Consider the following 72,089-nt stretch of genomic DNA (forward strand, 5'->3'; position numbering starts at 1 on the left):
CGTCACCACGTGATAAAAGGCACGTGACATTACAGCTGTAATACTCACCAGCGTCTCGGTAATATTCTGACTTCTACGAGTTTTATTACTACGCGCAACGTATCCGTTTGCCACACTCGACGCCTACTCTATGGAGGTGAATCAGACTGGAAGTAAAGTTTCCATCGAGCCTTCGCGAACGGACGATGTCATAGAAGCTAGAGATTCAACATGGCGAGTCAAGCATGAGGACATGGGTACCCGGCATTCTTCAGATTGAATTGCTTGCTTATATAATGACAAAGAATCGGTTCTTGCACATTATTCTGACTGAAATGCTTTCAGAAATTATATTTTGGGCATTGTATACGTAGGATCGCATTGTTCTATGATTTGGCTAACAAACTATTTTTATGACTCCGTGCAGGCGTTCTGCGGTAGCGTCAACCCATAAACTTTAAGTGCTCATGTTTACAGCATGCCTAATTTTCTCGCTGACGGCGTTTTTCTTTTTATAGACAGTAACGCCGTCTTTCAGGCCAGGGAGATGTGATACTTTAGACAAGGGCCTCTCAAACGCCCAAAATACCATGCGTGCAAACCGAGGCGCAGAAGCTCCGTGCGCTGGGCATCGGTCCGTCTCGGCTCAACTCAGCTTGACTCGAATGGTGTAGTGCGCTGAGAGCGACGAAGCGTTTGGTGATAAACGGCTTGTTTATCAGTGAAATAGATAAGGGCAAGACAAGAATATACTGGAGCAACCTGTTTCGAAGAACGCAAAGACTTCCGAAAGTCCATTTCAAACGAACTGGGAACTTTCGTATTTTTTCTCAGTCATGACGACTAAAGCCAAATGCCGAGAATCTGTGGGACAATAATTACGAGATCATCAAAATGTTATATCTACTGGAACTGTACGAGAATTTGTCGAAGGAAGATTTCCCTAAGCTGCACCGAGAAGCAGCTAAGATTATCTCCATGTTTGGTTCCACATGCATAAGTGAATTTTTCTGTTTTGACTGGTACGAATACTAGATTACGTGCGAGTATTTCTGATTGTAATTTAAAAAACGCTTTCAGAACTGCTGTCAACCGATCTCTTGTTTCATACATTACTGGTATAATTGCAAAGAAAAAGGAAAAGAAGGGCTAGCGAAGATACTTTGTCTGCTGAAACCAGATTGAAAGAAGAGTTTTTTAACACCGCTAACATTGTCCAGTACGACGGACTGACTCCGCTCACCGCACATAAACATTTCGCCGTGACGGGAAAAATCAGCGGGGAAGGTGAAGAAGGCGGAAAGAGGCCGAACGGGTGAGACAGATGTCGGCAAAGAGGAGTGGGGTTTTGCACTCAGTTCAAGCTAGTGAAATTGTTTCCTGCATTTTGCGCCGTGTAATGCACCGGCGCATGGACCCTGGTAGGTCCTGCTTTAGACAGCCTTATCGCACAAACCGTCTGATTTCCAGAATCTCTGCTCTTCCGTCACCACGTGATAAAAGGCACGCTACATTACAGCTGTAACACTCTCCAGCGTCTCGTTAATATTCCGACTTCTACGCAGTGTTGCCAACTTATATTTTCAAGATCCACTAAATACTACAAAAAATCCGCTAAAATTCCGCCAAGAAATCTGATCTCAAATAATAATAAATAATAATAATAATATTAATAAATATCTGTACTCACCTGATCTGTAAGTTTCACTGGGATTAACCCCCTGCCTGCGAGCCGGCGAGCTAAAACTTGTAGGCGTTTTTTTAGTGCCGGGTGCAAACTAGGCGAATCCCCTACCTCAAGGGCCACACACAGAACAGGCCAGTTCATTAAACGGTCTTCCTTCATAGCATAAATATAAATGCTACTCTCTCACAGTTTCATTATCTGTCGTCATTCGTCAACTAAGAGATAAGTAACCTTTTCCCCACCGAGCTCGATAGCTGTAGTCGCTTAAGTGCGGCCAGTATCCAGCATTCGTGAGATAGTAGGTTCGAACCCCACTGTCGGCAGCCCTGAAAATGGTTTTCCGTGGTTTCCCATTTTCACACCAGGCAAATGCTGGGGCTGTACCTTAATTAAGGCCACGGCCGCTTCCTTCCAACTCCTAGCAATTCCCTGTCCCATCGTCGCCATAAGACCTATCTGTGTCGGAGCGACGTAAAGCAAGTAGCAAAAAAAATAGTAACCTTTCCCCACGCATTACAAATTTATGATACCATGACCTCAAAACATCAAATCCAAATAACATGTTTCCCTCGTGTGACTGCTAGCTCCTGACAAGGAATACGGAATAGCTCAGAGACAGACTGGAGTACAATTTTTTTTAAAAGTAAAATCCGTTAAGTTGGCAACACTGCTTCTATGAGTTTTATTATTAATAACAACTAGTGGACCCGCAGCATTCGTTATAAATAGGTCAGATAACTCGTCTTGACATGCCCGTCGCAGTCATATTAATTTGCCTGCCCCTTCCAGTAGTTTTATGAACATTTAATACCGGCAATGCAGTTTATAACACTTTTTTCCATACAATTTTCTCTGTGCCATATCTGAATGTCAACATTTTCAAACTATCTTGTCCGACATAGCGTAATATACAATTGGCCGTGGATGAATACTGGTTCGGTTAAGTAGACACCCAATTTTTCAAGAAGTTGTCTCTGCGCTTTGTTAATGGATAGAGGCGCGTGGCTGTGAGCTTGCATCCGGGAGATAGTGGGTTTGAATCCCACTGTCAGCAGCCCAGAAGATGGTTTTCCGTGGTTTCCCATTTTCACACCAGGCAAATGCTGGGGCTGTTGTATACAAGGAACTTGGTATACAGTGACACAACATAAAGTTTATTGTTTCAAAGATTTGATACAATATATATAAGAAATAAAACTGAATTCTTCTTGAAACTTGTTTGAATGCACGCAGTTAATGTTGAAATTAAATCTTAAATTGAATGTCTGTTGCATACGTACAATTATACAATACGAGAGTTCTATATACACTTAGTTCTATCTTGAGGAGATAGTCTGTTTCACTAATAAATTCTCCTGATAGTCGAAAACTATCTTCTGTGAAATTACAAGCGTAACTTGTAGAGAGAGGCAGAATGCTGGTACTAGGTTTATACTTGCAAGGAACTTGCATTAATTTATTCAAATAGCAGAATGCTAAGGTGGACGTCGGAGCACTGGTGAGGACTAAAGGGAGTAGCAGAATGCTATACTCGGGGCTCGACGTGGCTACGGGGATCAGGATAATGAGGCAATGTTCAGAGGTGAAACCTCACGGCCAGCAATTTGTCCACCTGTTCAAAACACGTTTTTAAGAGGAATGCCTCCGTGTCTGACTTGCGGTGTGGTCTGGTCGTCGAACATTGGGGTAGTCCTGGAGAGGCTCGGAATGAAGCTCCTTATATATCGCTGGCTGACGTCATCGGTGAGCGTGCCAGGCGCAGTGAAGACACCTCGTAGCTGCTAGAAACTTCGGTGCTGCGGCGGGTTGCGGAGCTTGTAGGCGCAGAGATTGCGATGCGGAGGACACACACAACAGGGGCTGTACTTTAATTAAGGCCACGGCCGCTTCCTTCCAACTCCTAGGCCTTTCCTATCCCATCGTCGCCATAAGACCTATCTGTGCCGGTGCGACGTAAAGTACTAGCAAAAAAAAAGCGCTTTGTTAATGGACATACAGAAGGCTGGTGGACTTGTTACCTTGCCGTCTGTGTGTACGTCGACTGATTTCTCTTACCAGCATGGAAGTTATTAGAAACGCTCTGCCGTCTATGCAGTATATTAAAAACCTTGGGGAAGATCACAGAATCAAAGGGTATCTCGCAGAGAATAGTATTCTTCCATCATCAATGGAAATGTATACTCTCTGGCTTGACAGGCAGTAATCAAACATGGCTGCATGCAATGACATTACTAAAGATGAAAATCGCATAGATCGGAATATTAATGAAAGTGTTATTCGCGTAGCAACTTGCTAAGTACAGAATGTATTGCGGGTTATGGTAAGCCTTCGCCTGCAATTATTGGAGTGGTCATTTAATGGTTTGATTTTTTGATTACTTAAAGTTGGCTGGACTTAGAGACCTATCAATGTGTCATGATTCACCGGCAGGTAATTCCGGAGGGAATAAAACAAAAATGAAGCAAATCGGACCGGTGGAACGGACGGACGGATTTGCGAATGCTGTTTTAGTAAACTCTTTTAATATGTGAATAATAATAATAATAATAATAATAATAATAATAATAATAATAATAATAATAAACTCTGCCGGCCCCGTGGTGTAGGTGTAGCGTGCCTGCCTCGTACCCGGAGGCCCCGGTTTCGATTCTCGGCCAGGTCAGGGATTTTTACCTGGACCTCAGGGCTGTTTCGAGGTCCACTCAGCCTACGTGATTAGAATTGAGCAGCTATCTGACAGTGATATAGCGGCCCCGGTCTAGAAAGCTAAGAATAACGGCCGAGAGGATTCGTTGTGCTGACCACACGACACCTCGTGATATGCAAGACTTCGGGCTGAGCAGCGGTCGCATGGTACGCCAAGGCCCTTCAAGGGCTGTAGTGCCATGGGGTTTGCGGTTTGGTTTAATACACTCAGCACAAAAATTAGGGGAACAGGTTTTTAATGCTGCGTAGAATCTCGACATATGGATTTGTAAAAAGAAACACATGTTGGCGAAGGAAATGAATGCTTTGTTTAATTAACAACAACAAAACCATCACCATTGCATTTAGCCATTCATCACAATTCGCAACACAACAGATGAACTACCACAATCACAGTATAAAGTTCTTGCTGAACACTCTGCTTACCCGAGTGGCAATTGTCTAATACCGTGTTACACCTCCCCTAGCTTCAATTACAGCTGCACTTCTGCGTGGCATGCATATGTAACGTCGGATGACTGTCTGTGGAATGGCGTCCCACTCCTCAACTGCTTCGCTGAGGTTATGTAATGTTTGTGGAGCATTTTCGCACTGCCGAATCCGTCTCTACAATACATCCCATAAGTGTTCGGGGCTCCTTGCAGCCACTCCATCACACAAATGTGCAATGTTCTCCGGTGTCATGCAGTATGGGCTGTCGCATTATCATGCATCAGCAAGAAATCATGGCCTACACCAACAGCAGCAGGAGCAATATGGTCGTTCATGATGTCCTTGATGTATACCGCAGCATTCAGACGGCCAGGTACCACCATAAAATCCGTACGATTATCAATCATGATCCCTCCCCACACCATGACTGACCCATCACCATGTCCTTCCACTTCCTGCATGAAACCTTCAACAAATCCCTGTCTTCGTCATCTCCACACGCGTTGACACCATCCAGACCGTGTAAGATAAACCTGGACTCGCCTGTAAACAGTATCTGACACCAGTGTCTCAGTTGCCAGTGACGATGTTCTCCGGCAAATGCAAGATGAGCTCTACAGTGTTCCCCTGTAAGTGGGGGTTACACGAGCAGGTTTTCTAGAGCGTATGTTATCCTGTCTTAGTCGATTGCATTTGGTCAGAACACACAGCTGAACACCAGAGGGTCTTGTAAGGTCACTTCGCAGTTCCCTGGCACTACTGGAGGGCCAGCGTAGGGCTGATAACTGTAGGTATCTGTCTTGTTGAGCAGTACTTCCCGTTTGCGGCCTTGTCCACGGTGTCTAACATACCCTCCTGTTTCTGCATAACGATGCCAAAGCCTGTGCACAACGGATAGAGACACACTGCGGCCGTTAACCATGTGTCACATTATTCTCCCTTCCTGGCGTAGGGCAACAGCTCGGGACACTTCCACTTCGCTTAGATGCCTCATGCTGACTATCTCATACTCCAATAATGCGTATCAACGTCACCAATAGTGTGGCAAGAGTGGTTCGTGTACTGCGGACTACTTCGTATTGAGACCCGACATGAATGGAAGCACGTTTTTGTTAAACAAGGTAACCTCTAAGCAATTAAACCATCATCACTGCATTACTATGGTGTGTGACAATTCGTGTAAACCTATACAAGGTTCATGCTCAATGACATAAACTTTTACAGCATGTCAAACATTTGTTCCCCTAATTTTTGTGCCGAGTGTAATAATAATAATAATATGGCGTAGGGATGTGGCGAACCCATCGCCCAGTGGGAAACCACTGCAATCAGCCCCCCGAGGTTTGGCGGGAAAAACCATAATAATTCGGGTAAGGAGGAAATGCCTGCCCGCAGCCCGAGAACATCTTGAGGCCCTCCAGGGCTAACAACCTTGGTTGTATTCAGAATGAGAAAGTTACTCCTAGCTAAGCTAAAGCTTCTCAAGCATGATAGTAAAACAAAGACATGAAGTTAATACCCCAGGTGGCAACTCTTCAAAGAAATCCACCGTCGCCAACAAGCGACGCATGCATCCTGTTCGGATTCTGGGTGGGATGCAACATCATGCTAAAGACGAGTCGGAGCGTCTTGGAAATCCTGAACAGTCACAAAAGCTGAAATCCATATCCAAGACTTTTTGGCAACGTTCAACATAAACAGTCTAATACAAACTGGTAAGATGAAACAGCTGACCAATGCCCTCCACGAAAATAAAATCGCAGTAATGGCTCTGCAAGAAACTCGCTTCACTGACGAAGATACGTTTGAGTCTGAAGGGCATCGGTTCTTCAAGAGCAGATCCCATAAGAGAGTAATGAAAAACACCCCTATCTTCGGTACAGCATTTGCTGTCAACACCAGAACCCTTAGGTCAGTCTCAAATTTTGAAGCTGTTAATGATAGGTTATGCCTACTATCCCTGCGTTGTGCAAATAAGACATATACGCTAGTCAATGCACATGCTCCAACTAATGAACAAAACAAAAAAGATCTGGAAGGCACAGATAGATTCTGGAACGTCCTGGATGCCAAATTAGCTAAAATCCCGAAACACCACGTCAAGATCCTAATGGGTGATTTTAATGCACAGTTAGGACGTGAACGGAAACACTGGAAAGTTGTTGGGCTCTACCCAGCACACAAAAGAACCAACAAGAATGGAGAACGCCTCGTTGAACTGTGTGATAACCACAGCCTTCAACTGATGACAACACACTTTCGTCACTTACCGAGAAAACAGATGACATGGAGATGCCCAAACAAAACAACAGGAGAATTCCAAATAGACCATGTTGTTATATCTCGAAGATACAGTCCGGAAATCATGAACGTTACCGTAAGAAGGGAATAAACATAGACTCTGATCACTACGTATCAGTAATCAAGTTTCGGCCAATCCCTCTCAACAAAAATAAGAACGAACCTACCATAATTCGCTTTGACACACAAAAACTCAGAGAAAGAGAGAATAAATTCAAAGAACTTGCCCAACCAGTGGAAAAAGACTTCAACAACACGAGAAAGCAGATGATACAAGCTGCAAAAGGAGTGGCCGAAATCAAGAAGAGGAAGAAGCACACATGATGGAACGATAACTGCGAGAAGACCTTAGGGGATCGTCTGAATGCCTGGAAAAAGTATTACACCTCGAAAAAAGAAGAAGATTGGAAGATGTACAAAACACAACAAGCACAAACAGCAAAAATAATTCGCAGTGAGAAACGCAAGTATGAAGAGGAACTACTGGACAAGATTGAGGAAGACTTTCATAGAGGTAAGACCCGTGAATACTTCAGAAATTTTAAAAAGAAGCTACAAGGATACAAGGCACCTTCCCTTTGCTTTCTAAGGAAAGATGGAACTCTTGCAACATCAAATGAAGAAAACTGCGAAATCTTAGCTAAGTATTTTAACGACCTTCTAAACTGTGAAAAACCAGCAAACCCCATCAAAACAAACAAACCAGTGAGCCAGAACCTGCCATCTTCTCCACCAAATCGCGATGAAATCAAACGCCACATAAATAGACTGAAAAATAACAAGGCTAAGACTCCATGATTGCGGAACTGGGGAAACATGCCCCGGAAGAAGCAATTGACATCCTACACCAAACCATTGTAGATATATGGGAAAAAGAACAACTACCAGACGACTGGAAGCTAGCCTTGATCCATCATTTACACAAGAAAGGAAATATAAGAGATGTGAACAATTACCTTGGAATTTCTCTTCTGTCAGTAGCCTACACGATCCTGTCACTATTCATCCTTGAAAGACTAGAACAGCAAGTTGAACACAAACTCAGGGAATACCAAGCAGGTTTTAGGCCGATCAAGTGCAGAATAAATACTTAACCTACAAACCATAATAAGATACCATATGCTGAGAGGTCGAACCTATGTATTGAACCCATGAACTTTGTGCCCTAAGAATTTTAAATATGAAAGTTACTTCATGAGGCCCCATGTCAATGGTGATGAGGATGCTTGAACATAGACTTGATATCTCGGAAGCAGCATGTGGCAAGGGGGTGGCTACCTTCATTCCCACGCTGGGATACGTGACGTCATCCGCACGTGTCGTACGTGGAAGGATACCGAAGAAAGTTCAGGGTGAATAAATATATTTAAAAGGAAGAATTGGTGGTGAACGCAGTATAATGAGGGTCCTGTATTTATCTATAAGACAATTGGTCTTTAGCAAGACAGATTTGAGACTGCTAAGCCATTTCGGTGGATGATTTCAGAAGGGCGCGCGTGTCTAGCTTCCCCACGCGAAGTTGACAGAAAATAGTGCCTATCAAATGAGGCCATTTAACCAGTTAATTTAATAAGTATACATTTTAAATGTTCAGGATCACTACTGCTAGTGAGTTAACAAATATATGGTTACATCCAAAATTCTTTTAAATACGGTTCATTTCAGTCAAAAAAGTTACGCAAATTTTATTGGCGGCAAAGGGAGAATGCCTGGAGAGAGGGGGCAATGGCTATAAATATAGAAGGGACGCCATGTTGAAACCCCCTGCATTGTGTTATTGAATCTTGAGCGAGAAAGTTAAACTGTTCTGTAAATTAAGCCACAAAAAGTAGACTAAGTCCGACGAACAGATTTTGGCCGATGTGGCTGGTGACTAAAATCTAAATGGATTTAGTTTGATAAAAAGACGGTCAAGATACCGCAGAAATATTAGAAAGTTGTAATATATTTTTTGTGTTGTAAAAGGTAATTCGTGTGCGGGCAGTAAATCCCATCAGTCGAGTGCGATCAACGGAGACAGGTGTAAAGGGTATTTCTTTTTTTATGTTTTATTTCCAGGAAAAATAAATATTATGTTGTACAGCCAGAAATGTAAAATGGCTAGATAAGCGACGGAAGGTCGCGGCTGAGCCGAAAGGTGGAATCCGACGTAAACCTAAGGTAGGTGACTTGCCATCTTACCACCTACTATATATATATATGTCCGACTCGTTGGCTGAATGGTCAGCATACTGGCCTTCGGTTCCGAGAGTCCCGGGTTCGATTCCCGACCGGGTCGGGGATTTTAACCTTCATTGGTTAATTCCAATGGTCCGGGGGCTGGGTGTTTGCGCTGTCCCCAACATCCCTGCAACTCACACACCACACATAACACTATCATTCACCACAATAACACGCAGTTACCTACACTGGCAGATGCCGTCCACCCTCATCGGAGGGTCTGCCTTACAAGGGCTTCACTCGGCTTGAAATAGCCACAAGAAATTATAATTATATTACCTACTATATCTTGTTTTGTGATGTCAAACTTATGTGCATTTGAAATGGGTTTTTATGAAGAAGTTGGTCACCCATATGTTTTTTGGCGAATGTCAAAATATGACCAAAGGTCATTTGTTTTATTTTCTGCTTGGTTGAATTTTAAAATATTGCGAGTGCCGTGTAACATGTAAAAAGTTATTAGTGAGGGTTTCGAAGTGATATCACGTCCAGAGTAGATCGTCATTTCCGTTAATTTATTGCCTATACTTGTGATATCAAATTAAGATATTTATCTGATGTAAAAATTTTATGTTTGAATTTTGATGGAATTAATGTAAGAAATCCATTGATACCCATTTTCAATCGAGTGGAAGGGCTGTCGGGTTGAGAAATGAAGAGTGGTGAATTTTGTCACGAAGTGAATCGTTATTCTATGTCCATTTAAACTGTGTCTGACTGACAATAAATAATAGTAGAATTTTGACAGTCATTTTTGTGAAATCCAGTTTTGGAACATACGAGATCATTATGCGAAGTGTTCATTATTAATGTATTTGTGCGTATTATGCGTCGTGGATTCTAAGTATTTTATTCCAGTTTTTGTCAGTGAGAGCGGTCGAGTTGAGACAAGAGTTCAGATTTTTCGTATGAGTTGAGATAGGATTTGTGAATCAGGTAATTGGAAGCCTGTAAATGTGCCGGGATATGTACAAGCCCGAGGAAGGTTTTGTTTAATGTTTGGGATGGAAAGTAGAGCTAGAGTATCCACGCCGGTATTAATTTGCGACGTGTACAATTATTGTAGGGCATTTTGAAGTATAATCTATGTGCATTTTGTTGGTCAGAAATATCGTATTTTGTAATTATACTTGCGAAGTTAAAAGTGTCATTCTGAGAAGCCAGGCAAGACGAAAACAGACGTTTCATATCACAGCGGAGCGGGTGTCGTGTTTCAATGCCGTCAGCTGATAGGAGCTCGCAGCTCGAGAGTAACGGGATATGGGTAGTGTGTTAGAATTTAGATCGCATTTCTTGGCAACGGAAACCATTATTTGCGAGAACTTCTTGAAAATATCATCCGAGAATAACGTGCAAGTTGCTGGATACAGTGAATTTGTTTAATTGAGATTGTAATGTACATTTGAATCCACGAACTTAGAGTATAATAAGTAAGGTAGCCAATTTCAGAGTTGTCCAAAATATGGAGCGATGGTAATGATGATTGTTTTGTTTGTGAGGGGCGCACAAAGCTTCACGGAAATGTTATGACAAGATATGACATCGTAATCGGTTTACATTGTACGGCGAGTTACGTATGGTTTGTAATTAATTATCAGGGTTATCCAAGTAGTAATAATTGTTAGTATTAGATTAAATTAAAGTGTAATGTCACGAAACAAGATAAATACTGGAAATAAATGATGAAGTTTTTTCCAGCTACAGTAATAAACAACCAACGATAAACATCCAACATGATTAAAACTGAATTACGTCAAGACTTGTGTAGGTACTTGTGAAAGAAACCATTCGTCCGCGGAGATAGAATTTGTTGTTCATTATGATTTCATTAAATCATTTAAATTCATTTAATTATTAAATTCGGTGGAAACCGTATTTTGAAATAACTTTAAATCAAGCGAATAACTTGAGATGCATTCTGAAAATCTTAGTTTATCTTCTGGGAAATATGTAAATGTTAACGTAACGATTAAGGGGACATATCCGACGGTAATGGATTTTACTGCCACAAAGTATTGTGGGCATTGTTGTTGTTGGATTATTTGATTGATTGAGCAGTAATTGTGCTGGGGTTAGTAAAGTGGAAACTTTGGTCATCAACCGATGTAACTTAATTGTGTTTAGCCTTCAACTTAGAAACTTGGATGGTCATGGGGTCATCAACTTCAGTGACTGAGAGTAGGGCCATATGCCACCGTAGAATCATTTTCCGTGCCATCATCATCCACAATGACTTTAAAGTAACTTAGAAGTTTAGAGGTCGGTCCATGACATAGTCGCAGGTCACATCGATTCAATTAAGGGTCCATGCCGTATAACTATTGTGTGGCACACACCGATTGGACTGCCTTAATTATACCCAGAGTCCAGAGTTCGTGTTACGGGGACTGGACCATAATGAATCACTATGATGGTACATGTAGTCTCACATGGAAGCTGAATTTAAGGATTTCCAAACTTTCCTTTCTTTAATTAACAATTGAGACAATGGTTTCTAGTAAAGATGCCCATCAGGCAGTTATGTCAAAGGCTCACACCAGTGTTCTTTTTTTTGCTAGGGGCTTTACGTCGCACCGACACATATAGGTCTTATGGCGACGATGGGATAGGAAAGGCCTAGGATTTGGAAGGAAGCGGCCGTGGCCTTAATTAAGGTACAGCCCCAGCATTTGCCTGGTGTGAAAATGGGAAACCACGGAAAACCATCTTCAGGGCTGCCGATAGTGGGATTCGAACCTACTATCTCCCGGATGCAAGCTCACAGCCGCGCGCCTCTACGCGCACGGCCAACTCGCCCGGTCACACCAGTGTTCTGACCCTCTGTGTAAAATGATTGTGGTGTCCAGTGGGCACGATTGGATCCCAATGATACCGATGATACATTATTAATCGTTCAGAAATTATATGAATGAATAGGAATATTTTAAACAGACCTTTCATTTGAGTAGATAGATTAGGATTACTGAACCCTACCTTTACCACAGCCAGTGACAAAGAACCCGATACGACTGAAGAGACAGACCTCATGAAATTTTGCTGATAGGTAAGGAAGGTAGGTATTCTTCAGTGTGGACCAAAGGGTTCAGTAACTACATTTGTACACTTCAGGAAAGCATACGACTCCATCGACCGTGATGTGTTGCTAAACATCCTTGCGGAAATGAGATGGCGATAATAAGGGCAACACTAACTAATACCAAATCCAAAGTAAAATTCCAAGGATGTCTCTCTGAACCCTTTGAGATCAAGACAGGCGTTCGACAGGGAGATGGGCTGTCACCTCTTTTGTTCAACTGCGTACTTGAGAAGGTAATACAGGAGTGGCGAAATACTTTAAAAGAAAGAAACCTTTACAAACCCGTAAGGATTGGGACAAAGAAAAATTGAGTGGAAATAGATTGCTTAGCGTTCGCTGAATATGTAGCCATTATGGCAGAAAATTTCGAAAGTGCAACAGATCAGATCTATGTGTTGACGGAAGTAGAACAAACAGGTTTACAAATTTCCTTTCAAAAGACAGAAGTAATGTCAAATATCAAATATGATACGGCACAACTAAACACGAAATATGGAACGATAAACCGTGTTAGTAAATTTAAATACCTTGGGGAATGGATTCAGCAAAATGGACTTGACAAAGAGGCCATAGCAGCAAGAATCAAGAAAATGGAACTCACTTTCCAAAACACCCGCAACATATACAACAAAAAGTGCTTTTCCCTGAACACAAAAATTCGCCACTACAACACTGTCATCAAACCAGTATCGCTGTATGCATCTGAATGCCTTATCCTGTCTGAGAAATGTTTGCTTGCGGATTTAGAAAGGAAAGAAAGAAAGATCCTACACACTATACTTGGTCCAAAGTACAAAAATGGCATCTACATTAGAAAATCCAGGCAAGAAATATACTCTAAGATATAGAAGATCACGGACACAATGCGTGAAAGCAGAGTTCGCTTCTGCGGTCATATACGACGGATGATCGACTCTCGATGGACGAAACGTATCTTCAGTATTGAACCCGACAGGGGCATGATCCAAGGACCTTTGGTTGATATCGATCTCCGTAATTACGCACGCAATGCTATTAAAGGGAAAGAATGCTGAAAATGATTAATATCCATATCATTAATAGAGGTCATACCGAAACTAATTAATATTCATACCATTGAGATAGATAAATTGTGTCTTTTAAAATTATTCTACTAGATTTCTTTGTCTGCGACTTATTGCGCAGTATTATCCTTTGTGTAGCGGGGGCCCCGCAGATGAAGCCAAGCCAACTTAGACCCGGGAGGGGTTATGAACGGGGATTCCCTGTGACATCACCCGAGAGAAGACATCCCTCCTCAAGACTCACAGAATGAGGGGAAACTAACTTTTTCGAAACGAAATACAGGAGCCATCTTGGACTCGGACTGGCTAACTTAATTACCTACGATCTAGAAAATTAATGAAACTCGAATTAGGGGGTCATCTCCCGATTTAAAAGGGATAAATGTCACTGGGACATTTATTTAGAGTGTCCTCTTCCGGGATAACTTTCAGAAGAAGAAAGAATACTGTGTGGTTTCTGCGTGGAAAAGTACTGGGCCATCTGTTTATTCTCACGACACCTCCTCGAGAAAGGGAGTTCACCACGCTTGGTGGGGGAAGCAGAACAGATTTTAATTAATTTAAAGAGATTCACCGAAGGATAATTGAGTGGTTATGTCTCAATCGCACCAACTAGATACTGGTCACCGATTACCCGTACTATTTTACCTCGAGTACGCCGGGAATAGGCGCTACGCAAATTAGTGGAAGGGGTATTGCTCCCTTGTAAGAACTACTGCAGTAAGGGACAAGCGTCAGTCGGAGTTAGTGGCTTATCGGCGGCGAAGCTATGCTCGGTTAAGCCCTCGTTAGTTCTTTGTTCAAGTGAAGTTAACTCCTATTTTAAGTGAAATAATACAGTTCGCATAAACAGTGTATAGTTTTGATCTCTGTGACGGCTGTGTTAACTTTTTAGAAAACCGTGATATGTAAAGTAATATTATTATCATTACGATAGTATAATAATTTGACGTAGCAGCAGACTGAATAGGAAAACCGAGAGATAGAATAGCTTACGAGATCGTGACCGGACGTTCACAGTGAACGCTGTGAACCGAAGTGTGAATTAAACAGTGACGTTGTGTGTGTACAGGATTATCTGCCAAGGGCTCCACCAGCATCGAACAATGGATCTTCAACTCCAAGACGGAATGGAAAATGAAGTGATCACCGTGGTGCCCATGGAGGAGGAGTAAGCCCAGGATGGACCGCCCGAGTTGACGAAGGTGTCATCATCATGTGATAGAGATGAGTACAAAGTTCTAATATCTGGCATGCATAGAAGGGATGGAAATATTTATTGTAAACTGACGCTATAAGAGATTAAAGATGTAGTCCTGTTGAAATAGAGCGCCGGAATGGGCGCGTAGTTATTAATTCTTAGTTTAGGAAACCGACAACAGGTCTGAGTAATTGAGTGTAAATAATTTAGGGAATATAATACTCTAGCTTTGCATGGGATAGAGATTCATTCGATTATTTCTTTCTTGGGAGATTCTGTTTGTTTGTTTGTTTGCGTCAGAAGACCAGGAATAATTAGTTTATGGGAGTGCAGTGAGAGTAGTTATTAGAGTATTCATTAATTTGATAAGTGTATGGTATGTAAAACGGTAAGTACTACAGTACGTAAGGCACGCAGCTACGAGACTCAGCGGCCGAACTGACAGCCACAACAAAAACTCCACCCTTTGAAATACTTAGATAGGGAGTGATAAGATTAAATTGATTATGTGATTAAATTTACCACGAAGTGATCATAATACGTGTGTCAAATATCGATTCGTGTGAATATTAATTAATTAAAGAATGTATTGCCGTGTGACGATAAAGTAGCCATGTGCCGACCATCGATTAATTAGCAGTCAGTAATCAGATGTTAATTGGCGCGCGAGTGCTTAATTGTGTTGTAATTGCTGCATAGATTCCGCACGATGACCATGTATAAGTAAGGTAGCGGGTAAGCTATGTAGGACGGCAGGAATAATAATAATAATAATAATAATAATAATAATAATAATAATAATAATAATAATAATAATAATAATAACAATCGGGCAAAGATTACAATTATGATACGGGAGTCGCGTTGTAAAAATGACATGATACTGTTGGGTAGATATGTGTTTAATTCAAAGTGATTTGCGCGAGTCTTCTAAGACCGGAGCTTATTGGAGATGGACCTCCGAATGATATGTTACTGTTTCCTTTTGAAAGGAAATGTTACGCCTGTATGTGGGTGTGGACCCTTAGGGTAGTGAACCACCGTCTGGCCTTGGCCCAGTGTGTTTCTTTTTTGTTTGAATGTCCCGTAAGCGGAGGAAGGAGGGACATGGCTGTTAAAGGGAAGTTGGTTTCTTTCAACGGCAGAAATAATGTGATTTACCTAACACGGTAGAGCAGTGTAATAATTAACAAGCGACCCAGCCGATATTGGTAATGTTTGCCAATGAATCGTTGTTAATTGTACGAGTATAATTAGATAGTGATTACAGGACCCTGCCTTCATTGCAAGAGGTTGTCAGTTCGATGCTCAACGTAGGCAATGGAGGCCTACAGCGTCAGAAGAAAGATCAAGTGCCTTTGATGTATTTTTCTTGCATATCATGTACCATTTATGTGTTTTTTTATGTCATGTGTGGTTGTACATAAGGTCAGTGGTGGTTCTGTCCATCAGCTTGGCGATGTCCAGGATAGCGAGGGTCGGTTTCGAACCCGGGCGTTGTATCATATGTGTGTATTTTATTTTTACGTCATATCATTGGGAAATCTAGGTCTTTATTAGAATAGGGATTGCTCAGACGTATTGTCGGACGCATGTTCGTTTTATGTGTTAGCGATAATATAGCCTCAGTGTTATGATAAAATTACCATTCGCTATATGTCACGATACATCGCTTCGCGGTAAACGTACTCGTTTCTATCACGTATAACGGACAGATATCCGTCAAACAAACTACAACAAACATTTGTAAATTTTATGTAATTCATCACTGTTATTTAGTGCGTCATTTCCCATCATCATTAAGGTTCAATAAACCGGTTTGTGAGTTATATATTTTAATTCGAATGTGTTCTCATTTGTAGTTATATGCCCCGCTTCTCCTCCCCTGTACGCCTCTAAGCTTACTTTTGTTCAGCGCCTATTTATTTCATACTTTTGACCCGTGTGTGACCCTGTAGATTCCATGCCGGTGCCAGTTAGGTAGGGGGCGGGTGCAGTATATTTCACTCAAAACCAAAAACGGCAATGCCATGGTACGTTAATGTCAAGAAAGATCTTAAAGAACTGGGCCTACAAGCAGAAGATGCACAAGACCGAAATCTTTTCAGAGCAGCCATCAAGACTTTTGGGACTTTCCGGGACGAAAAACGGGCAACTGGTGCTAAATGGACAGAAGAACGTCGTACTAAACACAGTGAGCTAATGAAGACGATGTGGATCAAGCTAAAAATGAACAAATGCCAGAATGTACAGTGAGGCTTATCGTGGTCCCTAGTTGGCCGATTAGCGAAGTTGAATAATAATAATAATAATAATAATAATAATAATAATAATGATTCCCGAGTGGAGTGGACAGCATATTAACGCGCTACGGCTATGGAGCCAAGCTCTGCATTCTGGAGACGATTGGGTTCAAACCACATCGTGGGCTGTCCTTACACTCATTTTCTGTGATTTCCCATTTTCACTTCCAGGTAAATGCCGGCACAGTACTTATTCATAGGCCACAGCCGATCCCTTCCACCTCCTTACCAAATTTAATTTGCCATCATTCATTTCATCTTCATTATTTCCTCAACTGTGGTTGGCGTTAGGAAGGGCGTCCAGCAGTAAAACATGCCACATAATTTTATCTCGCCTCATCCCTGACTCCGTATCGGGAAACTGGACTTTGTGGTAGATACACAATAATAATAATAATAATAATAATAATAATAATAATAATAATAATAATAATAATAATAATAATAATAATAATAATAATAATAATAATAGAGCCATGAGTTAAGCCCCCCCCCCGGCTGTTCATATCTACCGCAGACCGACAACTATCATGTTAACTGTGTTCTACTAACTGAACTCTCATACTGCACAATTTTCACCTGTAGGGACCAGATGTCTCTAGCGTCTACTTGTTAGCAGAGCCTAGTATTCAGTAACTCTAACTAGCGTTGAGAAATTTATTGCTTTGAAGTTGGTAACTTAATCTGCCTTCTTTTGTTTTGCTGTTGCCATTCTTGTAATTAAATTGATCCACCAATCATATGGTTTGATACCTAAATCCTATCCTCCAATCACCATTACTCTTACTTGTTCTTTCTGGAAAATTCTGCCGGTCTTCTATATGAGGAGTGAGTTTTTCTGAGACTAATGTTTTGCGATAGCGCATCATTGAGTGTGCTACGTGAAGGAGAGATATCCTGAGGAGAAAATGCTGGAGGTGGGGGAATTCGGCGTGAAGAGGCAGTTTTAACAAGGTATCAGAATATTAAACATGATGAACTATCTGCGTGTGATTATAGGGAAGATTCCTATGCATCCTTTAGTATGTAACTGCCAGAGTTCGGCTGCTTAACTTAAAATGTAGGGTTCTCTTTACGTTTCTAGCTTAAATTAAATGTAGGTTTCCGTGCCTGTCTCCGGACTTTAAAATTGCCTTCCCTCATGGGAACTTGTAAAATGTAACGAAGGAGGAGTGGTTACCCTCGTTAAGTTACTTCCCACATCGTTTTCGGTGACTAAGTTGTTTCGAAACTTCTAAATTTATTATCTTCTGTTCGGCCTTTATATTACCACAACGTAGTCACCTTGTAGCGTAGGCTTAGCCTCTGTGTCATCGGGCCTTATGCCCACTTAGGTGCGTAATTAACCTAAAATTTGGAAAGTGCTTGAGTTTCCGCCTCCATTCCATTTTAGGTTTTCAGCCTTTGCAAATGTATCCTTCTTTCTCCTTTTCGTTTTTATGGCCGCGTATTGCGGGCCTTATGCCTCTGAATATTTACTGTACATTGTTTTCTAGGGTAGCATAGGTAATAGTTACAGCAGTGCATGTACTGCTTTTTCTGGTGACTGACACTGTCATGTGTATTATTTCATGGCCCAGAAAAGGGCACCTTGTAAAATTCATGTAAATTGAGCTCCAGGGTTCAAAACCCGTGTCTTGTAAAACGTTCTACAAGCCGAGGCTTCTGTCACTGATTAGCACCTTCCCTTCTTTCAAAGTGTGAATTCTGGAGACCTGCGGGTCTAATGTTTGACTATTCCACTTGAAATATTAGTACCATTCAACAAGATTTGCAAAGATAATCTGACCAACGAATTCCTGGTAGTGTAAAGTATTTCTAAGCTTACGAACTCTTGGAACTTGTAAAGATTACTGAGAATTATTGCTCCTCTTGTTATTATCTAAGCTTTCTGCTCTCATTTCTACTCGGTTAACTTGTTGTTGTTGTGTTTAACTGGTTTTTTGAGAAAGAAAATACATTTTCCTCATATTTTGTTAGTATCGATAATACTTAATCTTTGATCTATGCCTTGTCCAGCCATTCACCACTCACGCTTCTTTCCCTCTGGGAACCACAAAACAACGGAATAAAATAATAATAATAATAATAATAATAATAATAATAATAATAATAATGATAATAATAATAATAATATCCGCCTATGGGATGTAGTGGTTGGCATGATTAGCTGCCACCCCCGGAGGCCCGGATTCAATTCCCATCTCTGCCACGAAATTTGAAAAGTGGTACGAGGGCTGGAACGGGGTCCACTCAGCCTCGGGAGGTCAACTGAGTAGAGGGGAATTCGATTCCCACCTGAGCCATCCTGGAAGTGGTTTTCCGCGGTTTTCCACTTCTCCTCCAGGCAAATGCCGGGATGGTACGTAACTTAAGGCCACGGCTGTTTCTTTCCCTCTTCCTTCCAATCTTCCCATCACCCCCACAAGGCCCCTGTTCAGCATAGCAATTGAAGACGCCTGGGCGAGTACTGGTCCTCCTCCCCAGTTTAATCCCCCGACCCAATATCTCACTCCCCAGGACACTGCCCTCGAGGCGGTAGCGGTGGGATCCCTCGCTGAGTCCGAGGGAAAAGTCAACCTTGAAGGGTAAACCGTTTAATAAATAATAATAATAATAATAATAGTAATAATAATAATAATAATAATAATAATAATAATAATAATAATAATAATAATAATAATAATAATATTTCGTAGTACGTATACAACCAGCGTTCGTGTAACCCAATATCTACCATGTAGTTTCTATTAACGATTTCTTGCCATTAGAAACGCAACACTTAATACACGTACATTTTAAAAATAATAATCTATTGCTTACATCTTAAAAAAGATAAACAGCAGAGCAACGTTGGTGTTGCTTGGTTCGAGCCACCTTCTCCTCAGATGGCGGTCCGAACGTCAGGGAATTACGAAGCGGATATCTGATCCTCACGTGTTTGCTATAAAGATATACAATACAAACAACGGACGTATAAGCAGCCAAGATCGTGAAGACGTGAATGGCAGGCCGGATGTGACGGCACATACAGAAGCGGAAACGGAAACCCTCCGTCTTTAGCTTATCACTTCCGCGGTGCAGGACAATGCCTGTCTACTGCTCGACCCAGCTACACAGGACACCGTCTACAACGGTATAGCTTATTGGTGGCAAGGTTGCAGAGTTAAGAGACAATCTTGACTGCGAGTTACGTAGTGACGAGTGACGGAGAAAAGTCTATCCTCACATGCTACAACAATCACTGACATGTCATACCACTCAACAGAGGTAGGTACCTTTAAATGTGGTAAGGAATGGTAAAGACCCGCTATATTATAACAGAGAAGTGAAGAGACTAAGAAGGAGGTGCAGGTTGGAAAGAAATAACAGAAATGCTTGTGGAAGTAAGGAGAAATTAAAGGAACTTACTAGGAAATTGAAGCTAGCGAAGAAGTCAGCTGACATGATGGCAAGCAGTATTGGCAGTCCTGCAAATTTTATTGAAAATTGGATGGGTATGTATGAGAACTTTAAGGCAGAAACAGGTTCCCAGAAGAACGTTCCAGGAATCATAAATGAACTAGGGGAGTGAGTATGCGAGGATCTACAGAAGACAGCAGTATGTAAAGATTGTTGTTTACTAGGATAATGTCCAGATACAAGAGGTGGCAAATACTAACGAAGTGTTCAAATTTACCCACGATAATAAAGACATTTACAGTAAGATACAAAACTAGAAAACTAGAAAAGCAGCTGGAATTAATAAGATTTCTGGGGATATACTAAAGACAATGAGTTGCGATATAGTAACATATCTGAAGTACTTATTTGATTACTGTTTGCATGAAAGAGCTACACGAAATGAATGGAGAGTGCTATAGTTGCCCCTATGGATAAATAAAAGAGTGATATACATAAAACCGAAAATTACAGGCCAGTCAGTTTGACATGTGCTGCATGTAAGCTTTGGCAAAGCATTCTTTCTTATTATATTAGACATGTTTGCAAAATTAATAACTGGTTCGATAGAAGGTAGTTCGGGTTTAGGAAAGGCTATTTACATTGAAGCTCAACTTGTAAGATTCCAGCAAGGTATAACATATATCCTAGATTCGGGAGGTCAAATGGACTGTGTCACGATTGACTTATATAAGGCACTGGATGCGATAGATCATGGGAGATTACTGGCAAAAATTCGAGCAATTGGACGAGACAAGAGAGTGATTGAATGAGTGGCTATATATCTAGAAAATAGAACTCAGAGTAGCTTTATCGGATCCTGTAATCACTAAGAGGGTAATTGCTCAAGGCAGTATTATTGGACTTCTTGTTTACTTATACAGGTACATGAATGATATGAGTAAAGAACTGGAATCAGACATAAGGCTTTTTGGGGACGATGTTATATTTCTATAGAGTAATAAATACGTTACAAGATTGTGAGCAACTGCAAAAAGACTTTGACAATGTTGTGAGATGGACAGTAGGGGTTAACACGGGGTTAAAAGTTAGATTGCGGTCAGTATCCAGTATTCGGGAGATAGTGGGTTCGAACCCCACTGTCGGCAGCCCTGAAGATGGTTTTCCGTGGTTTCCCATTTTCACACCAGGCAAATGCTGGGGCTGTACCTTAATTAAGGCCACGGACGCTTCCTTCCCACTCCTAGGCCTTTCCTATCCAATCGTCGCCATAAGACCTATCTGTGTTGGTGCGACGTAAAGCAGCTTGCAAAAAAAAAAAGTTAGATTGCGAGTTTCACTAATAGGAAAAGTCCTCTCAGTTTTAATTACTGCATTGACAGAGTGAAAGTTCCTTGTGGGGATCACTGTAAGGACTTAGGTGTTAATATGAGGAAAGATCTTCACTGGGGTAATCACATAAAGGGTATTGTAAATAAAGGGTACAGATCTCCGCAAATGGTTATTAGGGCATTTAGGTGTTGCAGTAATGATGTAAGGGAGAGGGCATGTAAGCCTCTGGTAAGACCCCAATTAGAGTATGGCTCCAGTGTATGGGACCCTCACCAGGATTACTTGATTCGAGAACTGGAAGAAATTCAAAGAAAAGCAGCTCGATTTGTTCTGGGTGATTTCCGACAAAAGAGTAGCGTTACGAAAATGCTGCAAAGTTTGGGCTGGGAAGACTTGGGAGAAAGGAGACGAGCTGCTCGTCTAAGTGGTATGTTCCGAGCTGTCAGTGAAGAGATGGCGTGGAATGACATTAGTAGACGAATAATTTTGACTGATAGTTATAAAAGTAGGAAAGATCACAATATGAAGATAAAGTTGGAATTCAAGAGGAAAAATTGAGGCAAATATTCGTTTATCGGAAGAGGAGTTAGGGATTGGAATAATTTACCAAGGGAGATGTTCAATAAATTTCCAAATTCTTTGCAATTATAAGGAATCTGATAGGGAATCTACCAACTGAGTGACTGCCCTAAATGCAAATCAGTGGTGATTGATTGATTGATTGATTGATTGATTGATTGATTGATTGATTGATTGATTGATTGATTGATTGATTGATTGATTGATTGATTGATTGATTGATTGATTGATTGATTGATTGATTGATTGATTGATTGATTGATTGATTGATTGATTGATTGATTGATTGATTGGCAATCTCTAGTGGACCATGAGATGATGAGAGAATGTGAAGAGTCCACTCCGACATGTCACACGATATCAGCAGCCACAAAACGTACAGAATTTCCTCTTAGGTCCATGTCCTAAGTGTTGAACATGAAGAGTGCAGCGATATTTTGTGGGCTCTTATGATGGGTAATTTTTATACCGCTTGGTAGAGTTTGTATCCCTTGCTATGCCTTTTTCTGTGCTGTAGTAGGCATTGCACACTCCTTTGGGCTTGGTATTTTCACCCGAAAAGAGGACGGTTCCATAACCCGTCATGAATTTGAGAATGGAAGAAACGAGGGTTCCAGCTCCAATGGCCTTGTAAAAGTAGCTGGATGTAAGGATGACCACTCCCCCACTTAGTATCGATGTCACGGCCTCTACCGAAGTGTCTTTTCTTTTTAACGTACTGTAATTATAACATTAGAGTAGAATGTTGTTATCATTAACAAGGTCTTCAGGCCTCTAAAGAGAAGATCCTTATTTTAATCAGAGATGGCTTTTCGATACCCTCGATACTCAAGAGACATTGTTATCGATCGATACTACTACAAATGAGCTCGTTAGTATGTTAATGGAATTCTGAAATTTTCAATTAATAGTATGAAATTTCCAGGAGTAGCAGATTTTAAAGTCGTCGGAAGGAGTACGTGTCTCAACTCATAAGATTCTAAATAGCAGGTATAGCAAGAATTAGACACGTTATAGCTTTACTGACCGCAAAAGAAAAGGGACATTCCTTCGATTTTCTGCAGATGTTCTGGTGTCAGTTTGTCTAGAGCAAAAATGTATTTAAAACTCTTGTACCAGAGCAATAAAACGTATCACAGGAAGAGAAGGTTGAACGTGGTATTGCAATAATTTGTACCATTACATACACTGACTGACAGTGACAATGCAACACCAAGGAGGAGTGGTTCGAAAGGGATGAAAGATGGGGAAAAAACAGAGACGGCACGGATGAATAATTGATGTTTATTTCAAACCGATATGCAGGTTACACAATGCGCACGGCATCGACTCAGTAGGATGTAGGGCCACCGCGAGCGGCGATGCACGCAGAAACACGTCGAGGTACAGAGTCAATAAGAGTGCGGATGGTGTCCTGAGGGATGGTTCTCCATTCTCTGTCAACCATTTGCCACAGTTGGTCGTCCGTACGAGGCTGGGGCAGAGTTTGCAAACGGCGTCCAATGAGATCCCACACGTGTTCGATTGGTGAGAGATCCGGAGAGTACGCTGGCCACGGAAGCATCTGTACACCTCGTAGAGCCTGTTGGGAGATGCGAGCAGTGTGTGGGCGGGCATTATCCTGCTGAAACAGAGCATAGGGCAGCCCCTGAAGGTACGGGAGTGCCACCGGCCGCAGCACATGCTGCACGTAGCGGTGGGCATTTAACGTGCCTTGAATACGCACTAGAGGTGACGTGGAATCATACGCAATAGCGCCCCAAACCATGATGCCGCGTTGTCTAGCGGTAGGGCGCTCCACAGTTACTGCCGGATTTGACCTTTCTCCACGCCGACGCCACACTCGTCTGCGGTGACTATCACTGACAGAACAGAAGCGTGACTCATCGGAGAACACGACGTTCCGCCATTCCCTCACCCAAGTCGCTCTAGCCCGGCACCATGCCAGGCGTGCACGTCTATGCTGTGGAGTCAATGGTAGTCTTCTGAGCAGACGCCGGGAGTGCAGGCCTCCTTCAACCAATCGACGGGAAATTGTTCTGGTCGATATTGGAACAGCCAGGGTGTCTTGCACATGCTGAAGAATGGCGGTTGACGTGGCGTGCGGGGCTGCCACCGCTTGGCGGCGGATGCGCCGATCCTCGCGTGCTGACGTCACTCGGGCTGCGCCTGGACCCCTCGCACGTGCCACATGTCCCTGCGCCAACCATCTTCGCCACAGGCGCTGCACCGTGGACACATCCCTATGGGTATCGGCTGCGATTTGACGAAGCGACCAACCTGCCCTTCTCAGCCCGATCACCGTACCCCTCGTAAAGTCGTCTGTCTGCTGGAAATACCTCCGTTGACGGCGGCCTGGCATTCTTAGCTATACACGTGTCCTGTGGCACACGACAACACGTTCTACAATGACTGTCGGCTGAGAAATCACGGTACGAAGTGGGCCATTCGCCAACGCCGTGTCCCATTTATCGTTCGCTACGTGCGCAGCACAGCGGCGCATTTCACATCATGAGCATACCTCAGTGACGTCAGTCTACCCTGCAATTGGCATAAAGTTCTGACCACTCCTTCTTGGTGTTGCATTTGCTCTGTCAGTCAGTGTATTTTCAATTTGGATAGCACTGGAAAAGCCACGCTTCGCCTACAAAACAACCTACTTCTGAGTGTAACCAATAACAGAAAATAAATCATGTGATATAATTAAACTGGCAAATAAAAAGCAAGGAATCAGCCTGTTGTCAAAATGCCAGCACCCGATCATGTCACCTCAGATCATAAAATTGTTCTTTACTGAACATGAAAATACTAACAACGACAAATCGAAACAGTGAAAGAGTAATAAGTGAAGAAATGGTAGTCGAAGGCCCTGTGCCCGTTCATTCTATTTCGAGGTCATTGTCCTCTCTATCATCGTCATCAACACCAGCACAGTACGGATACTCGAATACTAGCCAGCCTACTTTCACATCTCTTTGACTGTAAATCCAAATTATTCATTTTTCTTTACGTCGCACCGACACAGATAGTTATTATGGTGACCATGGGGCAGTAGAGAGCTAGGAGTGGGAAGGAATCTATCGCAGCGTTGATTAAGGTACAGTCCCAGCATTTGCCTGGCGTAGAAATGTGAATCCAAATTTAAACCGTGAGATAATCGATCGAAGGTATTTAGCAGAAAAATAGCTTACATGATATGCAGTCAACCAGTCATTTAGCTTTGTAGAATATAAAGGATTGAGGCAGTTTATTCGACACCTTGAATCTATAAGGCTAGACAATAATATCCTAACAGCTAACAGCTTCCCGCAGGCTACTGTGTGGGAGCGGAAGGTGGGGGGGGATGGAAATCCCATGTCTGGAGACCACTGGTGGTGCTGAAAGTTAGGTCAAATCTAAAAAATCCATGCACGAGTGCTTCATGGAAATTGTCCCGCCCTGCACTTATCTCGCTGTGTGGGGTGGGTAATATCTGCATCAGAGAAAGGCGGTTTCCTGCGGCTGGAAAGTGAAGCAAACAACAACCAAGACAATCAGAATATCGGATCAATGACTCGTAAGCGTTTGGAGCTGAAGAAAGCCATGAGACGCAGACGAACTGATATCTTGAGTGTCCAGGAGGCAAAATGGCAAAATCATGGCAACAAAGTAATTCCCCAAATCTCATGATTTGGTCATCCTGAATACATGCTTCAAGAATCAACCTCGACACCTGGTTACTTACAGTAGTGGTGGAAACGACATCCAGACTGATTACAACCTGTGTTCCCGAGAGATCAAAGGCACCGTAAAGGACTCCAAAGTCCAGCTTCAATCCAACATCGATCCCTGTTTACTGAAATCCGCGTGAAACAGCACGAAACTTAAATGGACAGGTCAATCAGAGTGGACACGATCAAACTGTTCGAGGCGGGAAAGTCAGACAATGCGCAGTTTGTGGACACAGTGGTGAAATATTTGAACTGTTGCATGAGGTAGCCAACAAATTGACTGTGGATCATCTATGGGACACATTTAAGGGCACTGTGTACTGGAGACCAGAGAAGAGCTTGGTATTTCCAAGGGTCATCTAAATACAAGAAAATAAGCATGGTTCTGGGGCGTTTCAGGCATTAATAATTTGTGACCTAAGCTTGATAGACGAGAAAAAAGGCCAAAAAAGGAATCTCACCTGAATAAGGCAGCAGCAAAAGCAGTGGTGCAAGCGAAGGCAGTGGCTTGTGTTGTATGACGATTTGGAAGGATGGAAAACTAGATTCCAGAAGTGCTACGGAAAAGATGAGGTGTCACTGGCATGAATTTTTCGCAAATTTCGGTCAACATGATCAAGAACGGTGACCCAATGCCAAACATATTCCGGGAAAGTCGCAACTTTACAAGAACAACGGTGACTCAAGGTGACTACAGAGGCTTTAAACTCTAACAATATACTCCAAAGTTTGGGGAGCGATGATCACAAATCGTGTGAGAAAGTTCGTTCAGGCGAAGATACATGTAACCAGTGTGGATTTGTAGATTCTGCTGAAAGAATCAGAGATGCCAAAAGTGACCTTAACATAGTTTTCATCGGTCTTAAAAAAGCATTCCATAGAGTACAAAAAGATCTGATTTGGGCAGCATTGCGAGGTCATAGTGTTCCAGAATCCTATGTGAAATTGATCTAGGATATGTGCAAAGACGAGAACAACCATGCATATCAAAAGATCTTCCAGTCCAATTTGGTGTCGGCCAAGGTGGTGGTCTCAGCCCGCTGCTTTTCATCATTGACGTGAATTTCCTGACATCGGAAATCACAGATACACTTCTTGAGATATTACTATTTGCTGACGATGTAGCAATGATCAGCGGCAGCGTGGTACAGATTCAGGAGGAATCTGAAAAATATCGAGAAATTCAAAGACCGAATATCTTCACTGCACTTTCTAAGATCTTGCTGCTTCAACGCCAGATATTTTGCTTGACTCCAAGCCACTCCCGAAATGTAGCAGATTTAAATACCTTGGCCCTGTGGTGTAAAAACTGGGTGGTTGTGATGAGGATGCGAAACACACGATCATTGTAGACTGACTGAAGTGGATGCGATAAGAGGATGCCACTGAAGCTAAAAGGACACTACATGACAGCGGTGAGGCCTGCATTGGCTTATGCTTCGAAATGCTGGACATTCTATGAACACCACAAGCATCGTCTAAATGCTACAGAGATGAAAATCTACTAAAACTTGTTCTGTAAGAGGGACTTTTCAGTTCAAAAAATACAGAGGATCTCGTTGCGTTGTGTAGAAAGTTAGTAGGAAGTTTTCAAACGTTCCTCAAAATCCGCAGAGCTTCTGAAAAGAAAAGACGTAGACTACAAGGCATGCTGAGGAGTGGCCAGAAAGTGCTACTGTAGCACGATCTGACTAAGCTCTGCTACAGACAGACTTTGCTGTACGAAAGTAAAAGCAGGGTGAACTCAAGATATTTATTCACAAGTTGGAATTAACAGACAAAAACAGGTGGGAACGAACAATGACTGGAGATATTTCGGAAAGAGGAGATTCCAAGTTAGAAGTAAACTCAATGGATGGTGTGCACATAAACCAGCTTCGGTGCTGGGGTAATAATATAATGGCGTATGGCCTCCGGAGAGGCCTGGTGCAGGTCTTTTTCTAGTAGACGGCCTATTAGGCGACCTGCATGTCTGTGAAGATGAGCGCCCTACCTAGGATGATTTCTAATGTTAAATACTCCACACACCCCAGCCCCCGAGCCATTGGAATTAGCCAATTAAGGTTAAAATCCCCGACCCGGCCGGGAATCGAACCCAGGACCCTCTGAACCGAAGGCCAGTACGCTGATCATTCAGCCAACGAGTCGGACGGTGGTGGGGTTATGTGAGGCGAATGGAGGAGTGTAGATCACATAGGAGAATAATGAACTCGGTATTGGGTGTGAGAGAGTGAAGGAGATGGTTAGATGATAAGAGGTGGGAACTAAGGATGGCCACAGAGAGGAGTGTGGAGACGCTTAGTGAAGTCACAGAGTCTCACAGAGTGAACGATGAAAAGCATAACAATCTCTCATTATGTAGGTACTAGCTGCAATACCTCTCGCTGACGGGACAACCATATAACTTAGCATGTGCAAAGTTAGTTATCTAACTCCGCCAATATTCAGGCGTGCTGTTTTATTCGGGACGCAGCAGTAAAACCGTTTATCGGAAATGAATTGGCAGCAGAAGAGAAAAATCACATCACAGCAGTGGTCAATGCCATGTTATTGTTGATCAGTTTTATGAACTTTCCATATTTTAGGCCTTCGGATTTAGTTTTCTTCCGACTCTATTTGGCTAAAATCCAGGAAAATTTTCCTCCAGACATCAAAGGCCTTGAAAGGACCTCCAGATAAGGCAAGACTTTCCTTGTGGAAATCTAAGCAACAAGAATGGATGGAGCCGCGTGAACAACTTCCGGCTGGCTACAATGAAGACTGGAGTGTTTGGAGGACCCTCAACCGATTAAGAACTGGTGTCGGCAGGGCTAAGCCCTCACTTAAGTTATGGGGCTTCACATCAGAGGACAGCAAGTGCGACAGTGCTGAAGAACAAACAGTGAGCCATTTTCATGCTCAGAGAAAGATTTAATGCTTGCTGATGACAACGCCCTAGGTGTGGCTCAGTTTTGGAAAAACGCCATCTAGATGTACAGTAAATTTCGTCAATTTCCTTTGTCTGTTAATTTTTGTAAATAGTTTAATTGTTACTTTATTTTTAACTGTATGATTAGGTATGCTTCTGACACGAGTAAACAGAATATAAAATGAGTCCTTTCTTTCACGACTCCCTCTTCTCGAATTCTTCAAGCGATCGTTCCTTTATAATCGTCTTCACAAACTTTCTTCTCGATATGGACCGATGACCACGCGGTTTACACCTTAAGATAATCTTGACAAAAATCACCGCCAGTTAACACGACTAAACCATATTTCCATGTTAGCAATGCTCGGCGTTGATATGGACTAAGCAACAAAAGTCTAAATTCATGAATTCTATCATCATAGTCGGTATAGTAAAACTATATAAGACATACATGATCGGAACTTGTATTCTCTATAACATTATGTTATATAATACTTTTCGATAGGACCAATAACATTAACAAAATTAAAAATTAAATTTTATTCACCTTCCCCTAAACTACCATTTCACCCACCGTAAATAAAATTATGTATAGCCTAGACGGTACTGCCTTATTCCCAGACTTTTCATTATCGACCTTCACTAAATTTTGTTCACCCATTTCCTACTCGCTCGGCGTTTATTTGGACTTAGCAACAAAAATCGAAATTCATAAAAAATATCTCTGTTACTATATAGCCGGTAAAAATGTTTAAGACATATATAATCGGTAATTTAATTCTATATAACTTTAATTATGTAGTATTTATCGACAGGCTCACTAATAATATATTCGTAAATATTTGAGAATAAAATTTTAGGCCTTCTACTAACTCACATTTCACTCAGAGTGAATAAAATTACTTATAGTCTAGATTATAGTGCCTCAATCACCGACTTTACATACGGATTTTCATTCAATTCTCTTCAGCCACTTTCTCGTGATGCGCGTACATTCAGACAGACAGACAGACAGACAGACAGACAGACAGACAGACAGACAGACAGACAGACAGACAGAGATGACGGAAAATGACAAAGTGCATTTCCTGGTTACTGTGGACACGGCGGATAAATAAATACCATTGCTTTTTAATTCTAAGCAATGTACTGAACCCATGACCTTTGTGCCCTAAGAACATTATGCATACATTAACAATCATTTAAAAGTTGGATTCTTGATAGCATGGATTTGACACGTGACGAGGGGGTGATTACCTTCGGTCCCACGCTCTGGGGTACGTGACGTCAGCCACACGTGTCAACGGCGGAAGAATCTCAAGTCAATTTTGTGAACTATTTCAAAGCGCGTGTACATGGCGTGACCCAAGCCAAGTGAAAAAAATATAGTGCCTATCAAAGGGGGTCAATCATCTCACAAATCGAACCCGTAAAAATTTTAAATGTCCATGAGCACTACCGCCAGAAATGTAGCAAGCATGTAGTCACTTTCAAAACTCTTGAAATTACAGTTTAGTTAAGTCAGAAAATTTATAGAAATTTTCTTGGCGGCAAAGGGAGATATCCGAAGAGAGGGGGTAACTGCTATAAATATGAAGGGACGCCATGACGAAGTCTCCTTCTCAGGCATTTGTGATACAAAGCGGACGAAAAATTGTTGAGCTGCTCTGCGAAATCCAACCAACGAAAGTAGACTGAGTTCAACTGCAGATTCAGCCAGTGTGGCTAGGTCTTTAGTCCATGAGGAGATAGTTTTCTTGAGTGAAATAATTGTACCAGATAGGACGGTCAAAGTACTGAATAAATTCTAAAGTGATTAAGTAATTCGTGTGCGGAAATAATTATAGTCCATCGTGTGCGCTCAGCAAACAAGTGAAGTGTAGTTTCTTTTTTTATGCTTTATTCCAGGAAACCTGAAGAAACATAATGGTTTCTAAAGCCATGAATGTAAAAATGGCTAAATAAAATGCCAGGGTCGCAGGTGAACCCTATGACGAACAATGGTGTGACTACATGAGGTAGGTGACTTTCCATCTTACTACCTCTTATATCTTGTCTCATAATCTCTAAAAGTGTATGTGAATGGGGATATACGACGCAGTGGTCACCCCTACTAAGTTTTGTAAATGTGAGAATACGACTAAAAGAGTCATTTGTTTCATTTTCCACTTGGATAAATTTTTGAAGTCTTGCGAGTGCCGTATGATGTTGTAAAAAGTTATTGAAAAGGGTTTCGAAGTGATATCACGTCCAATGTAGATCGTCATCCGTGTGAGTGTACTGCCTATATTTTGTGATGTCAAATTAAGATGTTCATTCGACGTAAATTTTTCCTGTCTGCAATTTGACGTTAGTAATGTAGAAATCCATGGTCACTCATTTTCAATCGAGTGGAAGCGCGCTGTCGGATGAGAATCTAGGGTGATGAATTTGGTCACGGAGAGAAACGTTTTCCTAGGCCCATTTTAAACTGTGTCTGACTGACAATAAAAAGATCTAGTAGAATGTTTCAGTCATTTTCTCGTAAAAATCAAGTTATTAAATACGATATCCTTTATGCGAAGTTATTCATGATTAATGCATTGTGCGATCTTAGACGTCGAGATTTCTAGTGAGGATTTTATTCCAGTTCTTTGTCGATGATAATTGTGGAGCTGGGAAGGTTAGTTTGTTGATATGAGATTTGTGAATCAGGTTGGACCTGTCATTGAAGCCGGGACATGGAAGCCCGAGGAATGTTTTATATGAGTTGAGATGGGATGTGCGAATCAGGTTATAGTCCTGTCATTGAAGCCGGGACACGATAGCCCGACTCCATAATGTTGGGAATGGAAAGAAATTCATAGAAATCCATAGCGGTATTAATTGACGACGCGTATAATTAGTGTGGGCATCTTGAAGCTTAATCTGTGCATTTTGTTGGTCAGAATATCGTATTTGTTTAATTTTGTCTGCAGAGTTTAAAGAGAGCATTTTGAGAAGCCAGTCAACTGGAATAAACCAGGTGTTTCATGTAACTGCCAAGCGAACTTGGGGACGAGAGGCCTCAGCTGTGATAACGGGACAGGCGTGGAATTGAGATTGTACTGTATTCTCGGCCGGGGAAAACGTTAAAATGCTGGATTTAGTTGAAATTCATAGCCGGTAATGATCTGAGTATTGTGAAATACTGTAAAATTTGTTTAATTGGGGCCGTAATGAACATTTGAAATCACGAACTTTGAGTATAAGGAACAGAGTAACCAAATTCAGGGTCTTCCAAATATAGAGCGATGGTTGTGATGATCGGTTTGTCTGTGAGGGGTGTGCAAAATTCATAAATGGTATGACGAGAGATGACATCGTAATTATATGGCGAGTTGTTTGGTTTGTACGTAGATTCATAGAATATCCAAGTGTTAATAACGGTTAGGACTAGATTAGCTTTTAAAGTGTGAAATCATGAGACAAGATATATAACTAGACATGAATTATGTAACAATTATTTTCCAGCCAGATAAATATCACTAGATTGAATTCACATCACAGCTGCGTAGGAATTTGTGAAGAAACCAGAGTCCGCGGAGATAAAATTTACGGTTCTTTAACATTTCGTTAAATCATTTAAAATTATTTAATTATTAAATTCAGTGAAACCGCATTATGAAATAAATTTAATCAAGCGAATAACTTGGAGATGCATTCTGGAAATTTTAGTTTGTTTTCTGGGGAATATTTAAAATATAAAGTAACGATTAAGGGGACATATCCGAAGGAAATGGATTATACTGCCACAAAGTTTGTTGCTATTGTTGTAATTATTGAACTTTGATTGATTGAGCAGTGAATGTGCTGGGGATAGTAAAGTGGAAACTTTGGTCATCAACCGATGTAACTAAATTGTGTTTAGCCTTCAGCCTAGAAACTTGGATGGTCAGGGGGTCATCAACCTCAGTGACTTGGATTAGGGCCATATGCCATTGTAGCATCATTTCCTCGCGGTCATCATCCACAATGACTTTAAATTAACTTAGAAGATTAGATGTCGGTCCATGACATAGACGCAGGTCACATCGATTCAATTAAGGGTCCATGCCGTAGAACCACTGTGTGGCACACACCGATTGGACGGCCTTAATTATACCCAGAGTCCAGAGTTCGTGTTACGAGGGCTGGACCATAACGAATCACTATGATGGTACATGTGGCCTCATGGAAGCCGAATTTAAGGATTTCCAGACTTTCCTTTCTTAAATGATTAATAATTGAGACAATGGTTTCTAGTATGAATGCCCGTCAGGCAGATACGTTCAAGTCTCACACCAGTGTTCTGACGTTTATGTAAAAATGATTGTGGTGTCCAGTGGACACAATTGACTTCTATGATACCGTTGACATATCAGATTGCTTCAGAATTTTCCTGAATAAATAGGAATCTTTTAAACAGACCTTTCATTCCAGTAGATAGATTAGAATTACTGAACCCTACCTTTACCTCAGCAAGTGACGAAGAACCCGATACGACCCAAGAGACAGATCTCATGAACTTTGCTGATAGGTAAGAAAGATAGGTATCCCTCTATATGGACCTAAAGGGTTCAGTAAAGACAAAGCTCATATTATATAGTGAACCCATGACCTTTGTGCCCTAAAAATTTTAAGTATGAAAATTACTTCATGAGGCCCCATGGCAATGGTGATGAGGAGCTTGAACATAGACTTGATATCACGGAAGCAGCACGTGGCAAGGGGGTGGCTACCTTCATTCCCACGCTGGGATACGTGACGTCATCCGGACGTGTCGGCAGTGGAAGGATACAGTAGGAAGTTTATGTCAAATAAATATAATTAAATGAAAGAATTAGTGGTGAATGCAATATAATGATGGGCCTGTATTTATCATTAAGACAATTGGTCTTTATTAAGACGGATTTGAGACTGCTAAGCCATTTCTGGGGATTATTTCAGAAGGGCGCGTGTGTCTAGCGTCCCCACGCGATGTCGACAGAAAAGTAGTGCCTATCAAATGAGGTCATCTAACCAGTTAATTTCATGTGCATAAATTTTAAATGTCCAGGAACACTACCGATAGCCAAGTAGCAAGTATGTGGTTCCATCCAAAACTCTTTTAAATACGGTTCATTTAAGTCAGAAAAGTTACGCTAATTTTCTTGGCGGCAAAGGGAAAATGCCTGGAGAGAGGGGGTACCGTCTATAAATATAGGAGGGACGCCATGTTGAAACCCCTGCATTTTGTATCCTGAGGCTGAAGACAGAGGGTTGAACTGCTCTGTAAATCGATCGACAAAAGTAGATTAAGTCCAACCGACAGATTTTAGCCGTTGTGGCTGGGGTCTTGACTCCATGTGGAGATAGTTTTTCTTTGAGCAGAAGTAATTGTATAAAGCGGACGGTCAAAAGACCGAAGAAGATTTTATATATTTGTGTGTGGCAAGGGAAGTAATTCGTGTGCGGGAAATAAATACTATCAGTCGAGTGCGATCAACAAAATCAACAAGAGAAGGGTATTTCTTCTTTTTTAATGTTTTATTCCAGGAAAATAAATAAATTTTATGATGTACAGCCAGAAATGTAAAATGACTAGATAAGCGGCGGAAGGTCACGAGTGAGCCGAAGGATGGAATCCGACGTCAATCTAAGGTAGGTGCCTTGCCATCTTACCACCTACTATATCTTGTTTTGTGATGTCTAACTTATGTGGATTTGAAATGGGTTTTATGACGCAGTTGGTCACCCCTAGGTTTTTTGGCGAATGTCAAAATATGACGAAAGGTCATTTGTTTTATTTTCTGCTTGGTTAAATTTAAAATATTGCGAGTGCCGTGTGACATGTAAAAGTTATTAGTGAGGGCTTCGAAGTGATATCACGTCCAGAGCAGATCGTCATTTCCGTGAATTTATTGCCTATTCTTTTGTGATGTCAAATTCAGATATTTTATCTGACGTAACATTTTTATGTTCGAAATTTGATGGAATTAATGCAAGAAGTTCATGGTTACCCATTTTCAATCGAGTGGAAGAGCGCTGTCGGGTTGAGAATATAGAGTGGTGAATTTTGTCACGAAGTGAAACGTTATTCTATGTCCATTTAAACTGAGTCTGACTGACAAAAAAAATAGTAGAATTTTGACAGTCATTTGTGAAATCCAGTTTTGGAAAATACGAGATCACTATGCGAAGTGTTCATTATTAATGTATTTGCGCGTATTATGCGTCGTGGATTCTAAATATTTTATTCCATTTCTTTGTTAGTGAGAGCCGTCGAGTTGAGGCAGAGTTTAGGGTTGTCGTATGAGTTGAGATAGGATTTGTGAATCAGGTGATTGGAAGCCTGTAAATGTGCCGGGATATGTATAAGCCCGAGGAAGATTTTGTGTAATGTTTGGAATGGAAAGTAGAACTAGAGAATCCATGCCGGTATTAATTTGCGACGTGTACAATTATTGTAGGGCATTTTGAAGTATAATCTATGTGCATCTTGCTGGTCATAAATATCGCATTTGTTTAATTATGTCGGCGAAGTTAAAGGTTTCATTCTGAGAGGCCAGGCAGGCAAGTCGAAACAGATGTTTCATATCACAGCAGAGCGTGGTTCGTTTCTCAATGCCGTGAGCAGATAGCAGATCGCAGCTCGAATAACGGAACGTGCAGAGTGTGTTACGCATTGAAACGAGATTGCATTTCTTGGCAGGGGATAACGTTAACTGTTGGATCTAGTTGAAATTTTCATCCGGGAATAACGTGTGTGTTAGTAGATACTGTAAATTTGTTTAATTGAGACTGTAATGTACATTTGAGACCACGAACTTAGAGTATGATGAGTAAAGTTAGCCAATTTCAGGGTTGTCCAAACTATAGAGCGATGGTAATGATGATTGTTTTGTTTGTGAGGGGCGCACAAAGCTTCACGGAAATGTTATAACAAGATATGACATCGTAATCGGTTTACATTGTACGGCGAGTTACCTATGGTTTTGCACTTAATTATCAGGGTTATCCAAGTACGAGTAGTAATAATGGTTAGTATTAGATTAAATCAAAGTGTGATGTCACGGAACAGGATAAATACTGGAAACAAGTGATGTAAATTTTTTCCAGCTACCGACGATATACATCCAACATGACTAAAAAAATGAATTACGTCAAGACTTGTGTAGGGGCTTGTGAAATAAACCATTCGTCCGCGGAGATATAATTTGTTGTTCATTAAGATTTCATTAAATCATTTAAATTCATTTAATTATTAAATTCAGTGGAAACGTATTTTGAAATAACTTTAAATCAAGCGAATGACTTGAAGATGCATTCTGGAAATCTTAGTTTATTTTTCTGGGGAATATGTAAATGTTAACGTAACGATTAAGGGGACATATCCGAATGTAATGGATTTTACTGCCACAAAGTATTGTGATCATTGTTGTTGTTCCATTATTTGACTTTGATTGATGGAGCAGTAAATGTGCTGGGGTTAGTAAAGTGGAATCTTTGGTCATCAACCGATGTAACTTAATTGTGTTTAGCCTTCAACTTAGAAACTTGGATGGTCATGGGGTCATCAACCTCAGTGACTTAGAGTAGGGCCATATGCCATCGTAGCATCATTTTCCATGCGGTCATCATCCACAATGACTTTAAAGTAACTTAGAAGTTTAGATGTCGGTCCATGACATAGTCGCAGGTCACATCGATTTAATTAAGGGTCCATGCCGTATAATCACTGTATGGCACACACCGGTTGGACTGCCTTAATTATACCCAGAGTCCAGAGTTCGTGTTACGAGGACTGGACCATAATGAATCACTATAATGGTAGATGTAGTCTCACATGGAAGCCGAATTTAAGGATTTCCAGACTTTCCTTTCTTTAATTAATAATTGAGACAATGGTTTCTAGTAAAGATGCCCATCAGGCAGTTATGTCAAAGGCTCACACCAGTGTTCTGACCCTATGTGTAAAATGATTGTGGTGTCCAGTGGACACGATTGGATCCCAATGATGCCGATGATCAATTATTAATCATTCAGAAATTATATGAATAAATAGGAATAATTTTAAACAGACCTTTCATTTGAGTAGATAGATTAGAATTACTGAACCCTACCTTTACCTCAGCAAGTGACGAAGAACCCGATACGACCGAAGAGACAGATCTCATGAAATTTTGCTGATAGGTAAGGAAGGTAGGTATCCTTCAGTGTGGACCAAAGGGTACAGTAGATATATATACACTGGGACCTAGAAGAACTCCTGCGGGAATAAATTCCGGCACTTCCGCGTCTCCGAAAACCGCAAAAGGAGTTAGTGGGCCGTAAAGCCAATAACATTATTATTAACACATGTATACATAACGTCGCTATGAATTACTTCACGTAGCCTGTTGAAATTGTTATATTTGTTGGTAACACTACTCAACAAATGCGAACATTTTTCCCATTACATTAATAAAATAGGCTGATCTTAGGCTAACTTATTTGTATACGCTGAACACGAAAATGACAGTGAAAAATTCGTTACACGTCACGTTTTTGTGTTATAGAATTTACTTGATACATTGAATAAATCATGATTTTTGATCCATTAAAAATTTAATTGTTCTCATTTTTGTATTAAAATTATCAAGGGTAGCTTAGATATGATAGAACTGGTATATTAATAATTGACCACCTATTAAGACTTATAAAAACTACTCTCCATGCATTAAAATAGAGAAAAATACCTTACTTTTTCTTTTATGTTAACTGGTATCTTTCCTTTGTAAAAACCAGCAATAATCGCCCATTGTCGGAGGACCCCATCTTCCTTGATACCGTCGTTCCGTTGTAGGAATGTCTTGGCGAAATCGCTCTCCCTACTCATCACTTACAGTCCCCAAGTTCTCAGGAAACAAGTACGAATATGAATGTGAAAAGTGGATCTTCAGTGACATATGGCAGCCCGTTTCTTTGGAGTTTCTTAGTAACGTCTCAATCAATTGGCGATCATTTTTTTCCTTGTGATTCCCAGAAAATCCTTTGACAACAGATGCAAAAGATTTCCATACTCGTAATTCCTTAGGGTTATGTTTTTCTAAAAAATGCTGTCCTTCAAAGGTTTTCTCATTTGTGGACCGACAAACATGCCTTCTTTTAATTTAGCATGACTGATTTTGGGGAACAGAGTCCTTAAGTGTTGAAAGGCTCCTCCACTCATCTTTTTTTTTTTTTTTTGCTAGGGGCTTTACGTCGCACCGACACAGATAGGTCTTATGACGACGATGGGATAGGAAAGGCTTAGGAGTTGGAAGGAAGCGGCCGTGGCCTTAATTAAGGTACAGCCCCAGCATTTGCCTGGTGTGAAAATGGGAAACCACGGAAAACCATTTTCAGGGCTGCCGATAGTGGGATTCGAACCTACTATCTCCCGGATGCAAGCTCACAGCCGCGCGCGCCTCTACGCACACGGCCAACTCGCCCGGTCCACTCTTATCTAGAGCTTTCTAGAGCTTTCACAAAAATTTTAATTATCCCTAGTTTTGTATGGCCGGCCCCGTGGTGTAGGGGTAGCGTGCCTGCCTCTCGCCCGGAGGCCCCGGCTTCGATTCCCGGCCAGGTCAGGGATTTCTCTCTCGACCTGAGGGCTGGTTCGAGGTCCACTCAGCCTACGTGATTAGAATTGAGGAGCTATCTGACGGTGAGATGGCGGCCCCGGCCTCGAAAGCCCAGAATAACGGCCGAGAGGATGCGTCGTGCTGATCACACGGCCCCTCGCAATCTGCAGGCCTTCGGGCTGAGCAGCGGTCGCTGGGCAGGCCAGAGCCCTTTCAAGGGCGTTAAGTGCCGTGGGGTTTGGTTTGGTTAGTTGTATATGCACAGGCGGAAAATGTACTTTTTCACGTTGCGCTAGTGGACGATATTTAATATTATGTTCACCCGGAATATATCCTTTTCTGATAGGCCAGTCCTTCACCAGCACTGTGCTGTTGCTCGACTGTCCCACAAACATAAAAACAACAAAACTTAGTAAACCCTCCTTGTAATCCAAGCAACAAAGCTATTAGTTTCAAATCGCCACAAATTGCCCGGCAATGTTCATTATAATTGACTTCATTCGAAATTAGTGACATGTTTTCATAAGTTTCTTTCATAGTAACTGAATGGGCCACTGGAATGGAAGGTTTTGTATTGTGATTGTGTAATCAAACTGATTTCAAGCTTAGTTCTGATGAATCGATGAACAGTGTCCATTCTTCTGGATTTTATTCAATATCTAATTCATCCATCAGCCCGATCACATTTTTGCACGCACGAACAGAATTTACCATTGAAAAATAAGTAGTAAGCTTATCATTTCGTTGTCCGGCTCCATGGTTAAATGGTTAGCGTGCTGGCCTTTGGTCACAGGGGGTCCGGGTTCGGCTCCCGGCAGGATCGGGCATTTTAACCATCATTGTTTAATTTCGTTGGTACGGATTCTGGGTGTATGTCGTCATCATCATTTCATCCTCATCACGACACGCAGGTCACCTACGGAACGTCAAATTCAAAGACCTGCACCTGGCGAACCGAACATGTCCTCGGACACTCCCGGCACTGAACGCCATATTTTAAGTCCTACTTGTTGGTTGAATGGTCAGCGTACTGGCCTTTGGTTCAGAGGGTCCCGGGTTCGATTCTCGGCCGGAAGAGGGATTTTAACCTTCATTGGTTAATTCCAATGGCTCTGGGGCTGGGTGTTCGTGCTGTCCCCAACATCCCTGCAACTCACACATAACACTATCCTCCCCCACAATAACACGCAGTTACCTACACATTGAAGATGCCGCCCACCCTCATCGGGGGGTCTGCCTTACAAGGGCTGCACTCGGCTAGAAATAGCCACAAGAAATTATTATTATTATTATTATTATTATTATTATTATTATTATTATTATTATTATTATTATTATTATTATTATTATTATTATTATTATTATTATTATTATTATTATATCATTTCGTATTCTGAACACTGAAATCTTGGTATCTCTTGCCAATACATTCCATTCTTGTAATCTAGAACCTAATAATTCAACATGTTGTTGGAAAGACCTAAATCGCTAACTAGATCATTAAGTTCTGCCTGTCGTATCAGATGAGGTGTTTTATGATGTTCGGGAATGTAGGTAGGATCAGCGGAAGGTGAAGGATTGTCTGAGGATTCTGATTGTTCGTGCTACTCTGGAATGACATGATCTTCCCCACTGGTGGGAAGGATAGGGATGGGAAGTTCTGGACAATATGGCACGGGTCCTGTGGCTGATGGCACATTAGGATACACAATGTTACCTTTAGTTTTCCTTGAAAATCCCACTGTTTTGGTAATACAGAAGTAACAGTTTCCCAGATAACTGATAGGCTGTCGCCAAATCATTGAAACGGCAAAAGACATATTGTTATTTTTTCCCCGCAACCACTCTGTTAACTTCACGTAACACGTTACACAACATACGTGTGGTGCCCAATTTTTATCTTCATTGCGTACTTTACAGCCAAAATACATGTACTGCATTATGCTTTTTTTTTCACATTGTCTATAACTGATCGACGTTGTGATTTCAAAGTTAATTCCCCAGAAACATAGCAGAAACTATTTTTTTTTTTGCTATGGGCTTTACGTCGCACCGACACAGATAGGTCTTATGGCGACGATGGGATAGGAAAGGCCTAGGAGTTGGAAGGAAGCGGCCGTGGCCTTAATTAAGGTACAGCCCCAGCATTTGCCTGGTGTGAAAATGGGAAACCACGGAAAACCATCTTCAGGGCTGCCGATAGTGGGATTCGAACCTACTATCTCCCGGATGCAAGCTCACAGCCGCGCGCCTCTACGCGCACGGCCAACTCGCCCGGTGCAGAAACTATTTGGAGAATTTTTACATGAACGACGATTGCGTTCCATTTAACACTATTGCAGAATAACTACTGTACAGTAGTACCGCTCACAACACTTCCACAATCAGAACTAATGTTTCTTGTCTCACAATGCAACAGCAAGCAACCGTATTTTCACAATACAACGGCAAGCAACCATTTTTTTTTTCATTAGTCAGTTATTTTTTTTTTGCTAGGGGCTTTACGTCACACCGATACAGATAGGTCTTATGGCGACGATGGGATAGGAAAGGCCTAGGAGTTGGAAGGAAGCGGCCGTGGCTTTAACTAAGGTACAGCCCCAGCATTTTCCTGGTGTGAAAATGGGAAACCACGGAAAACCATTTTCAGGTCTGCCGATAGTGGGATTCGAACCTACTATCTCCCGGATGCAAGCTCACAGCCGCGCGCCTCTACGCGCACGGCCAACTCGCCCGGTCATTAGTCAGTTAAAGCCGGATGTGCCTACTCTCCGTGCAGACGCATAATAAGGGTAGGTAAGGGTTATTCTGCCCGAAGGCAGGTCCGAACCTCCGCAGAGGTGTTCCTGAGCCGGAGTTTACGTGCGGTAGGGTGGCCAGTTCCTCTCCGCTCCTCCATTCCCTTACCCCCCACCAACAGCGCATGGCAACCCATCCAACTCCTGACCACGCCCAATGTTGCTTAACTTCGGAGATCTCACGGGATCCGGTGTTTCAACACGGCTACGGCCGTTGGCATAATAAGGGTAATAAAACAATAAACCACCGCGAAGGGTAACACTCATTCAAACCACAAAATATAAATTATGCTTGAAATGGTACTTTAAAAGAACGGAAATTATTTATGTATTTGTGTAAAAGATCAATGTTAAAGAGCATAATCTCTTTCAAATTCGGTAGGTTTAACACATGTTAATACGATTCGCTAACTAAAAAATCATCATCATCATCATCATCATCATCATCTGTTTACCCTCCAGGTTCGGTTTTTCCCTCGGACTTAGCGAGGGATCCCACCTCTACCGCCTCAAGGGCAGTGTCCTGGAGCTTCAGACTCTTGGTCGAGGGATACAACTGGGGAGTATGACCAGTACCTCGCCCAGGCGGCCTCACCTGCTATGCTGAACAGGGGCCTTGTGGAGGGATGGGAAGAGTGGAAGGGATAGGCTAGGAAGAGGGAAGGAAGCGGCCGTGGCCTTAAGTTAGGTACCATCCCGGCATTCGCCTGGAGGAGAAGTGGGAAACCACGGAAAACCACTTCCAGGATGGCTGAGGTGGGAATCGAACCCACCTCTACTCAGTTGACCTCCCGAGGCTGAGTGGACCCCGTTTAACTAAAAAATGTTTATAAAAATGTGACATGCAGGCAATTTTCCAAGGCCATATTCGTAATCAAGACATACAAATTACCTAAAAAATAGTTCTTCTTGTCCATGTTATGAAAACGTTGTTGAGTACCGGTTAGTGTAAACGTACACCAGTCCCGTTGCGCTGACTCATGCACTCGGTATTTCTGAGCGCTAAGATATGCAGTATCTTCTGCAGGATTTCCTCACCTGAAGAACGGTGGCACTGTACCTCGAACAGGAAACCGTGTATCTGTTGAGAGTGAAGGCCGTTATATGTGGTGCAATGACTGGAGCATGAGAAAAACAGAGTAAAGTGTAGGAAATCAATTTGACCCACGGAAACGCATTCAAACCCCAAAGTCCCTAGCTTAGAACGGCATATTTTCATTCAGTCTCAAATATCCGATCCGATCTCCCGAGGTCGATTCACACATCTCCAGGACGTGACGGCGCTTTCCGTGAAAATAAAATATCGTCGCCATGTAAACGAAGGGATGAATTCCAACACTTCCGTTGACGTCATTCGCCGTGACTTTCAGTGCTTCTCCGTGATCCGTGCCGTCAGTACGTATTCGCTCGCCAACGATATTTTCTTGTTTTCACGGACGTGATTTCTCTCTTCCCGCCTTCCTGCTTCTCTGCTTTCTACGTTTGAACTGTTCTTTACCTCCCAAAATAAAGGCCGAACTGCTGATTGAATTAGTGAAGGCACACTCTTTTCTATATAATTTAGCTGATTCGAAATATATGGATAGTGGTTTGAAGAAGCGAGTATGGGACGAAATTGGCGAGAAAGTGGAAGCTGAAGGTAGGTAACTAATATGTTTTGCTTTTAAGATTAAGAAAATCAGTCTGTCTGTACATAGGCACCGACTTGGCGCGGCAAGGCACTTTCTGCCCCCAACCTACAAAGTCAGGGTTATTAAAAATTAATCAACAATTTCATTTGTTTAATTTTTCAAGTGATTGCTATTTAATTTTTCAACTAATTAAAGGCAAATATAGTGTATCCTTGAAATTTTACGTCGTCGTCCTTCAAGCACTTATAAATATAGCCTCCTGAGGCCTGGTGTCCTTATAAAAGGATACTGTTTAAAAATGGAATATCCCGTAAAAGAAATATTTTAAAAATAAAACAAGAATTGACCTTTTGTTGGTGTTCCATTTTTTTGGGGGGGAGGGATTCATTTACCTTGGTGTGGTATGCTTCTCACTTCACTGTCTCCCACCAAGACACCGTTAAAGAAGTATACACTTTTATGATATTTGACCAAAAGAGAAATGTTCTGGGCCTCAGGAGGATAGAGTAGAAAACTCTCCTTCCTTACCCCTGCGTTTCCATAATTTTTTAATGTAGTATTTAATCGTTCAGCATTAATACATGCTATATCAGATTACTGTTAACAAGAGATAAAATAAAAACAACCAAACAAACAACAAACAAAAATCTTAGTACATAACAAAACATGGCAAAAATAATCACTTACTAAGGACGAGATTTGAAGTCGACCTCCTGTAGGCCCTTCTGTAACTAGAATAAGTGAGGAGAGTTTGTAATAAAGTGCTGGAACAGATACACACACGGATAATAAAATTTTAAAAAATAAAAAGCAGTTGGTCACTAACACAAAGTGATGTTCCAGTTTTTCTAGGCAAGTTAACTCTTATTTTCTTGGTAATGCTTGTTATGCTAATATTTCATTGAGAAGTAAATGGGCAGTTGAATAAAAGAAGCACTGAGCAACAATAGCACTCGAGTGGAAATTCGTTCACGTTGATGCATTTTATTTTTGATAAACACAAACACTCACTGTTCATCTTCAGATTCTGCTCTTGGCGAAAGTAAAAGATCTTGAAGAAGTCTACTTTTAATCCGTCGTGGAAGTGTGGATCGTTTTCCAAGGACGAAGAACACCGCACCAGGCACAATTTGGAGGTTCTTGAAGAACGTCTTGGCGTGCATTGAAATCACGTGTTCCAAAGTGTCTAACTGAAGTTCACGATGTAACTGTTTGTTTCGGACGTACCAAGGAGCGTTGGTGATGATACGGAGAACTTTGTTTTGGAATGATTGCAGACGTCTGATAGTGGTTCGAGCCGCCCCTCCCCAGACTGGACAGGCGTAGGTGAATAAAGGACGGAGCAGTGATTTGTAGAGAAGTAATCCACATTCAAATTTGAGGGAAGATTTCCTGTTTAGGAGAGGATATAGTCTTCTTAGTCGTGCATAACTTAGATTTAATTTCTGATTTATATGGTATTTCCATGATAAGCGACGGTCAAGGAATACTCCCAGGTACTTCACGGCCTTGTCGTTAGGCGTCCATTGGATGGCTGTTCCATTTAGGAAGATTGGTGGTGGGAGAGGTGGACGTCGAAGAGTAAAGATCATGGTTTCACATGTTGGTACATTCAGTGAAATTCTCCATTCATCTAACCACGTTGATATAGTTTGCAGAGAGGCTTGCAGTCGACGAGTGGCAGTTAAAATGTCATGGTGGGATGTGAAGACAGCAGTATCATCTGCATACATTGCGACGTTGACGAATGGAGGCGATGGAATATCATGGGTATAAATATTGAAGAGGGTTGGACCAAGAATAGAAACTTGTGGGACTCCGGCGTTAATGAGCCGAGGTGTTGAATACGTGGAATGGATACGTTCGCGAAAGATACGCTGACTCAAGAAGCTGTAGATGATGCTGTATATATAATGTGGAATTCCGATTGTGTGCAATTTGTATAATAGGCCTTTATGCCAAACTTTATCAAATGCCTTTGTAAAATCTAAGAACGCTGAAAGAGTGTGATATTTGAGCTCGAAACCTTGCGCAATGTGTTCCGTAAGACGTAGTAGCTGATGAGTTGTCGAATGCCGTTGACGGAAGCCAAACTGGTGATGTGGAAGCGTTTCCATATAGGATGAAACCCACTGTTTCTTCCTCTCTTTCTCCTCTGTATCCAAGATTATAGCTGTCATTAACTGTTCATCATCACTAGAGCCCGGATTTCCATGCAAATGCATGTTTTTAAATAAACTGGTTACACTTTCCATACTTTGTGAATATTCGTTTTATGACTTAGTGATTCTAAATAACCGTTGTTTTTTTCCTGCATGTTTGCATGTTTTGGCCTTTTTAAGACAAAATTCATGCATGATGCATATTTTGAAGATTTTGGATTTAATAGCGAATATTTGGATGTTTATATTGCATAATATGACTTTTCTTCTGACTTTGGCGCATATATAATGTTAAGTTGCATGATAGTGCCTTTTATGAATGTTGGTGTGCAGAATTTGGGACCGCTTTTCAAGGTTATGTCTATTATTGAGAGACGGAGAGAATGTATTCCTGGCATCCTATTTGACAACCAAAGTTAGTACCTTTCTTATCTATTGCTATTGCTGGAGTAAACATTGACATAAGCCGGAAGGCACCACATCGATCACTGTAATTGTTAGGAATAAGGTGCCCCAGTTATAAGTTGCTATAAATTGAACCGTTAATTGTGCCTTACTAAATACCACTCATTTTTTCGTCTATATTAGACGAATAAAACAAAACTTTTATCACATTTCTGTGACGCCGCATTACTGATATAACACCTTACAAACCTTAGTTTCGCACTGAATCCTCTTCCGTTGTTATCCTGGAATTTCCTACCCGGAACTCTCACTCGTCACACGTCTTTGTTATCGCAGCTTCAGTCATTAGTAGTTATTGAAGACATCATCTGCATTCATCGCACGGAGAAGTAGCTGCGGCAGATAGAGATAAGGTGAACGAAGTGATCCGTTCAAATCCAGATTTTGAATTCGTCAAGTTTATAAAAGACGTATTGTGGTAAAAATGCAAAGACGTACAGTTTGACCTCACTATGTCCCAAATGTCTTGATTTACTTATGCATCTGTCACTTCTTGTGACAAAGAAAGGTCTGTGCTTAAGAAAGTGCTGACAGATAAACGGATGAGCTTAAATCAAGGCAATTTGGAGAAATTAGTTTTCGTTGGTTTTGAAAGGAACTGAATTATGATAGTGCATATTTTCCAGTTTGCCATATAATAGTGCATGAATGCATGCATATTTTGGGATTAGATAGTGCATGGAAATCCGGGCTCTAATCATCACTAAAGAAACTCATCATGGAACAGTTGATTGCCGACTTTTGCGCGGAACTGCACGGAATTGAAGTGTGAGAACAGACGTGAAATATTCAAGTCGGAAAGGACGGATACGGACACGGAGAGCGCCGTCACGTCCCGGAGATGTGTGAATCGACCTTTAAAAGTGTAGGAAATCAATTTGACCGACGGAAACGCATTCAAACCCCAAAGTCCCTAGCTTAGAACGGCATATTTTCATTCAGTCTCAAATATCCGATCCGATCTCCCGAGATTTCTTACAATCTCCTTGGTTGAAAATTAGACCACTTAATAAACGTAGCTCCTTATAATCATATAAGCGCTATCACAATGAAATTCAATAGAAACTTGCTCTTCAATTTATAGAAAAATATGCCTTATGTTTGGAAGTCTTTAATGGCCAGATTTTCAAAATTCTTGTTGTGAAATTTTCACTAAATCATCATCTCAAAATTAGTTCTGTGAATTTTAACATTTTCAAGTAATTGCTGTTGTAGCGTCAATGGCTCGGATATTTGGAGGGTAGGAGGAAGTATCTCATTTAGAACTTTACATTGAACTGCCGAGCGAGTTGGCCATGCGGTTAGGGGCGCGCAGCTGTGAGCTTGCATGCGGGAGATAGTGGGTTTGAACCCCACTGTCGGCAGCCCTTGAGATGGTTTTCCGTGATTTCCCATTTTCACACAAGGCAAATGCTGGGGCTGTACCTTAATTAAGGTCACGGCCGCTTCCTTCCCACTCCTAGCCCTTTGCTATGCTATCGTCGCCATAAGACCTATCTGTGTCGGTGCGACGTATCAATCAATGACTACTGATCTGCAGTTAGGGCAGTCGCCCAGGTGGCAGATCCCCTATCCGTTGTTTTCCTAGCCTTTTCTTAAATGATTGCAAAGAAATTAGAAATTTATTGAACATCTCCCTTGGTAAGGTATTCCAATCCCTAACTCCCCTTCCTATAAACGAATATTTGCCCCAATTTGTCCTCTTGAATTCCAGCTTTATCTTCATATTGTTATCTTTCCTACTTTTAAAGACACTGCTCAAACTTATTAATCTACTGATGTCATTCCACGCCATCTCTCCGCTGACAGCTCGGAACATACCACTTAGTCGAGCATCTCGTCTCATTCCTCCCAAGTCTTCCCGGCCCAAACTTTGCAACATTTTTGTAACGCTACTCTTTTGCCAGAAATCACCCAGAAGAAAACGAGGTGCTTTCCTTTGGATTTTTTCCAGTTCTTGAATCAAGTAATCCTGGTGAGGATCCCATACACTGGAACCATACTCTATTTGGGGTCTTAGCAGAAACTTGTATGCCCTCTCATTTACATCCTTACTAGAGTAACCCCTAAACACCCTCAAAACCATGTGCAGAGATCTGAACCCTTTATTTGCAATCATATTTATGTGATTACCCCAATGAAGATATTTCCTTGTATTAACACCTAGGTAATAATATATTTACATTGAACTTTTGACGTACCTACGGTGTCTTTTACAAACGTACTGTTACAGATAGGCTAAAGATTGAGGTTAAAGTTGTAGACATTATTTGCTTTACGCACAGTTAGGTCTTACGGTGGCGATGGGACGGAAGCGGCCGTGGCCTTAATATTAAGGTTCATCCCCAGCATTTTCCTGGCGTGAAAATGGGAAACCACTGAAAACCATCTTCAGGGCTGCCAACCGTGGGTTCGAACCCATTATCTCCCGGATGCAGGCTCACAGCACGGCCAACTCGCCCGGTAAGTTTGTAGACAGACCAGTGATCTCAATATGCAGGGTGGTCAGAAACAACGTGAACCAGGTACATGAGCGTTAGAGGGTTGGTCATACTGGTAAATAATTTGAAAGAAATAATTCAACATTTCGCACCGTTGTGAAGACAGCCAATCAGATCACCTCCCGGCTTTGCGCGGCGGTTTTGCTAAGCCTGCATGAGAATTAAGAGTGGCTTGAGAGCCAGTGTCACCATAGCGCGATCCTATCAGCTCGGAGCAGGGTTGCCACCAGGTAAAAAAGTACTAAATTTCCCCTAAAAGGTAGTTGATTATGGAAAAAAGTACTAAATCATTTTTTACTATGGAGTAGGATTATTTATAAAGGCAGTAGGGCCTATGAAAAACAAAACAGGTCGACACTTAGCAAAATACACATTTATTAAAGGAGAATTTTGTAATAGTGAGAACTTACTGGTTTTGATATCCACAGTGGTCTGTCGCTTTTTAAAGACGTCTGTTATTCAAGGGACAATAGAGAGGGATCAACACGAACTAGTTTTAAGCAATTAACTTCTATCTCAAACAAAGATTATACAGTCACAGTGCCATGGGGCAAAATCACTTACATCTATCCCATAGAACCAGGAAATGAATGTCTACGACTGGCCAGCAAATTCTATTGACTTGAACCCACTAGAAAACATTTCTATGTCACAGAGGAGAGAAATTAAGCCAGAATGAGTTATTAGCAACTATAATATCCTCACAGTAAGAGTAAATGAGGCTTGAAGAAGATGAGCAACTGACAGGAAAATGCATTTCAAGTGACTGTAGCTAAGGCTGACTTCATACACTTGTTGTTTCAGTGTGAATAAAATGGGTGATTATCAAATCGGTTTTGTATAGGAAATGTATTGTAAATGATATAAAATATTCATACAATAGAGGGAGTGTAATCTTTCACCAGTCCGTATATACCAGCAGCATATCTTCTCCTTGTGAGAATAATTTGGCAGACAACTGTATAATGAGAAGCATCAATGTTACAGTCCCAGTCACCACCATCCTAACACTTTCAGTTACATAATAATAATAATGCTATTTGCTTTATGTCCCACTAACTACTCTTTTACGGTTTTCCGAGACGCCGAGGTGCCGTAATTTAGTCCCGCAGGAGTTCTTTTACGTGCCAGTAAATCTACCGACACGAGGCTGGCGTATTTGAGCACCTTCAAATACCACCGGACTGAGCCAGGATCGAACCTGCCACGTTGGGGTCAGAAGGCCAGCGCCTCAACCGTCTGAGCCACTCAGCCCGGCTTTCAGTTACAAGCTGACTACGAGTTGATAGTCATTTATTTATGTTTAGTATATGAACACTCTGAATATTCTCAAGCATTTCAGTTCAACACACACACACGCCCCCGGGCGTATATGCTCATCAGTTTGAGAATGTACTCCCTTTTATTCCTACCACATATGAGTATCTAATCTCATACTCTTAGGAAGGTGAGTATATACTCCACCACCTCCATAACATGAGTGTCTCATATATACTCAACTAGTAAGTACATTCTCAAGAACTTTATTCTTATGAAGTGGAGTATATTCTCAGAAAATTTGAGTACATACTATATTCTCATTTTTATTCATACCACCCTATGTCGACATTTGTGCCTGTAAAAGGATATTTGCGGCACGCATTGCTTTTCTTATTTAATCAAAAGGAAAAGGCTGTGGAAAGTCGTCGTTTGCTGGTACAAACATACGGTGAACAAGCTCCGTCGATTAGAACATGTGAGACATGGTTTCGACAATTTAAACTTGGTGATTTCAATGTGAAAAACAGTGCGCGCTCTGGATGATGACCCAACTTAAACTCAACAGCAATTGGCACAAGTATTAAATGTGTCACAAGAAACAATCGGCACGCGTTTACGAGCAATGGGGAAGATCGATAAACTCAGTAAATGGGTTCCACACGATTTGAATGAACGGCAAATGGAAAATCGCAAAGTCACTTGTTTAATGCTGCTTCAACGCCACGAAAGAAAATCATTTCTGTACCGAATTGTGACGGGTGACGAAAAATGGAATTATTTTGAAAACCCTAAGCGGAGAAAATCGTGGCTGTCACCTGGCGAAACCGGTCCTTCAACACCAAGGCCAAATCGCTTCGGCAAGAAGACCACGCTTTGAGTCTGGTGGGACCAGAGCGGTATTGTGTTTTATGAACTCTTGAAGCCCGGCGAAACCGTTAATGCACAACGCTATCGCCAACAAATGATTGATTTAAATCACGCATTGATCGAAAGACGACCGGAATGGGCCAGAAGACATGCAAAGTGATTTTGTTACACGAAATGCTCCGTCTCACACAGCAAAACAAGTGAAAGACACCTTGAAATCGCTTGGATGGGACATCCTTCCTTATTCGCCGTACTTCCCGACCTCGCGCCATCTGACTATCACTTCTTCGCATCAATGGGGCACGCGCTCGCAGAGCAGCACTTCTGCAGTTTCGAGGAAGTTGGAAAATGGCTCGACAAATGGTTTTCCGCAAAAGACAAGCAGTTTTTCTGGCATGGTATTCATAACTTACGTGAAAGATGGGCGATGGGCGAAGTGTGTGGAAGCCGATGGCCAATATTTTGAATAAACAAAAAAATGAATTTCCCATTAAATTACGTGTTTTCTTTACCACATAAACCGGCAGAAACGTATGCATACACCTGGTGAATGAGATGTACTTCGTAATCAGTTTAGGCCTCGAAACCATGGCATGACGCCTTTTTCTTAACCTCTCTGTTATCCGCGATTTTCCTCGAGTTGATGGCTGGTGACCTGTGGCCATACCTAGTGGGGGTGTGGGTTGTGTTGTGCCACTACTCTCACTGTTGTTCATTTGCTAGTCTTACACGTTGTTGACGATTTGGACCCTTCGATGGAGAGTAATTTTTAACCAGCAACTTTCGCACACTCTGGTGTGCAGTCTGAATTAGCAGAACCTACCAAGGACCGGTCAAATACCCAGCCGTTGAGTCCTCTGGAACACGTGTTAAAGAAGGATTTCCTGGAGTACCATTACAGTTTCAATGGCCTTTTTTCTTGTAGAAAACTGAATGTTAAGTAGACTATATGAGCTGAATTTCTTTTTGTGATAGGACTAACTGTTTGTCCACTATTTGGATTTTAGCGGGTAAAACATGTGCAGGTTTCGTAAATACATACATAGCAATGGCCGCCTTTTTGGAAATTATTGAAAATTTGAATGAGAACTGTATTTGAACAACAAGGTGTGGGGCCAAATTCCGTCCCCGCGCCTAATTTCGTCCCCCTAGGGATTTCCAGTTTGCACGGTTGGTAGGCCTACCTAATATTTAGCCGCGCCCACACGCTTAGCCTCATCCCGTTGTGCGAGTTGGTTGTGTGCACCACGTTTAGTTTCCGTGTACAAAGAGGATTAATTTTTCAAGCTGAGCTGAGTTAGAGCAGCATTCAAATTAAGAGCCTGTTATTCCCAGAGCGAGAGCTGACACGTGTTAAAAATACTGAACTGCATTTTAGTGGTGTGGTGTAGTTCCTGGCGTGCAATCGCTACAGTGAGGTGGTTGGCGTGAGTTACTGTAGCGGCCATTATATTAAATCAGAGAATGTTCGTAATTTCGTCCCCCTTCATTTCGTTTGTTATTTTTTAAGTTTATTATTATTATTTTCAGATGGGAAAACGCAAGCAGTGGGATAAGGAGGCTATGAAAAAGGCTATTTAAGCAATGAGGGACAATATTGTGGGTTAGAAACACGCAAGTAAAGCGTTTAACACCCCACGAGCAACACTGAAAGACTATGTTAAAAAGAATATCAAGAACACATTTTTCATAAATGGTCATCAAGTAATTATTTTACAGGAAATGTGTTTGGTAAATTTAGAAAGGAAAAATATATTAAAATTAATTGTACAGCTCATAGATGTGGTGGGGGACGAAATTACGAACACATTTTAGTAGTTTAGTTTGTGTAGTTTTTATGTTTGTATCAAATATTGACTACCTTACGTTATAACAGCTTCATTGTAACTTGCCCGTAAATGGAGAATATATTCAGTAATATATATACCAATTTCTAGCCTTATCCATAATATTCCTGAATTTCTCAAGTCGAAATCTGCTAAGGGGACGAAATATGGGACCCCTACTTTACCTGAGATACATCCATACCAAATTCCAGCTCAGTTAGTCCAGTAGCTTACGCGTGACTGAGCGAGAAATCAAGAGGCACCACCTCATTTTAAACTTGTACGTGATTTTAAAAATAATATCGCAAATATTATGTTTTCAGGTCAATATCTCGAAATAAAACAGAAAAATCTACCTGTCGTTTAGTTCGGCACCTCTTATAATTAAATAATAAAAAACTAAGTATAATCATCGCCGCTTTGGTCTTCCTCTACTTCTTAGCCTCCTCTTTCACCGATAGAGTTGGCCGTGCGGATATGGGAGCGCAGCTGTGAGCTTGCAGGCGGGAGACAGTCGGTTCTAACCCCGCTGTCTGCAGCCCTGAAGATCGTTTTCTGTGGTTTCCCATTTTCACACCAGGCAAATATTGGGACTGTACCTTAATAAAGACCACAGCAGCTTCCTCACTATTCCTACTCTCCTGCCCCAGCCCATCGTCGCCATAAGACCTACCTGTGTCGATGCGACCTAAAGCAAATTGTAAAACAATTTACGGACTGAGGCCTTTCTTCATTACCAACAGTAGTACTGATGAAACCCAAGTCCAAATACCGTTCATCGTATTTCCTATACTTCCGTTTTGGTTTCTCTGAACCACTAGGTTCTGTATTATCCAACTCACGTTTCTTACCCTTGCTTATAAACTTATCCATTGGGATTCTACCACGAATGAAATACAAATCACTGATTGTTTTCACTGCTCTTGGCGACAGTTGTAATGTAATTAACACAATGCGAGCCGTTCTATTATCCCCAAGTGTGTTACGTAACAATGCCGCAAGTGAAACATCTGACCAGATTGTTGACAATATCGATACGCAGTTTTCAATTTACGTATAGAGCACTTTCCAACGTCTGCTCATAAAAAACTCGTCGCGTCATGACTATGTAATGCGATCGAAAAATATATCATAAATCTCCTTTTATGTATCAGATTAGTGTCAAATTTAATATTAAAATTGCTTAGTGCTAAGAGTCCTGACATTTGGATTACGAATTTCTAAGAACCAAAGGATTTAAGATCTATATTCTTAGTTGAACGTGCATAAGTCGGGGTTAGGGATTGGTATCCAGAAAAATTCCTCTCCCCACCCTTTTCTGTCACTGACCTTCAGAACTTCCTGCAGATAATCTCACCTTGCCAGATCCATGGCTAAATCGTTAGCGCGCTGAGCTTTGGTTTAAGGGGCCCAGGGTTCGATTCCCGCCCGGGTTGGGGATTTTGATCTTAATTGGTGAATTCTTTGTCTCGAGGGCTGTGGTTGTGTGTTTTTTCCATAACGTTATAATTGTGTCTATTTTAATAGACACTACGGTACCTAATCAAAAGTATCCCTGGTACCTATAGTACGCGAACCTTTTCTTGAGCCCTAGTTCCCATTCAGCACTATGTAGCTCAGGGCTCAAGAAAAGGTTCGCGTACGATACTTGAAATTGCACTTTTGGTCTTTACCCGCGTCACGTTCCCTATTATTGGACATTAATATGGGATGGGTCCACCCATCGCCTTTATGACGGCTTTAACTCCGCTCGGGACACTTTCAATGACGTGTCTGAATGTCTGTGGAGGACGGCAGCCCGTTCTTCCTCAAGAGCCGAAACCAGAGGTGGTAGTGAGGTCTGGAGCGAAGTCGACTGGGCTTTATGACAGGGTGTATCGTCAAGCTGATACAAACATATCGTCTCCGAAAAGTTCCTCTTCTGTTCGCACTAAACAATGAAACAGTGGTTTAAAATGTGTTCATATCCTTCCGCATTTAGAGTTGTACTAAGCGGAATAAGAGGGCCACACCCAAACCACGAAAAACACCCCCATACCATAACACCAACTCCTCCGTACTTCACTGTTGGCAATACGCATGATTACAGGTAACGTTCTTCTAGGCATTCACCAAACTCAAAACTTTCCATCAGATTGCCGCAGGGTATAGCGTGATTCAACACTCGTTTCCAGTGATGCACTCCCCAACGGGGTCGCTCTTAACACCACTTCAAGCGTCGCTTAGCATTGACTACAGAAATGTTTGGTTTATGAGCAGTAGCTCGACCATTGTACCCCATTCTTTTTAATTCCCGGCGCACAGTCTTTATGCTGGCTGAACTGCTGCTGGCGCTTTGCAACTCACGAGTGATTCCTTCCGTTGATTTCTTGAGGTCCGCCTCTGTGGTGTAGTGGTTAGCGTGATTAGCTGCCACCCCCGGAGGCCCGGTACCTAACTTGAGGCCACGGCCGCTTCCTTCCCTCTTCCTTGTCTATCCCTTCCAATCTTCCCATCCCTCCACAAGGCCCCTGTTCAGCATAGCAGGTGAGGCCGCCTGGGCGAGGTACTGGTCATTCTCCCCAGTTGTATACCCCGACCAAGAGTCTGAAGCTCCAGGACACTGCCCTTGAGGCGGTAGAGGTGGGATCCCTCGCTGAGTCCGAGGGAACAGCCGAACCCGGAGGGTAAACAGATGATGATGATGATGATTTCTTGAGACTTTTTACAACTACTCTCTGCAATGCTCGACGATCCCTGTGCGTCATTAAATGAGGTCGAGTTGGTCGTGGTTTAGCTGCGATAGTTTCTTCGCGCTTCCACTTCACAATCGCATCACCAACAGCCGACTTCAGCAGCTTTAGAAGGGATGCAATGTCCCTGATGGATTTGCGTTAATATTGCTGTCATGTTGGTTTTCTGCCTACTGGCCAGATCTCTTAAGACTTCGGAAAACTATAATCCAGTCTTTCTGAGGTTATAAAAAAGGCAGATAGAGAGTGTGTGTCTGCCATTATAATGAAAACTGGCCAACTCGACTGTGACTGGCAACAGCCAAGGGGCCTTGCCATTACAATGAAAACTCCCTAAGCCGGTCTTCATCACACGAGAAACGACGTATGGCGAACTCCGCGTCGTGCTTCTGGGGTAACCCCAAACAAGAGCTGTGCAATTTAATAGAATCGTACGTGTACACTACTTCAGCTACAATCTGTACACATTGTAGAATTATTTACGGAAGTACAATAAATTTACTTTCAATTTCAAAGATAAAAAATAGTCCGCCTCTTTGGTGTAGCGTGATTACCTGCTGCCCCCGGAGGCCCGGATTCGATTCCCGGCTCTGCCACGAAATTTGAAAAGTGGTACGACGGCTGGAATGGGGTCCACTCAGCCTCGGGAGGTCAACTGAGTAGAGATGGGTTCAATTTCCACCTCAGCCATCCTGGAAGTGGTTTTCCGTGGTTTGCCACTTCTCCTTCAAGCAAATGCCGGGATGGTACCTAACTTAAGGCCATGGCCGCTTCTGTTCCTTGCCTGTCCCTTCCGACCTTCCAATCCCCCCACAAGGCCCCTGTTGAGCATAGCAGGTGCGGCCGCCTGGGCGATGTACTGGTCCTCTTCCCCAGTTGTATCCCCTGAGCCAACGTCTCACGCTCCAGGACATTGCCGTTGAGGCGGTAGAGATGGGATCCCTCACTGAGTCGGAGGGAAAAACCGACCCTGGAGGGTAAACAGATTAAGAAAGAAAGAAAAAAAGAAAGAAAGCTACTTTTTTGCTATCTTGCTTTACGTCGCACCGACACAGATAGGTCTTATGGCGACGATGGGACAGGAAAAGCCTAGGAATGGGAAGGAAGCGGCCGTGGCTTAATTAAGGCACAGCCCCGGCATTTGCCTGCTGTGAAAATGGGAAACCACGGAAAGCCATCTTCAGGGCTGCCGACAGTGGGGTTCGAACAGACTGTGTCCCGGATGCGAGGTCACAGCTGCGCGCCCCTAACCGCACGGTCAACTCGCCCAGTAAAAAAAGAAAGAAAGTAAGAAAGTAAGAAAGAAAGAAAGAAAGAAAGAAAGAAGATAAAAAGTAACATGTGCACAAAATATATTTTCTTATTACCAAGCCAACTATTCGAGAGGATTGCCGAGTGGCGCACCTGCTATTTATATTGTCCCCGTCAATTTTGTGCCTTCCACGTAAATAATTGTGCGTCTCTTAATCGCCAGTGTCTTTATTACGAGATGGGTTATTTTCAAGTTATTTGTGGCGACGGTCTCTTATCTCATTCAACCAGGTGTACGGCGAGCTGAAGTTATTTTATTCTACTTTTATTTTCACCCTCCTCGGGAGATAGTGTGTGTGATACCACGTGATATGCTGGTCCGGTTCAAGGTTAAACTGTATCTACGGAGTTATGCGCGACGTGAAATATTCTAGAAACATGTGAACCAATTACGAGAAACAATTACGTAGTACAAACGCCAACAGTAATTTTTCCAAGAACAACTCCAACCGCGAGGATATTTAACCCCGTGACACTACCTAAACCCTCTTATTCCTCGAGAACTTCACCGAGAGACAAGTTAAGTTTCGTGTGAACTTGCAATATTTATTCTGGTCTGGCACGAACATTTTGGTAATTTTAGTTGTCAGTTTCAGCTCATACTAACTTCGTGCAGAGAACAGGACTACAGATCCAGGATAACTACAACACCAGTCTTCAATGGCATCTGCTAATTCAAGAGGACTGATCTATTCAGCGTGGGATTCGACATCTACTTCGAACATGTGGCACTGAACATGTAAGTGTCGCCGGCATCGAAGGAAGAACATGAGGGACCTCCAAGGAGCATAAGAGACCGTAACCGGGAATCGAGTTTCATCGGCAAAATATAAGTACCATTTTGTAATTTTATCTGTCCATCTATTTAGAAAATTTAACGATCTTCTTTATTAAAGTAATATTTCTATTAGTTTTGAGTAGATTTGTGATATTTTCATACTTCATTCTTACCCAGGTGCTGGTAGCTTCTAGAGTGAACATGTGTGTATCGGATTCTATTAGCCTAGATATGCAGTAATTTGTCTTCTAAGAATGTTGCTATCTCAGTGCAATTTATAAAAATATAATCATTACCCTCTCGGATAAATGAGAATGTAAAATCATCATTTTTTGAGTCTTACAAAACATTCAATTACCATGCGATGGCGATGTTGCAGATTGTGTCATCTACTGGAAATATTTTATTCAGACATCGATGGTAGACTTAAAAATAATACTAATAATAATAATAATAACAATAATAATAATAATAATTTAAAATCGGGTTAAATGAAAATATATAATGGTCCTGAGTGATAAATAATGTTAGAGTTGTTCATGTGAAGTTGTGCTCAGCTATAGTTGTATTTAACTGGAAAATGGTAAGTCTGCGGGAAATTATATAATTTTGGAAGCATGTGTAATGAGTTACAATGCATTCCGATTAAAGTGGACCACTTATTGAGATGTATTTCGACATTAGGTGTAATAATAATTTATGGACACTCAATGACCACATGTTAGAGAATAGTCAATGTTAACCCAGGTGATGTGCGTAGTTTTTGTTTCTACTTAGTCTTCTGAAGAATAATATTGATTTTGAATATATCGCCGTTGTAATATTAGAGCAATGTTCAATTAAGTGATCATTCTTGTTCAATCACAAGTCACGTCGTATGTGGTGTGTGTAGAATTTAACAGAAGGTCATCAGTCAACACAATTTAACCTTCTTTTCCCAAAATAATCCTGAATAAAATTAAAGCCTAGGATTCGAAGATAAAATTGTAAATAAATTTCCAGTATCCTGTGTGCATGGAATGAATATGATTGTAGTTAGAGATATTTTTCAGTGCTATTTATTTTGAAATGTGGTTTTTAATCTGACCACGTGTTCATCACGGTGGAACAGATTATTTCACCGTTGTCTGTGGTTTTGATCATTCATTGTGGAGTGTTGTTTAATTCTCAAAGCAAAGATTAGTGGCAGATTTAATCCAGTGTTAACGTGATTTTGAGTGATTTGAATAAGATCGATACATTTTCTGAACAAACAAGTAAAAGCATAGAAAGAAATTTAAAGTATGTGAAGTACTTCAACGCTAAATGTAACTAACGTTTATCAAATTTTTGCAATGGCGTAATCGACTAACATTTACAGAATAATTTTCTAAGGATATTTACGATTCATGTTTGCTAATTAATAATCAGAACTTGTGTTAGTGAGAAACTATCCTCATCTGAGATAAGAGTCGAGTGTTTAAATGTAAAATTTTGTACAGATTAGGTTTAGGAGAACATGGCCATTAACCACGCATATTAAGTAGGCAGTTAATAATGTTTTGGTTCTTGTTTAAAATAATGCAGCTGTATGATGATTTGATATATCACAGATTATTTTGGATGTTATTAGGATGAGTTCTTTTTTTTTGCTAGTGGGTTTACGTCGCACCGACCCAGATAGGTCTTATGGCGACGATGGGATAGGAAAGGTCTAGGAGTTGGAAGGAAACGGCCGTGGCCTTAATTAAGGTACAGCCCCAGCATTTGCCTGGTGTGAAAATGGAAAACCACGGAAAACCATCTTCAGGGCTGCCGACAGTAGGATTCGAACCCACTATCTCCCAGATGCAAGCTCAGAGCCGCGCGCCCCTTGCCGCACGACCAACTCGCCCGATAGGATGGAGTTCATCTATTTATTTTCATTTTCGCGTAGCCTAGGAGGAAGGCTAATTCTTTTTATTAGTTCTTTTACAGAATAGTCCAGATATGACAGTCAATCCAGCAATGGGAATTTATTTATGTATTTATTTCACAAGTGTAAAAATTCGTGAGTTTATGAGACAACGTATAGCAAGAGATTTTTTTTTTAAACTTTATTATATGTGCATATCTCAAAATAAATATCAAGCCTATTTTTAAATTATTTATTTTGTATTGTCGTCAACCTTGTCCTTTAAATGCCTCTAAAATTGGGACAAGAAGCTCGTATGCTCGCTGACTTGACCGGGCAAATAGGGGCAATACGTATATGTATATACATATAAAATAAGAGTTTTGTCGGTACCTTGCTCAGAACATAAAAAGAAAGATATTTGTGTATCGGTCGTGTCCACAGTAACCAAGAAATGCACTTTTTAATTTTCCGTCATGTCTGTCTGTCTGTGTGTCTGTCTGTCTGTCTGTCTGTCTGTCTGTCTGTCTGTCTGTCTGTCTGTCTGTCTGTCTGTCTGTCTGTCTGTCTGTCTGTCTGTACCTTACGATTGATTACGACTGATTTTCACGAAATAACAGTACGAAAATGCTGACCTAAAAAGTATCCCCCACACATGTACTGTATGGCTTGTTATTATTGCCGGACTGAGTGGCTCAGACAGTTGAGGTGCTGGCCATCTGACCCCAACTTGGCAGGTTCGACCCTGACTCAGACCGGTGGTATTTGAAGGTGCTCAAGCACTTCAGCCTCGTGTCGGTATATTTACTGGCACGTAAAAGAACTCCCGCGGGACTAAATTCCGGCACCTCGATATCTCGGAAGACCATAAAAGGTAGTCAGCGGGACCTAAAGCAAATAACGTTAAAATTATGGATATTATCGTTCGTAGCAAGAAGATTATCCGTGATATCATTATGTGATTTTTCTTGGTTCATCTAAGAGCATTAGAAAAAACGTTGCAATTGCTTAGAAGGACATATTTATTACCACTTACCAAATATAACATAGTTTGTGTATACGAACCGGTTACCTCTATTCTGTAAAAAGCTAACAGGTGCTACCGGTACGGTATAGATTATTACTTGTGATCAGTGGCATAATATGAAATATATTGCACTTGGGAGATGAGTAAATGCCTTACCTGAAGGACTGTGCAGCGACTATATCCATGAATTACACGGCTGTCTATGCACATGCACTAACCACATCAAAGCGCGCGTCCGAAATGGACGTGGTAGACTATTTTGATTATGATGTTGCTTGTTGTTTAAAAGGGCCTAACATCTAGGTCATCAGCCCCTAATGGTACGAAGTTAGACGAAATGCAATGAAAATTTAAAAGTACAAAATTCATCCACTGACCAGAATTCAAAACGTGATGATGAAGAATGAATGGATGAAAATGAATTTAAAACAATCAGTGGATCCGACCCGCAATGCCTCACCTTCCCAGAAGCTATATGACTGACCAAGGGACTTCTTCCAAAGCACAATCCTGTATCAATTATGCTTGTTATCTAAAGGGGCTCAATATCCAGGTCAACGATCCCACATAATGGCACTTATCGCTAGTAAAGTAGAACCATGGTATTTCTCAGGTTGCGGTACTAAACAAAGGTAGCGTAAACCCACGGTGTTCCAAACATTATGGTACTACTCACAAGTATTGTACGGTATGTCGTATAAGGAACGCAGACCTATGGTGTTTCTCACATAATGGCGCCACTCGTAGGCAACGCAAACCCATGGTGCACTGTAACCGTACAACAGGGTTACAGATTCCATTCAGTATTTATTAATATTATTATTATTAATATTATTATTATTAATATTATTATTATTATTATTATTAACCCGATTCATTAGATTTTGTATATTCTGTTTCTCATCATTTAGATTGTAATAATTAGGTATCACGTATATTATTGTATCTAATCATAGGTTAAGTGAAATTTGTTGTAATTATTCTGTATTGTAGTAAGTGAGATTTGTTGGTTTCATATTGTCATGCTGTGGCTTGTAACTTTGGCTAGATGAGCTGGCATAGTATTTTGCAATCGAGGCTATGTTTAACTGGGAATCTTGTGTGCAAGTAGATTTCCCGGTGACGCATTCAGCATAATCATCCTCGATCCGCTAGGGTACGCTTAGACAACGCGTGACTGATGACATCAGTGCGTAGGCACGTGATTGCGACCAAGTGTCAGTATTCGCCAGCTACTGTATGTTGAAGTGGAAGGGATGAAGAGTGAGTAGGGAGATGAGTCGTCATCGCGAGGTGATATAAGTTGATGCTACGGTGGGGAGAGGTATTCAGTTCATATCGTTCAGTTCATATCGTTGAGATCATATGTAACAGTCAGATGTATCAAATGTAAGAAGTGGTCTTAGTGTGATGGTCAGAGCTAAGGGTTGTGTTTTCAAGAGGTCTTGTAATAATCGAGGAGGTCTACAAGTGGTGGTTGTATCCGAGCAGAGACGGGTACTATGCTGATAAAGAAACATCATCTTCTTGTGAGGATGGACTTCACAAGATGTTTCAATAATATTTTCCAATTTCTTATAATATATTGAGTGAACGTAATTACATTGGAGCTCCCTACACGCGTACATGGTATGTAGGCCAACTCCTTGTTATATAAGAAGATAACAGCAGACGGCTCCCGACTTCAGCTCACAGGTTTTCCCAAGAATTTCAAGTTCAACAGCGGTGTATGCAGACAACAGGTAATTAAAGCATCAGACATGTTATGCATTCATAACATGAAGAAGAGTGTAATCAGCGGCGATATCACATCTCACTTCAAGTTCATGCCAATAGCTTTTTGTTTTGTTGTTTCGATTAAATTTTCCTTTTCTTAGTACCGCAAATCTCACGATATATTTCTTTTGTTAAATTAAAAGACGTCAATGATTGTTCATTGTGACGTAAATTATAGTCATAAACTCAGTTTTATTTTAATTATAATAAGTGATTCCAGTCCCATGTACAATCCTCAATTGTGGAAATGCAACAGTAATTTAATATTGTCCTGATCCATATCCCTGTATATTGCCAGATATGTGAATTTATCACCTCACGCCTTGAGATAATTGATATAAGAGGTATGCTCTACCGAATTTTGTTGTTTTTCTTAAAAAAGCAACTGCCGCTCAAACAAAGGTCATTTATATTGTGTGGAAGATATGAAGGTATAAGAGTAGTGGTTGGAGTAGCCACAAAATGTCGCCAGCAACGTGGGACTCGAAAGGTTCAGAAAAAGTGTTTCTGAATGGCAATATACATGGATCAGTTCTTTTAATGAGTACGCACATGTTAAATTCACCGAGTAATGTTAGGAAGGTCATTTTGTTGAAGTTTGTATTTAAGGGGTAATGTCAGAGGAATTGCAAGGGGAAATAGCTTTGAGATCGCGAAAAATTAGTAGGAAACCGAAGATGGACAAGGATAGCAATATGCAGTCAGGTGATGAGGCTGAGGTTATTGTGTCCAAGGAAATCCAAGGTGGTAACATAAATAGGAAGTTGGTGACTAAGGTGGGACCTGCTGAAAATCAGAAAATAGTAGAAACTGAGGAAAACGCTGTCACGCAAGATCAAAGTAAAGGAGTGATTGACCTTGGTTTATTTAATTTGCTGATGTCCAAAATGACTGAGCAGAATAATATCATTAGTGAGAAAATTGAATCTCAGAATAATATTATGAGAGAAAATTGAATCTCAGAATAATATTATTAGTGAGAAAATTGAATCTCAGAATAATTTTATGAGTGAGAAAATTGAATCTCAGAATAATATTAGGAGTGGGAAAATTGAAGCTCAGAGTAATGTTATGTAATGTTATGTTATTAATAAGAAGATTGATGATGTTAGTAATAAGATAGATCATAAGGTGTTAGAAATAAGTAAGCAAATTAATAATTTAGAAAGTAAGGTAAATAGGGAGTGTAGTGACATCAGAGCTGAGATGGAATTGGGTCGGAGCAATCTCCATACGGAAGTAGAGCAAATTAGTGAGACATGCATCAAACAGATTGATGAATTAGGCGCCAAGATCGAGTCTAATAAAGGAGAAATCAATGAGTTAGTAGAAGAAAGGTTTGAAAAGATAACCAATACAGTGGGGCAAGAAACTAGGAAATGTATTAGTAGGGTAAAACATGTGGAAAGAAAACTTGGAGAAGTAGGTGATCTAGAGAGTGAACAAAAATCATTATCACAGAAGGTGAGAGAATCGGAAGAAAAATTACAGGAGAAATTAAGAAAAATTGAAGAAAAGGCTGAGGAAACATTGGAAGAAAAATTTCTGAGTTGCCAGAGAGTACTCCAAAAAGAAGTGCATGATAGTAGAAATGTACGTGAAATAATTGTAAATAATGGTTTAATCACTAGAGATCATGATATACCTAAGTTTTCTGGGAAGGAATTTAACCCGCTTGAATTTATGAGAGTAGTAGAGAAGAAATTTGCTGTTCAATTAAGAGACAATATTATTAGCTGGGAAACTGTATTGGAGATCTTATCTAATGCTTTCGTAGGAGAGACTAAGTCTTGGTTTCAAGTATATAAAAGCTCGATGTCTAGTCTAACTGAATTTAAGGAGAAATTCATGGCTAAATTTTGGAGTGAAGGTGTTCAGAGTAGAGAGAGAGAGAGAGTTATGTTTGGCAAGTATAATTCTAACGAGGGTGTTAGAATGACAGAATATTTTTAGCTCATGTTTTGGTGTGGAGAAATTTAGAATGTATTGGACCTGAGGCTGATATAGTTAGACTTATGGCTAAGCACTATCCCGATAGAATAAGAGAAGCTGTTTGTATGCAAAGAGTGGAGACTATTAAGGAAATGGAGATTTTGTTGGAAAGTTTTGATGCTTTAGGTAGTAGCTTGAGTAATAGTAGGACACTAAATAGGAATGTAGAAGGAAGGGGTAACCAATCTAATAATCAGGACAGGCCTATGAATAATAGTAACTACAGAAGAGAATATCAGGAGAGACCTAATAATAATTTCCACAGGGAGAGAAATTATCAAAATAGTTCGGAAAATTTCAGGACTGGGAGGCGTGATTATGGTAATCAACCAGAAGCTGGGAGGCGGGAGAATACAGGCCATAATAATAATAATAATGACGCTAGAGGAAATAGGCAACAGGGGAGGCCGACTGAGGTGTGTAACCAACATGTCGTAACCGAACCAAGTACTTTAAACGCGCAACGGACTGTATAAACAGGTCACTGAGACAGTCCGTAAATGGTGAGTTCACGTATAAGGTAGATAAGTATGTTAATGTCGATCAGCCTATAGTTGTAAGTGAACATGATTGTGACCTAAGTAGCAATAATTCAAATGTTTTAAGTGACGACTTAATCGTAGACAATAAATTTTATAAGTGTAATTTAAATTTAGATATAAGGCAAGATTTGTTAAGTGATCTTATATTATGTAATGAGGATAATTTAAGTAGTGTTACTGTTACACCGAAGATTGAACTGCTGATATGGGTCAGAAAAGTTAAGATTTTGTTGGACTCTGGTAGTGAGAAGTCATGTGTAAATTCCAAGCTGTATGAAGAAGTTTTGAGAGAGAAGTATGAGGTAGCGAAAATTCCAGTGAGGAATACGTTCATCGTAACAGCTGTTGGAAACAAGTCTCAAAGAGTGAATAAACAAATAGCTGTCCCCATTAACATAAGTGGAGAATGTATTTTCCAACCATGCTTAGTTGTGCCTAATTTAGTTTATGCCGTTATTTTAGGTACCGACTGGTTAACGTGTCACAAGGCTAAATTAAATTTTGATCTGTGTAATGTCAATCTTATTTGGGGAAAGAGTAGCAGGGAAGTCAGTTTACCATATGATGTTTTGTCAGAAATTAGTGCGAATAAAGTGTGTTCTAGTACGGAAGGATCTTGTGAAATTCCTAATATGAGGAAAAATATTGATGTCTGCCATGTGTCTATACAGAGAGATTCTAGAGATGAATTGTATGAGACAGTGGAGAAATGTAATTTAGCGGAAAGTCAGAAGGACGAATTGTGTGAATTATTGATATCACATAGTGATGTTTTTAGCGTTCGGCCTGGTAGAACACATCTTTACGAACACAAATGTAATGTTATTGATAACTCAACTTTTGTAGGACCGAAATATCCCATTCCGTTAAAATACGCTAGAGCTGTTGAAGAGCAGATTGACATTATGCTAGATTATAATATAATTGAACCATCATGTAGTCCTAATTTGAATCCACTTGTTATTATACCTAAGAAGGATAACACGGTAAGACTGTGCATTGATGGCAGATTAATGAATATGAGAATAGAAGCCGATCAGCAAAGGGCGGAGACGGTAGAGGAACTTAGTCAACGTTTTGAAGGTAGAAAATGGTTTTCTACTTTTGATTTGTCGTCATCTTTCTGGCAGATTCCACTTAGAGAAAGCGACCGTCCACTTACGGCGTTTGCATACAAGAATTGCTTGTATCAGTTCGCCAGGGTGCCTTTCGGGACCCGTACTTCATCTGCAGCATTAATTAGGGCCATGAATAAAGTATTAGGGAGAGATACGGGTAGTTTTGTGACCATGTACATAGACGACATTGTTATAGCATCCCACACGTTTGAGGAACACATGAAACACTTACAGATTGTTCTACATGAAATCAGGAAAGGGGGATTTACATTAAAACTGAGTAAATCGACATTGTGTTCACAACAGATTACATTTTTGGGACACACTGTATCTGAACAGGGGGTAAAACCGGAACAGACGAGATTAGACAAGATAAACAACACTCCTACTCCACGTAATGTTAAGCAATTGAAATCTTTTCTGGGAATGTGTAATTACTTACGACGTTTTGTGGGTAAATATTATGCGCTGTTAGAGCCGTTTTGTGAGCTATTGAAAGGAGGTGCGAAGTGGAAGTGGAGGAAAGAACATGGTGAGGCTTTCCAGAAGTTGAAGGATGGATTTAATGAAGCAGTTATGTTGAGATATCCAATGTCAGATCGTGAATTTATTCTCATGACTGATGGTTCAGAGAAGGGAGTTGCTGGATGTTTATGTCAGAGAGATGATAACGGCAATTTAGGCATAGTTTCCCTGGCAAGTCGTGGGCTCAGTATGGCAGAAAAGAGATATACGATCACTGAGATTGAATTTCTTGCAATCATGTATTCATTAAGTAAGTTTAGAATGTATGTTTTAGGTAATAAATTCGAGATATGGACTGACCATCAGGCCTTGGTATTCTTAAATACTTATAAACTAACTAGTAATCGTATGACTCGTTGGATTTTAGCCATAAGTGAATATGATTTTAAGATACGTCATATTAAAGGGAAAGATAATGTTATGGCTGACTTTCTCAGCAGGTATCACCCTAAGGAGGAAAATACTGTCTCTTTAGAGGTGAAAGAAGGTATTTTGATTTGTATTGGCTCGATGACTGATAATACTGCAGAAAGAGATAGACTTCGTTATCTGTTGTCCGAGCAGGAAAGAGAAGAAGAGTTGGCGGGACTGTTGACCTCGCTTAGAGATAAAGAACCAGGTACTGTTCTAGAGAACGGCAAATTTACGTATAAGTTATGTAATGGTTTTCTCACTCGGAAATGTTATTCTGGGAAGTTCAATGTATGTGTACCTAAAGCCCTGCAAGAGGATATGATTTGGTTTTATCGTAAGGAGCTGGGACATTTTGGAGCAAATAAGGTCTTATATGCTATTCAGGGTAACTTTGTGTGGAGGAATATGGGAAGGCACGTGAGGAAAATACTCGCTACATGTGATCTCTGCCAACGCTCTAAGCACCCGACTAGACTTCTAGAGGGGCCCAGGCAGGCTGTTATTGTTGACAGACCCGGGAAGCTTATTAGTGTTGATCTGTTTGGACCGTTAGTTAAATCCAGATATGGTTACCAATTTGTTTTTGTCTTGATTGATGCCTTCAGCAAATATGTCAAGATGTACCCATTGAGGAAAGCTACAGGGAGGGGTTGTCTCAAACAGGTCGTGGACAGATATATTCCTGAGTTCGGATGTCCCCTCAGAATACTATCTGATCATGGCAGCCAGTTTATTTCGAAGATCTGGAATACCAAACTAAATGAACTGGGGATCAAAACTATATTTTCATCGGTACGTTGCCCGCAAAGCAATATGGTTGAAAGAACGATGCGTGAAATAGGACGTATATTTAGGGCATATGTGCATGACAAACACAACTCGTGGTTTTCACAGTTAAGTAATGTCGAACGTTGGTGTAACATCACGTTGCACGAGTCCACTGGATTTACGCCCTATGAAATTCATCACGGCAGGAAGCCTACTGATGAAATTGCGAGTATGTTAGGCTTGGACTTGGGAGAGGAGAAAACTAAGGATTTTTATATCCAGCTGGCTAGGGAGAATTTAAAGAAAGCAGGAGATAAACGTATTCGCCAGCAGAAAAAGACTACATTGGATGAATTTGAACTTGGTGACAAGGTTTTACTCAGAGTGCCACTCCCGTCATCAGCAGAAGCTGGTCAATTTTCTAAGTTTTTCTTGTTATATCAGGGATACTTCACCGTAGTGAAACGGATTGGGAAATGTGCTTATTCATTAGAAGACAAGGAAGGAAATATCGTAGGCACATACAATATAAGAAATCTTAAGAAATATATCATGTGAGTTTGTTGATTAATTCTCATTACTATGTTAATTCACCATATTTTATGAAGCTGGCATTGCGGACAGGACTTCAGTGAAATTAGCGTGTGTTGTGATATTAAGTGAAGCACGGCAGTGCAATAAACTCCAGTGCTTGGAGAAAGTGTATATAATGAAATGTCTTCGAGAATTACTTTTGAACACTAAATGAACGTTTGAAACGACAGAAGTGAGAAAGAAATGTAATCTCTGTATGTATATAATACTGTATAATCAAAGTGAAAATGATAATTGATCAATGTTTGATATGTGTAACAACGAACATCCAGATGGATGATACTATGTACCCAACTTGTAAAGGGCATTTTTATACATGTATCTATGGTGTACTCGATTTCAGGTGATTATGTATATATTTCATGAATCAATCGATTCATTTAATCGATTATTTCATGAGGGAGGCGTTCTGTAACCGTACAACAGGGTTACAGATTCCATTCAGTATTTATTATTATTATTATTATTATTATTATTATTATTATTATTATTATTATTATTATTATTATTATTATTATTATTATTATTATTATTATTATTATTATTAACCCGATTCATTAGATTTTGTATATTCTGTTTCTCATCATTTAGATTGTAATAATTAGGTATCACGTATATTATTGTATCTAATCATAGGTTAAGTGAAATTTGTTGTAATTATTCTGTATTGTAGTAAGTGAGATTTGTTGGTTTCATATTGTCATGCTGTGGCTTGTAACTTTGGCTAGATGAGCTGGCATAGTATTTTGCAATCGAGGCTATGTTTAACTGGGAATCTTGTGTGCAAGTAGATTTCCCGGTGACGCATTCAGCATAGTCATCCTCGATCCGCTTGGGTACGCTTAGACAACGCGTGACTGATGACATCAGTGCGTGGGCACGTGCTTGCGACCAAGTGTCAGTATTCGCCAGCTACTGTATGTTGAAGTGGAAGGGATGAAGAGTGAGTAGGGAGATGAGTAGTCATCGCGAGGTGATATAAGTTGATGCTACGGTGGGGAGAGGTATTCTGTTCATATCGTTCAGTTCATATCGTTGAGATCATATGTAACAGTCAGATGTATCAAATGTAAGAAGTGGTCTTAGTGTGATGGTCAGAGCTAAGGGTTGTGTTTTCAAGAGGTCTTGTAATAATCGAGGAGGTCTACAAGTGGTGGTTGTATCCGAGCAGAGACGGGTACTATGCTGATAAAGAAACATCATCTTCTTGTGAGGATGGACTTCACAAGATGTTTCAATAATATTTTCCAATTTCTTATAATATATTGAGTGAACGTAATTACATTGGAGCTCCCTACACGCGTACATGGTATGTAGGCCAACTCCTTGTTATATAAGAAGATAACAGCAGACGGCTCCCGACTTCAGCTCACAGGTTTTCCCAAGAATTTCAAGTTCAACAGCGGTGTATGCAGACAACAGGTAATTAAAGCTTCAGACATGTTATGCATTCATAACATGAAGAAGAGTGTAATCAGCGGCGATATCACATCTCACTTCAAGTTCATGCCAATAGCTCTTTTTTTGTTTAGATTAAATTTTCCTTTTCTTAGTACCGCAAATCTCACGATATATTTCTTTTGTTAAATTAAAAGACGTCAATGATTGTTCATTGTGACGTAAACTATAGTCATAAACTCAGTTTTATTTTAATTATAATAAGTGATTCCAGTTCCATGTACAATCCTCAATTGTGGAAATGCAACAGTAATTTAATATTGTCCTGATCCATATCCCTGTATATTTCCAGATATGTGAATTTATCACCTCACGCCTTGAGATAATTGATATAAGAGGTATGCTCTACCGAATTTTGTTGTTTTTCTTAAAAAAGCAACTGCCGCTCAAACAAAGGTCATTTATATTGTGTGGAAGATATGAAGGTATAAGAGTAGTTGTTGGAGTAGCCACAGCACCTCACATCGGGGGTGGTAGACAATTTTACCACTAGGGTGTATTTCATCAGCCTGCCGCCATATTACTAGATGGACGGTACTGAGCAGTTTCTACATAACCGTAAACGGAGTAATAATATTTACAAAATATGTAATGCCGTCCTTGTGACCTCTAGCATCCTGATCTACATCTGACAGTCAAAAATAAACAAATTTTATTTTCTGGCTTCCTTGGATGTTCAGTAGAACTATACATTTGACAAACATAATTTTTATCCTTTAACAAAGTCAAAAGGGTATCTGGACGCTATGGAGGCAAAATATCCTAACTGAACAGTATATACATTTTCATTAGAATAATTCATTGTAGGATTAAAAGACATTGCATTAATAATAAATAGCTACATACAAATTTAAATAAGGAGTTTTCATTATTGTTGGCCACATTTAGAGTTTCAAATCTTTTAGAAATTAAAAATTTTGAGTCTTGAAAATATACTCTCATGTTCGTAAAAAACAGAACACCTTGAGAGACTAGAGATGGGAAGTTCATATTCACAGGACATGTTCATTAGTATGTTCTGCAGAAACGATTAGCATTTCAGTCATCTAGGATCAGCACGTGTCCTGTTGCCTGGTAGGCACTTGGTCCTCCATGGGCACTGATAACTTGTTCCATGCGTGATGGCATCGACGCGTGTAAGGCGCGAATTGCGTCCTGGGGTATAGCCATCCATGCTGCATTCACCTTGCTCCACAGTTCATCTTTGGTGGTTGGCATTGGATCACAGTGCCCCAGCCGTCGTTTCACCATATCCCACACATTTTCGATTGGCGACAAGTCTGGCGAACGGGCGGGCCAGGCCAATAGTTTGACATCCTGTGACAACAAGAAGGCACGTGTTCGTGCAGCAACATGTGGTCGTCTGGGGTGTCGTGCAGAAAGGGTATGGCTACGGGTCGCAGGATGTCATTCGCGTAGGTCAAACTGGTCACAGTGCCCTGGACACGCACCAGGTGTGATTTGTGGTTGTACCCAATAGCATCCCACACCATAAGGCCTTGAGTTGGCGCTGTATATCTTGTGCGAATGCAGTCAATGAGATGTCTCTCCCCCTGTCGGCGGCGAACCCAAATGCGGCATCGTTTTCAAACAAACAGAACCTGGATTCATCCGAAAACACTATCTGCTGCCATTCCTGTCCCCATTGACATCGTTCCATACACCATTGCAGTCTAGCCTGTTTATGTACATTAGTCAAGTGTAGTCGGAGACGACGACGACGCGCCGGTAACCCAGACCGTAATAAACGGCGACGGACTCTCACTCCTAATAGTGTAGCACCCCACACCAAAAGGCCTTGAGTTGGCGCTGTATGTCATATGCGAATATAGTCAATGTGATACCTCTTCCCCTGTCTGCGGCGAACTGAAATGCGGCCATCGTTTTCAAACAAACAGAACCTGGATTCGTCCGAAAACACTATCTGCTGCCCTTCCTGTCCCCAGTGACATCGTTCCATACACCACTGCAGTCTAGTCTGTTTATGCACATTAGTAAAGGGTAGGCGGAGAAGAGGACGACGCGCCGGTAACCTAGACCGTAACAAACGCCGACGGACTGTCACTCCTGATAGTGTACGATGTGTTACACTGTTCCAGTGTGGCGCCAGAACAGAGGAGGACGCAGATATGTCTTGCAATGCCATTCGGATGAGGTGTTGATCTTCTCGAGGAGGGGGAGCGGGTCTGGGTGGTGCGACCAGACCCATCTCGTCGTGTTCTACGGCCTTTTATGAACCATTCTGTACACACCCGTTGCACTGCTGACACACTTCGTCCCACACGAGCAGCAATTTCCCGGATGGATGCATCACGTTCTCTCATGAAAATAATGCGCCCTCTTTCAAACACACTCATTCGACGGTACGGTTCTCGCATACGTCCTATGAATATTAACTTATTATCTCTAGTCTTTCAAGGTGTTCTGGTTTTTATGAACATGAGTGTAGTATGAAACGTCTAAGTACACTAACAAGCAACATCAAATTACCTGAAGAAATCCCTTGTTCATACTTTCCTATCTCTTTTGGAAAGTGAGAAAGCAATTCCTGTCCAGAGATGAACACCAAAAAATGATTGCACTGTGTGCAGCGGGTCTAAGTTAATGCATTGCAGCCAGGAAATCTATGGACTGGGTGCTGTGTTTGTCTTTCATCATTTCCGGCATGTGACAAGCATTTTCAGACCTGTTACGTAGTGAAGGTAAGGACTGCGGTGTTCTTGGCCGCTTACGTTTTTCATGACCGCTGGCGTCATCATTACTGCCATCGTCCCCTTCACAACTATTCTCAACGCAGTTCTAATTAAATAAAATCTGACCCTGCAACGAGTTCTTCGCTCCCAGCAGAACGCAACAAGGATGCTACTACTGCCATATGCCTGATATTCATGTATTCAGACATATCTTCAGACAGTGATGGCTGGAAATATTTGGTGAAATACTAAAATAGTTTATTTTGGAAGTTGTTTATTTGGGTAGTCAGGTGGTGATAAAATGTTTTGGCACTGCCGGTGGCTCCAAGTAGCCTACGCAGTGGCCTCCATGGTATGCACTAGCCATGCGTCTTGGTAGGTGTGCTATTTACCAACTGATGAGTCTAACTTAGCACACTTACCACCACAGATCTCGACAGGGTGCTAGCTTTGGGGGTTTCCAGCTACCGACGCCACTACAAAGTTGAATCTTCACGTGCACCACCACGGCA

Source organism: Anabrus simplex, chromosome 2, assembly GCF_040414725.1.
Source record: "Anabrus simplex isolate iqAnaSimp1 chromosome 2, ASM4041472v1, whole genome shotgun sequence".
In the NCBI taxonomy this organism is placed as follows: domain Eukaryota; kingdom Metazoa; phylum Arthropoda; class Insecta; order Orthoptera; family Tettigoniidae; genus Anabrus; species Anabrus simplex.